We start from the raw sequence: 72,089 nt of genomic DNA, 5'->3' as shown, positions 1-72,089 counted from the left end.
TCAGGATAAAGCTCACTCCCTTTTCATCCAACCAGTCAATTCAGATGCAGGGTTCGTTCTCATGACTGCTTTTTGAATCTTAGAAAACTGTATCATTTTGAAAGAGACCTGGATAAGTATTTGGATATATTAGCAGCAGGTAAAAAAGAAATGGATGAGATTAAGCAGCTCAAACATAGACCCAGCACCTAACAAGGCAGCTGATCCTCTTTATTTGCTGAAATTGTTTACTCTCTACCTTTAAGTCTATTTAATGTGATGGTATTCAGCACCTCACAAGGATCAACAGTAGTCTCTTTGTGACAGGTAACACACTAATTCATCACAAGTGTTACTTCAGCAGTCTTTCTTCTCGGGACCAGATTGGGTACAGTTCTCGTTAGCATTGCCTCTGCAGGAGCTTTAGCTTGTGTCTTCCCACAGAGGAAGTTTTGCTCCTGGGGTCAGGCAACTTCCTGCAGAATTTCTCTGCCAATGCTGAGATTTTTTTTTGCTCCGCACTTGCTGACTGCAGGTGCTGTTGCGTTTTCATTTGAGCTTAACGGCTGGGTCTTTCACAGAAGGTCCTCATTTCTCATTGGAATTGAAATACTTCCTCTTGCACAGTCATCACAACTGAGCAGGAGATGACTCACTCATTTCTCATGTGTACACACGATGTCACGGGCAGTTCCTGTCCAGATTTTCCTGTGTGTTTCCGGGTTGTTTTGATAGGGGTGGCACGGTTTGGGGAGCTCCGGAAACTTGCTTTGTAGAATGGTAATCAACACGTTTCAAGGTTGAGGTTATTGCCATCTACAAAGTACATTTCTGCACAAGGACTCAAAGTACATTTATTATCAAAGTATGTATAAATTATACAATTGTGAGATTTGTCTGCTTACAGGCAGCCACAAAACAAGAATCCCAAAAGAAGGTAATTATAAAAGAGAGCACTTTGCAGAGAAAGAGAAAAACAAAACAAATCATGCAAACAATAAAAGCAAACAACAGCATTCAGAAATAAATTGAACCCATAGACCCAAATAAATCACGGAGCAGTCAAGGTAGGCCCACAGCCTCAGTCTCAGTTCATCAAATTCGCAAAGCAGATGGAGCAGGCTCACAGCCTCAGTACCGCGGAGAAAGGACTGAACATTGCGGAAAAGCGAGTGGAATTGGCCCGACTCTCGCCTCCGGTGCCAACACCTTGCCATTTCAATCTACCTGGTCCAGCATTTAAATTGTTCGAACACCAGATCGTGTCATGCAAGGGGACCTGGGCCCTGCCACAATAATACACTTTGGGCCTAGACATTGCTGTCCAGTCCAAGGCCATTCTTGACCTTTCCAAATCGGCTCAGCACTTAGCTTGATCGGATCTCGCGCCTGATTTGGATGGATGGACACCAAAACTCCTCTTCGATTTGCTCACTGCAACTCCATCTCTGACCCTGACATCATCTTGAACATGTCACGCTCTGAACTTGCATCACACCAGTGCGGCTCAAGTCTTGAGCCAGCTTTGCCTTTTCCACCTCTTTACTGTTTTCAGTGTTAGTTTACCACAATTTACCTCAGAAAAAGTGCTATTAATGATATTTTTCATCATATTTCTTGCCTTTTGAACTATCAGTAAGCTATCACCCAACTTCAGTCGGGCCATCTTAAATTGGAAGATGCACAGGTGGAATGCAAAGCTTACTTGCAGTAGCATCAAAGGCGTATAGCATCAGAGACTCAAAATTCACAGCAACAACTTACATTGTACATAAATTTACAAGAATTGTACGAGAAGAGTGCGGTGACCTGCCTTAATGTCTAATCCGGGAGCACTTACATCGAGTGTAATGAAGAGCTCAAAATTCAGAATCAGCTTTATTATCAATGACGAGTGTGAAATCTGTTTTGCAGCAAAAATATAAATGGTGCAGTAAAAGAACAAAATAGTGAAGCAGTGTTCTTGAGTTCAGGAATTGATGGCAGACGGGAGGAAGCTACACCTAAACCACTGAGTGTGTGTCGTCAGGCTCCTGTACCTCCTCGCTGATGGCAGAGGGGGAGAAGCTGTTCCTGAATCGTTGAGTGTGGGCCTTCAGGCTCCTGTACCTCCTCGCTGATGGCAGAGGGGAAGAAGCTGTTCCTGAATCGTTGAGTGTGTGTCTTCAGGCTCCTGTACCTCCTCGCTGATGGTTATAAGGAGACGAGAGCATGTCCTGGGTGGTGAGGCTCCTTCATGATAGATGCTGCATTACTGAGGCACCGACTTGCTGGTGGGCAGGCTGGTGCCTGTGATGGAGCTGGCTGAGTTAACAACTCTTTGCAGAACTTTCCAATCCTGTGCATTGGAGACTCTGTACCAGACATTGATGCAACCAGTCAGAATACTCTCTTACATCTGTGGAAATTTGCAAGTCTTTGAAGAATAAGCAAATCTCTCCAAACCATAAGACCATTATACGTAGGAACAGAATTAGGCCATCTAGCCCATTGGGACTGCTCCATCTTTCAATCATAGCTGACTTATTACCTGCCCCAATCCCATTCTCCTGCTTTCTCCCTGTAACATTGGAAACCTTATTAATCAAGAACCTATTAACCTTTGCTTTAAATATACCCAATGACTTAGCCATCCATGGCAGTGAATTCCACAGATACACCACCTTCTGCATAAAAAAAACATCCCTCCTCTCCTGGGGAGGTCCCACTATTCTGAGGCTGTGCCCTCTGGTCCTAGACTCACCCACTATAGGAAATATACTCTCCATGTCCACTCTATCTATTTTAATATTCAATAGGTTTCAAAGAAATTCCACCCCACTCCCCACATTCTTCTAAACTCCAGTGAGTACAGGCCCAGACATAACATACTCCTCATATGTTAACCCTCTCATTCTTGGATCATTCTCATGACCCCTGGATCCTCTCCAATGCCAGCATATCTTTTCTTAGATTAAGGGACCCAAAACTGCTGACAATACTCAAATGCAGTCTGACCAGCGTCGCATAAAGCCCCAGCACCATACCTTTGCTTCTATGTTATAGTTTAGTCCACTCACCCATCTCACTTCTCCTTCACACATCTGAATTTCAAAGCCATTTGCCAATTCTCATCCCACTTACCTCACTGACCTCTCCTTGTCCCGCACGTATTTAATCTACCCCTCGTTAAATGTACCCTTGTTATTTCCTTCAATTTCTTCTTGAGGTATGGCATTCTATATTCAGAGCATCCTCCAACTCTCTGCTGTTTCATGTTAAGAAGAAATTCATATCATAAAGCTGTTTGTTGTCGTAGGCCGGGCCGATTCACAGAGGGCAAAAATACCCTCCAGGGGCTGAATACAACCAGTCTTCCCCGGTTTAGTTTATACATGACTTCAGTCCCACGTGAACAAAGTTGATCCTTAATTGCTGCTGAAAAAGATGTCTTCTCGGGGAATAATAAACAGTTACATCTCAAGAACAAGTATATAAAAAAACGCATTTGTTAAATCTGCCATGAAATTTCAGTCAGACTGATGCGCTTTTCTCTGCACACAGTTCACATCTCTTGCTGGATCAGAATTTACGGTAATGTTTCATGTCAAATCTGGGAATCGTTATCAGCAGTCTCATTACAAACACTTGGCAGATTCACTAACACACCCCATGAGGCAATCAAAGCCAACACACCACACACTCTTCCTCACTCTGCTAATGTGACAAGTAGAGACAAGGCCAGTTACTGAGCACACATGCCTACACACAAGCGCACACACACACACACACACACACAACATACACACACACACACACACAACACAACACACATGCACACACAACATACGCATAACACAACACATAAACACACAGCACAGATGCACATACAGTACACAACATAAGCACACAAACACACACACATTCAAACACAATACACTCACATTCATACACAACGCACATACATTCATACACAATACTCACACATTCATACACAAATGCACACACATTCAAACACAATACACACACACATTCATACACAAACACACACATACATTCATACACAATACACACACATTCATACACAAATACATTCATACACAATACACACACACATTCATACACAACGCACGCACACATTCAAACACAATTCACACATACATGCTCTGACACATATTGGGCACATACAGTATTTGCATAGATACGAACATAAAAACAGGCATGCATTCACACCCATATAACAATATTCTAGTTCAAACACGTAAACATATTTGTGTTAAAGTGATTGCTAAATCCTAGGGAGTGCTGACGAGAGTGTGGGGAAATTCTGGAAATTGTGCGGAGCAGTTGCTGATAGGATGCTTTCTGTGGTGCATTAGTAAACAGCTAGTGAAGTTTGCTGAGAGTTGGATAATCAGCTTCATTAAAGAGGAGGTCATTCTGTCCATTTTATTTGTGCCAGTTCTTTGAAGCAGCTGTTTCTCTCCTGCCTTTCACAATATTAACCAAGTATATTTTTGTAAGTTTACTTTTGAATCTGCTTCCACTCAAACCAGTTGATTACAGCTCTGTGTTCAAGATAAATATTTCCCCCAGCTGCCTGCAAATCCTTTGACGATCAGTGAAAATCTGTGTTAACTGACCCCTCCTGCATGTGGAAGTGGCGCCTGCCTGTTTGTTCCAAGAAACTCCTTGGAAGAATTCTGAACATCTGCATGAAATCTGCTCCCATCCAGGGACAAGGGGAGACCAGGATGATCCGCAGCGTTCAGTCTCTTTTCCCCGTCCCTAGCTGAGGGTTCTGCGATTGGAGCAGGGAATTCATAGAGCTTGTGGCAGCCTAGACAAGTTAAAGGAAGCGAGACAAGGCATGGGAAAACAAAGAGTAAAATTGTAAAACTCATTGGCTGTAGGCCATAGATGTTCCAGAAGACGGGCCATATCTTGGTGTGAATGCGTCTGTGTGAGCCACTTGTGTTGGCTGGAGCGCAGTAAGAAATTGAAACCACCCACACAGCACGGCTGCAGCATCCTCAAATGAGAAGCACAGTAACAAGATCTAAGATATCACCAAACCCTGACGTTTCAGGCCAGTTTCCCTAAACACTCTCTCCTCCTTCCCCTGGGGACTCTCATTTTGCCTCCATTCTCACCCCGAAAGTGGCGGGTACTTGGAAAGTGTGCCCAGGGGTTGTGGTGGAGCCAACCATGATATTCTACCCAACTAATAAAGCACCTCACTAAACTGCCTTATCCTTGCAAGTGGAACAAGTGCTACACCAGCCCTACACCTCCTCCCTCACTACCATCCAGGACCCCGAACAGTCCTTCCAGCTGAGGTGACACTTCACCTGTAGGTCTGCTGGGGCCATATTCTGTGTTTGGTGCTCTCGGTGTGGCCTCCTGTATATCAGGGAGACCCGATGTAGATTGGGAGACCGCTTCACCAAGCACATATACGCCGTCCGCCAGAAAAGGCGAGTTCTCCCCGTAGCCCTACATTTCAATTCTACTTCCTATTCCCATTCCAACATGTCAGTCCACGGCCTCCTCTACTGCCTCGATGAGGCCACACTCAGGTTGGAGGAGCAACACCTTATATTCTGTCTGGATAGTCTCAAACCTGATGGCATGAACATTGATTTATTAAACTTCTGGTAATTGCCCCCCTTTCACCATTCCCCATTTCCATTTCCCTCTCTCATCTTATCTCCTTACCTGCCCATCACCTCCCTCTGGTGCTCCTCCTCTTTCCATTTATTCCCTGGTCTTCTGTCCTCTCCTATCCGATTCCCCCTTCTCCAGCTCTTAATGTCTTTCACCAATCAACTTCCCAGCTCTTTACTTTACCTCCTCCCCCTCTCCTGGTTTCACCTATCACCTCCCACCTTCTTACTCCCCTCCTTACTCTGACCTTTCATCTTTCTATCCAGTCCTGGTGAAGGAGCCCAAGCCTGAGATATTGACTGTTTACTCTTTTCCGTAGATACTACCTGGCCTGCTGAGCTCCTTCTGTATTTTGAGTCTGTTGTCAACACAATATGCACATCCAATGTTCATAGTTCAAAGTAAATTAATGTCAAAATACATATACACTATGTCGTCATATACTACCCTGACATTCGTTTACTTGCAGGCATTTACAAAAAACAAAGAAACATAATAGAATAATTGAAAAAAACTACACAGAATTAAAGACAAACAACCAAGGTACAAAAGAAGGCAAGTGCAAAACAGAAATCAAATAATAATAAATAAATAAGTAAATGAATAATGCTGACAGCCCTTGAAAGTGTATCCACCGGTTGTGGAACCAGTTCAGAGTCACGATGAGTGAGGTTGTCGACTCTGGTTCAGAGGCCTGATGGTTGAGCAGTAATAACCGACCCCGAACCTGGCGCTTCCCCAACACGGCACTGCTCATACATTTGAGAGACTCATTTTAAATTACTCTTCATCCCACATTCCTGATGTTTATTGCTTGTTTATTTATTTGTTTTTCTTTCTTTTTTTTTGCTTTCCTTTTGTATTTGCACAGCTTGTGGTCTTTTGCACACTGGCTATCTGCCTGTTGGTGTGGTCTTTCTTTGATTTTGTTATGGTTATTGTTATGCCTGAAAGAAAATGAATCTCGGGTTTGGACAGCATATGGCGACATACATGTACTTTGACAGTAAATTTACTTTGAACAGTGAAGTTACCCCCTCTGGTTGAGGGATAGTAACTGTAACTGAACCTGGTGGTGTGACACCTCCTGCTGCCCAATGGTGGTAGGGAAAGCACAGGATGGCTTGGATGGTGGGACTCTTTGATAATGGATGCTGCTTTCTTCTGGCAGTGCTCCGCGTGGATGTGCTCAATGGTGGGGAGAGCTTTGCCTGTGATGGACTGGGCTGTATCCATAACATTTTGTAACTGTTTCCGTTCCCGGGCCCTGTCTGTTGCAAAGTTATTGCAGTGGACTTTATGCCCAAGTTTAATCATTTGTTACATGTCTTTCATCTGCGTCTCTGTCTCTTAATGCCAATGGATTCCACCACCTTATGCTCACTGTAACCCTTTGCCCCTGTCCTCAGCTCTCCACCGCATCTTGTTGGATGTTTATTGTTGCGACTGGCATAGTGTTTCCAACATTCTCCTACATATTTCCCCCTCTCACCCTAAAATGAAGGCCTTCTGGTACTGCACATTTTGACTGTTACCAATGCACCTCATAATTTTTAAAGCTTGTCAAGTCGCCCCTCAGCCTCCAGCGCTCCAGAGAAAACAGCCAGACTTTGTCCAACCTTTCCTCCTAGTTCATGCCCTCTAATCCTGAGAGCATCCCGGTAAACCTCCTCTACAAAGCTTCCACATGTATAAGATGATGAGAGGCATTGATTGTGTGGATAGTCAGAGGCTTTTTCCCAGGGCTGAAATGGCTAGCACGAGAGGGCACAGTTTTAAGGTGCTTGGAAGTAGGTACAGAGAAGTCATCTGGGGTAAGTTTTTTTACTCAGAGAATGGTGAGTGTGTGGAATGGGCTGCAGGCAACGGTGGTGGAGGCGGATACGATAGGGTCTTTTAACAAACTCTTGGACAGGTACATGGAGCTCAGAAAAATAGATAATTTCTAAGGTAAGGACATGTTCGGCACAGCTTTGTGGGCCGAATGGCCTGTATTGTGCTGTCGGTTTTCTATGTTTCTATCCTTTCTATAATGGACAAACAGAATTAATTAGAATGACCAAACTAGAGTTTCCTAAAACTGCAACAACTTGAGCCCTGGATGAGTTCACCAAACACTAGGCCTTGATTGCCAGACCCCCAGTAACCAGGACTCTGAATACTAGACCATTGCATTTCTAGCGAGGTCTCCATTGCTCATGCCTCCTAGCCACCCAGAACTCCAATCCCTAAACCTGCCAACGACATGCTGACCTGGTTGTGGGTGGGGGGAAGCCAGCACTCATCCTTGCTGGCCTGTGAGCCCGATATCCCCCATCCACGTTGCTGGCCTTCAAACGTGCAGCAGAGGCCCAGGCTCCGAGCAGAAGATGTGTCAAAGGAAAGAATTGGAGGGACTCAAGTTCTTCAAGTAGGTGGTAGAACAAGGAAAAGGCAAGGCTATGCAGATGTTTGAAAGAATACTCGAGTTTCTTAAACCAGAGGTACTTACACTGTGAACAAGACTGCATGAAGCATCTCCACCATTTCAGACTCTCTTAACTGCCTCCTAACATAACAGCTGAAACAGTTTGACACACCTAATGAGGGAGTGTTCAGTCAAAGGGAATTTAACAAACTTTTGATGTCTCAACTGGCATGGAGATGCTGCAAATTGCTATTTTATTTTTCCCTGTTCAGGCGAAGATTTAACTTTATTTTTAACAGTTTGACATGTTGAGGCACTGTCACAGCTCTCGAAACAATGTGCTGAAACAGCTCAGATACACAACAATTGGTAGTCATTAATTCACAAGATGTTGCTATTGTTGCCGCGGGGGTGATTTGCAGGTAGAGTAACCAGTTGAACAACTAGAACCTTGGACCATTGAGTCCAGAGTCGTGAATTCAAATCCCACTGTGGGTGCTGGGGAATTTAAATTCAAGTTACTAATACTTTTAACCTCAGGAACCATGGCAACAGAAGTCCCTCATGAGATGCTGAAGGAGCTCTGTGGGTCAGGCAGCATCTGAGGAGTCAAAGTTTTATCTCGAGGCCCTTCATCTGGGCTCCACAGTACTGGTGCAGCACACACAGCGCTGGAGGAACTCAGCAGGTTAGAAGGCATTGATGGCAGGGAAATGCAGAGTCAGCATTTCAGGTTGAGACCTTTCATTACACAAAAAGGCCAACATTTGTACTTAAGGACATATTGAAATACATTTATGGTTGCCTAGATATAGCAAAGATGTCAGTAAACTGTGAAGGATGCAAATATTGTTCATAAGGATGTTACTGAAACTTTCTCAAGGATCCCTCCCATCTGTCCCACAATCTGTGTTTCCTATAGAACCATAGAACATTAAAGCACAGAAACAGGCCTTATGGCCCTTCTTGGCTGTGCTGAACCATTTTTCTGCCTAGTCCCACTGACCTGCATCTGGACCATATCCTTCCAAACCCCTTTCATCCATGTACTTGTCCAAGTTTTTCTTAAATGTCAAAAGTGAGCCCACATTCATCACTTCATCTGGCAGCTCATTCCACACTCCCACCACTCTCTGCGTGGAGAAGACCCCCTAATGTTCCCTTTAATCTTTTCCCTCTTCACCCTTAACCCATGACCTCCTTTTTTCTCCCCTAGGCTCAGTGGAAAAAGCCTGCTTCCATTCACTCTATCTATACCCATCAGAATCTTATACACCTCTATCAAATCACCCCTCATTCTCCTACACTTCAGGGAATAAAGTCCTAACCTATTCAACCTTTCTCTGTAACTCAGCTTCTCAAGTCCTAATAACATCCTTGTAAACCTTCTCTGCACTCTTTCAAACTTATTAATATTCTTCCTATAATTAGGTGACCAAAACTGCACACAATACTCCAAATTCGGTCTCACCAATGTCTTATACAACCTCACCATAACATTCCAACTCTTATACTCAGTACTTTGATTTATAAAGGCCAATGTACCAAAAGCTCTCTTTACGACTCTATCTACCTGTGACGCCACTTTTAGGGAATTATGTATCTGTACTCCCAGATCCCTCTGTTCTACTGCAGTCCTCAGTGCCCTACCATTTACCTTGTATGTTCTACCTTGGTTTGTCCTTCCAAAGTGCAATACCTCACACTTATCTGCATTAAGCTCCATCTGCTATTTTTTAGCCCATTTTTCTAGCCGGTCCAAATTCCTCTGCAAGCTTTGAAAATCTTCCTCACTGTCCACTACATCTCCAATCTTTGTATCATCAGCATATTTGCTGATCCAATTTGCCACATTATCATCCAGATCATTGATATAGATGACAAATAACAATGGACCCAGCACTGATCCCTGTGGCACACCACTAGTTACAGGCCTCCACTCAGAGTAGCAATCCTCCACTACCACTCTCTGGCTTCTTCCATTGAGCCAATGTCTAATCCAATTTACTACCTCTCCATGTATACCTAGCGACTGAATCTTCCTAACTAACCTCCCATGTGGGACCTTGTCAAAGGCCTCACTGAAGTCCACGTATACAACATCCACTGCCTTCCCTTCATCCACTTTCCTGGTAACTTCCTCGAAAAACTCTAATAGATTGGTTAAACATGACCTACCACGCACAAAGCCATGCTGACTGTTTCTAATAAGTTCCTGTCTATCCAAATACTTGTGGATCCTTTCTCTTAGTATTCCTTCCAATAATTTACCTACTGCCAATGTCAAACTTACCGGCCTATAATTTCCCAGCTTACTTTTCGAGCCTTTTTTAAACAACACAACTACATGAGCTATCCTCCAATCCTCTGGCACCTGACCCATGGATATCGACATTTTAAATATATCTGCCAGGGCCCCTGCAATTTCAACACTAGTCTCCTTCAAGGTCCGAGGGAATACCCTGTCAGGACCTGGGGATTTATCTACTCTGATTTGCCTCATGGCAGCAAGCACTCTTTAATCTGTATAAGTTCCATGACCTCCCTACTTGTTTGCCTTGTTTCCATAGACTCCATTCCAGTTTCCTTAGTAAATACAGATGCAAAAAAAACATTTAATATCTGTCCCATTTCTTTTGGTTCCATACATAGCTGACCACTCTGAACTTCAAGAGGACAAATTTTATCCCTTACTATCCTTTTGCTCTTAACATACCTGTAGAAGCTCTTAGGATTATCCTTCACCCTGACTGCCAAAGCAACCTCATGTCTTCTTTTAGCTTTCCTGATTTCTTTCTTAAGTATTTTCTTACTCTTTTTATACTCCTCAAGCATCTTATTTCCTCCCTGTTGCCTATTCATGTTATACATCTCTCTCTTCTTTATCAGAGTTCCAATATCCCTCGAGAACCAAGGTTCCTTATTATTATTCATTTTGCATTTGACCCTGACAGGAACATACAAACTCTGCACTCTCAAAATTTCTCCTTTGAAGGTCTCCCACTTACCTATCATATCCTTGCCAGAGAACAACTTGTCCCAATCTACGCTTTTTAGATCTTTTCTCATTTCTTCAAATTTGGCCTTTTTCCAGATTAGTACTTCAACCCGAGGACCAGATCTATCTTTATCCATGATGAAGTTGAAACTAATGACGTTATGATCACTGGAACCAAAGTGTTTCCCTATTTCCGTCACCTGCCCTAACTCATTTCCTAATAGGAGATCTAATATTGCATCCTCCCTAGTTGGTACATCTATATATTGATTTAGAAAACTTTCCTGAACACATTTCACAAACTGTAACCCATCTAGACCTTTAACAGTATGGGAGTCCCAATCAATGTGTGGAAAATTAAAATCCCCTACAATCACAACTTTCTGTCTCCTGCAGTTGTATGTTATCTCTTTGCAGATTTGCTCCTCCAATTCTTGCTGTCTATTGGGTGGTCTATAATACAACCCTATTAATATGGTCATACCTTTCCTGTTTCTCAGCTCCACCCATATGGCCTCAGTAGACAAGCCCTCTAAACTGTCCTGCCGAAGCACTGCTGTAGTATTTTCCCTGACTAGCAAAGCCACCCCTCCACCCTTCATCCCTCTGCCTCTATTACGTCTGAAACATTGGAACCCTGGAACATTGAGCTGCCAGTTCTGCCCCTCCTGTAGCCAAGTTTCAGTAATGGCTATGATGTCATAATTCCATGTGTCACTCCAGCCCCTCAGCTCTTTTGCCTTTCCCACAATACTCCTCACATTGAAATAGACACACCTCAGAAGATTATTACCACCACACACAACCTTACTATTTGTGACTTCGCATGAACTACTAACATCATTTATTTTTACCCCCATTCCACTATCTACTCTGGCACTCTGGTTCCCATCCCCCTGCAAATCTAGTTTCAACCCTCCCCAATAACACTAGCAAACCTCTCTGCAAGTATATTGGTCCCCTTGTAGTTCAGGTGTAACCTGTCTCTCTTGTACAGGTCCCACCTGTCCCAGAAGAGGTCCCAATGATCTAGAAATCTGAAACCCTGCCCCCTACACCAGTTCCTCAGCCACGTGTTCATCTGCCAGAGCATCCTGTTCTTACCCTCACTGGCACGTGGCACAGGCAGCAATCCCGAGATTACTACCCTCGAGGTCCTGTTTTTCAACTTCCTACCAAGGTCCCTGTACTCACTCTTCAGGACCTCCTGACTCTTTCTACCTATGTCACTAGTACCGATATGTACCACGACATCCGGCTGATCACCCTGCCACTTCAGAATGCTGTGCACGTGATCAGAGACATCCCTGACCCTGGCATCCGGGAGGCAACAAACCATCCAGGAGTCTCTGTCACGACCGTAGAATCTCCTGTCTGTACCCCTGACTATGGAGTCCCCTATCACTACCGCTCTCCTCTTCTTCCTCCCTCCCTTCTGCACTGCAGAACCAGACTCAGTGCCAGAGATCCGGCTACCACAGCTTGTCCCAGGTAAGCCATCACCCCCAACTGTATCAAATCGGTATACCTGATTTGGAGGGGAATGGCCACATGGGAACTCTGCACTACCTGCCCTTTCCCCTTCCCTTGCCTGACGGTAACCCACTTACTTGTGCCCTGTTCCTTAGGTGTAACTACCTCCCGGAAGCTACTATCTATAAACTGCTCATTCTCCTGTATGATCCGGAGGTCATCCAGCTCCTGCTCCAGTTCCCCAACGTAGTCTGTTAGGAGCTACAGCTGGAAGCACTTTTTGCAGGTATCATTGCCAGGGACACTGGAGGTCTCCCTGACTTCCCACATCCTGCAAGAGGAGCATTCCAACATCCTGCCTGGCATATTCTCTAGTCTGAACAAAAAAAAAAGAAGAAAAACAGAAACTTACCAGAAACTACCCTCACCTCTGCCTTGACTGAGCCAAATCTGTCCCGTTCTGACTCAGTCCACTCCAACGATGGCTGCTACGATGATGGCCGCTGTATATGTCGGTCTTTCTTTTAAACCTCGGCGCGCTACGTCACACGCCTGCGCAGTCTAGCCTCTTTTCCCTGATCAGTTAAACAAAAGAAAAATGACCTTTCCTCAGCGATGCTTCAGCCTTCCACTCTCAGCCTCTTGCTTCAATTGAAAAGACCATTGAAAGCTTTTCCTCTCCCTTTTAAACATTGGCGCTCGTGGTGGAGTCTGTGACCAGAGGACACAGCCTCGGAATAGGATGGAGAAGTATTTAGAATGGAGTTGGGGAGGAATTTCTTGAGCCAGAGAGTGGTGAATCTGTAGAATTCATTGCCACAGGTAGCGGTGGAGGCCAAAAATTGGGTATTTTTAAGGCAGAGCTTGATAGATTCTTGATTAGTCAGGGCACGAGGGGATAGGGGGAGAAGGCATGAGATTGGGGCTGAGAGGAAAAATAGATCAGCCATGATGAACTGGCGAGCAGGCTCGATGGGCCGAACAGCCAAATTCTGCTCATATGGTCTTATCTCTCTGATCTCTCTTATAGGTCTTCTAATTTCTGTAGCTAACAGCCAATGTTCTTCCTCAGTGAGTAGACAACTTGTTTGCAACCTAGACGTGGAGATGGAGGAGGTAACAGGGAAATCAAACAGTGTTGGAGGAAATTCATCAGGACGTGCCCTGAGACGTTCCAGCTGCTATAGGAAGGACAAACTCTGCTGGGCCTTCTGAGTGATCAGCAAAACGTGCTTGTCCTAGTTCAACGTTTTGTAATGGTAGTCCCCAGGAACTTAAATAACTTAACCACAGACACAGCCAGACTATTAATTTTGGGGGGTGGGTGAGGGTACGTATTGGAGGAAGTCAATCCTCCTTTCCACTGTCTTGATAGCATTAAGCTCCAAGTTGTTGCGAACACTCCTTGCTGCAGGACTGATGCACCATCAATAACTCTCGGAGACGGGAGGCGAACGACAGGCTGCAAGAAACCACAATTAGCAGCAAGAGACCATTACACAACATCCTGGAGACTGAGGGAGGAGCAGTGCCTTCAATCGCCTTTATACCGGGGTCTGTGGGAGGAGCCACAGGAGCAGTCAGCGGGGGGGGGGGGGGGGGGGGGCGTGTCCAGACAGGTATATGTAGTTCAACACAAGGACACTCCACCTCTGTTTGATAGCCGGTCACATCATTATTAAAGAAGTGACCAACTACAGTTGTATCATCTGTGAACTTTAGGATTTTAATGAATTTGTCTGTGGAGATACAATCATTTGTGTAAAGTGATAACAGGAGGGGTGAAGGAACACAGCCCTGGGGTGAGCCTGTGCTTACAGATTTTGGGTCAGACAAGTAGGAGCTCAGCCTTACATCCTGCTTCCTTCCTGTCAGGAAGTTTCTAATCCACTGTCAGATACTGTTATTACTTGTTAATTTATTTGTGGTAATAATACATTATGTGTTGTGTGTGTATGTGAGTTATATGTACTTCGTTATGCACCTTGGTCTGGAGAAATATTGTTTTGCTTGGTGGGATGAATGGTGAATGATAATAAGCCTGAACTTCAACTTGACTGGAGAGCTTGGAACAGGAATTGGAATAAGGGTCAGTTTATTACCGTTACAATCCGTGTGAGCAGTTAGTGCAACACTTCACAGCAGCTGTGAGATTAGGTTTCGATGCCCACTGCTGTCTATAAGGAGCTTTGTATGTTCTGTCTGGAGTTCCTCTGGGTGCTCTGGTTTCCTCGAAGAGGAGTGGTCCCAGAACAGATCCCTGAGACACACCACGGGTCACCGGCCTCCATGCAGAATATGACCCATCTACAATCACTCTTTGCCTTCTGTGGGCAAGGCAGTTCTGGATCGACAAAGCAATGTCCCCTTGGATCCCATGCCTCCTTACTTTCTCAATAAGCCTTGCATGGGGTACCTTGTCAAATGCCTTGCTGAAATCCTTATACACTACATCTACTGCTCTTCCTTCATCAATGTGTTTAGTCACATCCTCAAAAAATTCATCAGGCTCATGTACAGGTCCATAGTTCATTAAAAGTGGCATCACAGGTAATTAGGAACACAAAGAAAGCGTTTCACACATTGGCCATCATAAATCAATGCATTGAACACAGGAGTTGGGGTGTTAGCTTGAAACCGTATAAGACATTGGTGAGACCGAAAGTGGAGAATTGTAGTTTGAGGCAGACTGCATAACGCTTTGCGGTGCCATTACGAGTGCTGGCACTTCAAAGCATTGTGCTGGCTGCTACATAACAATGATGCTCTGACACTACATTACTGTGATGCCCTGTCACTACACTACGTTACTGTGACACTTTTTTTTAATTACAAAATCCTTTATTACAAATTTTGGTGCTATACAATATATACAAAACAGTGGCAAACACAATTACTGCACTACAAATAGACAATAGACATTACACCAGAATGTTGCCATCTCTATCCACGATGGCATTTACACCCCGCGGAGCCCAACGGTCTCGAAACTCCTCCAAGGCCACTGTGGACTGCGCGTGTTCCTTTTCAATAGTTACCCGAGCACGAACATACCCCCTAAACATTGCCAGGCAGTCTGCCCGGGGAGATCCTCCCGCCACCCGTTTCCAAGACCCTCGGATGGCGGATTTCGCCAGCCCCAGGAGCAAGTTGACTAGGACATCCTCATCCCTCCATGCCCCCTTCCTTACTGGATGACCATATATAAACAGGGTGGGACTAAAATGCAGCCAGAAGGCGAGAAGCAGCCCACGCAACACTGACACTATATGACGTCACTGTGACACCCTGACACTACACTACATTACCGTGATGACCTGACACTACATTACGTTACCATGACACTACACTACATTACCGAGATGCCCTGACAGTACACTACGTTACCGTGACACTACACTACATCACCATGCCACCCTGACACTATACTACGTTACTGTGACGACCTGACACTACACTACATTACTGTGACGCCCTGACACTACACTACATTACTGTGACGCCCTGACGCTACACTATGTAACTGTGACACTACACTACATCACCATGACACCCTGACACTACACTACATTACCGTGATGCCCTGACAGTACACTATGTTACCGTACCTCCCTGTCACTGCCTCACCGAGACTTCCTGTCACCATGTTACCGTGCTGCCAAGTCACTATGTTACCATACTACCTGCAGGTGCTATTTGATCCACTGAATTCCTGCAATAGATCGTTTGTTTCAAAAACTCAGAAGTTACACAGGAACACCAGAAAACAGGAGCAAAAGTAGGGAACACACACAAAATGCTGGAGGAACTCAGCAGGTCAGGCTGCATGCATGGGGTAGAAAAACTGTCAATGTTTTGGGTTGAGACCCTTCATCCGGACTGGAAAGGAAGGGGGCAGAAGGCAGAACAGAAGTTGGGCAGTGATGAATACAAGCAAGCACCTTTGCTCCATCCACCACAAGTGGGATTTCCCTGTGGCCAAATGTTTTAATTCTGAAATGTCAACTGTACCTCTTTTCCATAGATGCTGCCCAGCCTTCTGAGTTCCTCAAGCATCTTGGGTCGGTTCTTTGACCTGGTCTACTTTAAATGGGAAGATGTTTGTCTATTTGTTGCTCTGATCTGCACACGACAGGAGAGCCTGGTGAAATGCTATACCCTGGGGCCAATTTAGACACTTCCCACAGTTATTGTGCTATAGGGTTCTGAGATGACTTTCAATCCATGGTGTCACACTGCCCTGTCTCCTTAAGGCAAAATCTGCAATTTTCACCTCGATAACACTGAACAACAATCTTTCTCGAACGTGTTGCTTTGTCAGGATTGTATTTGTTTATGATAAACTGCTCAAAAAGGAACACAAATATAATTTCAAACTGCATGTAATGCGTAAAAAAATAGAGAAACAAGAAAATAATTTTTATTGAATATAATGCGTTTAATCGGATAACAGTGCTGACATTTTTCAATATTTAAGACACAGTTAGATAGGTTTTTATATAGTAGGGGAATTAAGGGTTATGGGGAAAAGGCTGGTAGATGGAGCTGAGTTTATGGACAGATCAGCCATGATCTTATGGAATGGTGGAGCAGGCTCGATGGGCTGAATGGCCTACTCCTGCTCCTATTTCTTATGTTCTTTTGTTCCTATGTATTTAATCTAAGCTAAAATGTTTTGTTGATGATTTTTGGTTATACTCTGTGTCAGAGGCTTCTCACTTAAGTGCCCAACAATTGATGGATTCCAGTTGTCCTGATACTGTTTCTCCATTACTGCCATGTCCCGTGAAACCTTTCACCATGCTCGTCATTGACGGAGCCTAAATTTGCAGGGAAGAAGTCTAAATGGGAATGCAGAAAATGAATCTTTTGTGACACTTTACACTTCATGGTTTCAGTTTACACTTTGGGCAACATTTTAATTGACGAATTATGAACTGATATAACAAATATAGGCAATTTCAAACAAATGGTGCGTGATAAGAGAAATTCATGGTAATTTTCATTAACAGCAGTTCAAAATCCGTAAGGTACACCCAAAAATATTCAGGCAGTGAAACCTTTGTTGTCTAGCATAATCAGAATCCAGATTATGTCACTTATGTCACTTATGTCAGCGTGTGTCCATGTACAGGAAATGAACAGCTAGAGAAACAAAAGGAAATATTAATTATGAAAGATTATAACTAATTAGAGAGAGAATGCTGTAGAAGAGCAGGAGGAAACTACTCAACCTCAATTAGATCACGACTGAGATCTGTTTCAATTCCTTTATCTGCCTTGTACTGTATCCCTAGAAACTCCATTCCAAAACAAGCTCCTTGTTCTTGGAAACTTGAAATAACCCAGAATTAATTTTCGTTTGATTGTCTCCATGACCTTATAACATGAAATAGCACTTCCTCACTTCACCTCTAGGATTAGATTTGATGGTGGGTGGGATATGGCCCCCCCAAGGGAAGAGTAAGGTGCTCCTTTGGGGCTGCAGTCGCCCTTGGGCAAGGTGTAGCACCTGCTTAGCCCCCTCTCCCTGATCAGGGTCTCGTGAAGCCACGGGAGCAGGTGGTGCATGTGACTACCAAAGGCAGACAATTTCTAAACAGTACTGATAGTGGCTGGGGGTCACCCGTCTTGTAAGGTCACTGCCCAGAAGAAGGCGATAGTAAAGCACTTTTGCATAAAAATTTGCAAACAATCATGGTCATGGAAAGACTGTGGTCGCCTGTGTCATATAACCCGGCACATAACAAATGAACAAAGAAAGATTAGGTTTGTCATATGTACATCTGAAACAGAGAAACAGGGACTGTTCTTCCCCTCCATCAGATTTCTGAATGGACAGTGAGCCCATTTACACCACCTTATGTTTTTTTTTTGCAGTATTTTTACACTAATTTTATTTATTTTTAGCATATATATTTCTTATTGCAATGTACTGCTGTTGCAAAACAACATTTTTCATGACATATAACTGAACCTGATTCTGGTTCTGAAATGAGTCACTTGCATCAAATCAAATCTGCTGGGCAACCCACAAGTGTCGCTACTACATAGCAAGTCTACAACTCACTAACCCTAATGGTACGGCTTTGACGGAAACCAGTACACCCGGAGGAAACCCATATGGTTACGGGGAAAACGTACAAACTCCTTACAGGCAGCGGTGGGAATTGAACCCTGATTGTGAAAGTTGGCTCTGTAAAACAGCCTCTTCACATCCACTCTCTTGAGACATTTCAATATTTGTTAGGTTTGAATAAGATCTTTATCCATTCTATCATTTGGCCTTAAGAGTCACATACTTGATCGTGCTTAATCATGCCCCGCCCATGCACTGGTCACTTGAGAGGAAATATAAGGAGGTATCTCTTGAGGGAGTTGTCATTTGAATAACTTGTGCCTGAGGAAGTTGGCCAGGTTTAACACTGAAACGTTACAATCAGTATCTGTAAGTATGCGATTGTTAAGGCCAAAGGAGTGTATGGATAGATTTGATAGCCAGTCGCAATGCTTCCGTACGCAGTTAATAAGATCTCTCCTCATTCTTCTAAACTCCAGTGAGTACAGCCCAGGGCCATCAAACACTCCTCATACGTTAACCTTTTCATTCTCAGAATCACTTTCATGAATCTCCTCTGGACCCTCTCCAATGCCAGCACATCTTTTCTTAGATAAGGGGCCAAAACTGGTCACAGTATTCCAAGTGCAGTCTGACAAATGCTTTGAAGCCTCAGTACTTCACCCTTGTTTTCCTATTCTAGTCCTCTCGCACTTCACACTTCTCTTACCCGAATTTAAAAGCTGTTTGCCAATTCTCAGCCCACTTACCTCACTGACCTCTCCTTGTCCCTCATATATTGCCATATAAAGCCTCAGCATTACATGCTGACTTTTATATTCTAGCCCTCTTGAAATAAATGCTAACATTGTATTTTCCTTCCTTATTGTTGACTCAAATTGCAAGTTAACCTTCAGGGAATTCTGAACTGGGATGCTCCTTGGTGTGCACATAATGGACAATCTAACCTGGACCCACAATACTTCCTCACTAGTCAAAAAGGTACAGCAGTGTCTTCCCTTTCTGAGGAGGTTGAAGTGTGCAAGGCCTCCATTTGAACAACTTTCTCCAGGAGCACCATTGCGAATATCCTGTCTGGCTGCATCATTGTGCGTTATGGAAGCTGCAAGGCATCAGACCTTACAAAGGACAGTAAAAACTGCCGAGAGGATCACTGTGGTCTCCTTCCCCTCCATTTACTTGGTGTGTTGCAGACAAAGGGCCTGGAAAGTTGTTGAAGATTCCTCCCACCTATCCCACAATGTCGTTGACCCACAACCATCAAGAAGGAAGTACAGAAGCATCAGGACTAGGGCTGCCAGACTGGGTAACAGCTTCTTCCCTCAGACTGTGAGACTAATGAATACCCTGCCCCCACTGAGGTCTCATCACTAGGACAGCGAGCTTGTTGGACTCTGTGAATGAAATATGCACCAGTTGTTTTATGTGCTTAACAAAAATCACAGCCCTTTACTTCCATTACGAGCAAACCAAAAGCAGTCACCTTACGCTGACATCATTATGTCAGACACCATCTCTTGAAGTGAACACAACTCAATGATGGTGTTTGTGAATTATGTAGGACTGTTTCTATTAAGAACAATATGCATCATCTGTCACATTACATTGCCCCACAAGTTGTTCACTGTTCACCGATGCTGCATTGTACTACATTCATTTGAATTATAGAACATAGGACATAGAACAGTACAGCATATTACAGGCCCTTCAGCCCACAGTGTTGTGCCGACCCTCAAACCCTGCCTCCCATATAACCCCCCACCTTAAATTCCTCCATATACTTGTCTAGTAGTCTCTTAAACTTCACTAGTGTATCTGCCTCCACCACTGACTCAGGCAGTGCATTCCAAGCACCAACCACTCTCTGAGTGAAAAACCTTCCTCTAATATCCCCCTTAAACTTCCCTCCCCTTACCTTAAAGCCATGTCCTCTTGTATTGAACAGTGGTGCCCTGGGGAAGAGGCGCTGGGTGTCCACTCTGTCTATTCCTCTTAATGTCTTGTACACCTCTATCATGTCTCCTCTCATCCTCCTTCTCTCCAAAGAGTAAAGCCCTAGCTCCCTTAATCTCTGATCATAAACCAGACTCTCTAAACCAGGCAGCATCCTGGTAAATCTCCTCTGTACCCTTTCCAATGCTTCCACATCCTTCCTATACTGAGGTGACCAGAACTGGACACAGTACTCCAAGTGTGGCCTAACCAGAGTTTTATAGAGCTGCATCATTTTATTGTGACTCTTAAACTCTATCCTTCGACTTATGAAAGCTAACACCCCATAAGCTTTCTTAACTACCCTATCTACCTGTGAGGCAACTTTCAGGGATCTGTGGACATGTACGCCCAGATCCCTCTGCTTCTCCACACTACCAAGTATCCTGCCATTTACTTTATACTCTGCCTTGGAGTTTGTCCTTCCAAAGTGTACCACCTCACACTTCTCCGGGTTGAACTCCATCTGCCACTTCTCAGCCCACTTCTGCATCCTATCAATGTCTCTCTGCAATCTTTGACAATCCTCTATACTATCTGCAACACCACCAACCTTTGTGTCGTCTGCAAACTTGCCAACCCACCCTTCTACCCCCACATCCAGGTTGTTAATAAAAATCACAAAAAGTAGAGGTCCCAGAACAGATCCTTGTGGGACGCCACTAGTCACTACCCTACAATCTGAATGTACTCCCTCCACCATGACCCTCTGCCTTTTGCAGGCAAGCCAATTCTGAATCCACCTGGCCAAACTTCCCTGGATCCCATGCCTTCTGACTTTCTGAATAAGCCTACAATGTGGAACCTTGTCAAATGCCTTACTAAAATCCACGTAGATCACATCCACTGCACTACCCTCATTTATATGCCTGGTCACCTCCTCAAAGAACTCTATAAGGCTTGTTAGACACGAACTGCCCTTCACAAAGCCATGCTGACTGTCCCTGATCAGACCATGATTCTCTAAATGCCCATAGATCCTCTCTCTACGAATCTTTTCCAACAGCTTTCCCTCCACAGACGTAAGGCTCACTGGTCTATAATTACCCGGACTATCCCTACTACCTTTTTTGAACAAAGGTATTATATTTTATATTATACTTTATTAACATTTATTGTATATTGTATAGTATGGGTGGCAGGGTGGAAATACATCTCTACCAAAGGAGGTGTAAGGTGCTCCTTCCCTCCACTAGTCTGCAGGTCACCTTTGGGCAAGGAGCAACACCTGCTTAGTGCCCCCATCCCCTGATCAGGGTCACGTGAAGCCACGGGATCAGGTGGTGGATGGTCATATGAGCAGCTGGTAGATATCACAAGTCCTGATTATGCAACCACTGAAGCTAGGCAGACAATCTCTGAAGAGTATTGATAATGGTTGGGGTCACCCATCTGGTAAAGACACTGCCCAGAAGAAGGCAATGGCAAACCACTTCTGTAGAAAAATTTGCCAAAAACAGTCATGGTCATGGAAAGACCATGATCGGCCACGTCATATTGGCCAGCTCATAACAGATGAGTTTATTGTCCTATGCACTTGTATATTGGCCTCAGATTAATCGAAATTTTCTCTCTCTGGAGGGCCGTGACTCTTTGGAACTCTCTTACTCAAAGGATGATGGCAGCAGAGTAGTTCTTGAGTGTTTTAACACAGGGACTAACAGGATTTCTAAATGGCTGCATCACTATCTAATATGGAGGGACCATTGCACAGCACTGGAAAAAGCTGCAGAAAGTTGTAAACTCAGCCAGCTCCATCATAAGCACGAGCCTCCCCAACATTAAGGACATCTTCAGCAGATGATGCCTCAAAAATGGGGCGTCCATCATTAGGTACTCCCATTACCCAGAACATGCCATCTTCTCATTTCTACCATCAGGAAGAAGGAACAGCAGCCTGAAGACACACCCTCAATGTTCAGAAACAGCTTCTTCCCCTCCACCATCAGATCCCAGAATGGACAGTGAATCGATGCACACCACCTCACTATTTTTTCTTCTTTTTTGTATTAGTTATTTAGTTTATATATATGTATTTACCTCATTGTAATTTATAGTTTTTTAAAAAATTATGTAAAATTATTGCGCTGTACTGCTGCTGCAAAACAACAAATTTCACGACATATGCAATGATATTGAACCTGATTCTGATTCTGATTTAAAAGATCAGGTGAGGGAGAAACTCATACAGTCATTGTGGAAGCAGAGAGATGGTCTACATTTTGGGTCCAGTAACTCGCTTCAGGAACTTTACAGCATCTGAATTCTAAAGTAGAAGGAAAAGTCTGCAAGAAGTGTTGGATACAGCTCAGTCCATCACAGGCAATGTCCTCCCCACGTTTCTAATGAGAACAGCCTCAGGAAAGCAGCATCCATTACCAAGGACCCCTACCATCTGGGCCACACTCTCTTCTCACTACCACCATTGGCCACGAGGTACAGGAGCCTTAGGTCAATAGACAATAGGTGCAGCAGTAGGCCATTCAGCCCTTCGAACCAGCACCACCATTCAAAATGTGATCATGGCTGATCATCCACAATCAGAACCCCATTCCTGCCTTCTCCCCGTATCCCTTGACTCCGCTATCTTTAAAAGCTCTTTCTAACTCTCAACACAAACAGTTCAGGAACAGTAATTGTCCTTCAGCTCATGTTCTCATTATTATTAAAGATTTTTTATTTGCACAATTTGACTTTTTTGGCACATTGATTGATTGCCTGTCCTTGTTTATGTCACAATATGCACTCACAGGCCTGGACCCAAGTGTGCAGGAGTGGCAGATTCCCCACGAAGAGACGGAAACAAGAGGTTAGACATAGAAATATCAACAGAACCTCAGAAGCAACTGAGTGACATCGTGAGCCAAATCATCCTCTCCAACACAATGACTCCACTAAGGGACTAAACGAGAGTCCCTTTAAATAATCATAGATGCAGCAAAAGCCATGCTAGTCTCAATTAACTGACCAGATTAATCAGAAAGCAAGGGGTTTAACGAGTCTCATTAAGGCAACAATTAGTAAATACAGGTGCTCAAGAAACCTGGAAGCCCAAAGCTCCACGGCAAGCACAGAGGTCTGCAGGCTCGTGACAGTTGATGTATAAATTTTCATAAATTCTAATGTACTTATTTTTCCTGTGAATTTCTGCAAGAAACTGAATCGTATTGTAGTATATGGTAACATATATGTACCTTGATAATAAACTTACTTTGACTGATTCCTGACAGGAGATGTTGCCAGGGGATAGGTGGGAATGAAGGGTTGAGACTGCAGTTAGACCAGCCAGGAAACATAATGCAAGGCTAAGCGGCTCATTACTCAATTGTACTCATGTTCCAAAATACAGAGAAAATACTTCTTCCATATTTGCCCCATTATCTCAAGTTCTCCCACCATTCGCTTCTCAAAACGTTGTCCACCTGGAAATAAAATCCAACCTTATGCAGGCTGTTCTCAGAAAATCAACCTTTCACCCACCTAACTCCGCTGAATCTCCCCTCCCTCCATTCCAGTCACCACAGTGCACTGAACGATCATTGAGTCACAGAGTTTCGGAGCAGAACAATAAGCTTTTCATTCCACCTGGCCCATGCCAACCGGGCCTTCTGCCTTGTCCAGTTTAGCCATACCCAAACCATATTCCACTCGACCCCTCCCTTCTACGTACCTTTCAAAGCTTCACCTAAATGTTGCAATTGAACCTGCGTCCAGCACTTCCACGGGCAGCTCGTTCCACACTCTTGCCACCCTCTGAGTGAAGAAATTCAAAGGAGAAAAAGATTAGATCTCTATTTGTCACATGTATATCGAAACATTGAAACATACAGTGAAATGGATCATTTGCACCAACCACCAACGTAGTCCAAACGACACTGGGGTCAGTCCGCAAGCATTGCTGCACTTCTGGCACCACCATAGCATGTAAAACAACTCTCTATCCTGAAACGTACACCTTTGGAGTGTGGGAGGAGACCCACGCAGTCATGGAGAGAATGTACAAACTCCTTATAGATAGCGGCAGGAATCAAAACCCTCATCTTACAGACGGTACTGTGAAGAATTATGATAAAGCTATGTTACTGTGCCACCGACACATCTGGCTGGACCTTCTGTGTATCTCCAACACCATCTGCTATGTTTGAGATTGCCGGGTTTTTTTTTAGCAATATAGCTTTCCCAAACTTTATATGCCTGTAATTGAATGAACATACCTTTTGTCCATACATGTCATCTATCCAAAACTGCATGATATATCCTATGCCCGAAAATTACGGAAAATACCTTTGCCAAAGTTTATACTCAAAACATTGCTTTCCCTTCTTTTTGCTTTGAGTGAAGACCGACACCTTTCCCAAAGTTTATGGCCAGAAAGTCTGCTCTCCAGATGTTACATGTGCAGCAGAATGGAAACATCACTTCCCGCATTCCAAATTCAACCAATATTTAGTTGAAGGCCAGCATTCCATTTTGATTTCTGTTTGAATTCAGTGCCTGACAACACCTTACTGGTTCACAATTGCTAATCCACTGCTGATACAACTAAAAAAAAGAAAATTTTATGACATATGTGAGTGATCATAAACCTTATTCTGATACAGGTCTCTAACATGGACTGACAGTGGGAAGAGGGCAGGGATAAGGGGAGGGAGTGGGAAACACCAGAGAATCATTCTGTATTGACCTACCACCAGCTGGTGTGGTGATAGAGGCACCTATATATTTAAGAAACTCTTAGATAGGCACACAATTGATAGCAATAATGTTACAGCTGTATAAAAGTCTGCTCTGACCACACCTTGAAAACTTTGTTCAGTTCTGGTCGCCTCATTATGGGAAGGATTTGAAAATTTTTGAGAGAGTGCAGCAGAGATTTGTCAGGATGCAGTCTGGATTAGAGAGCATGTTTTATGAGGCAGGATTGAGTGAGCTAAGGCTTTTCTCTTTGGAGCGAAAGAGGACTTGATAGAGATGTATAAGCTGATAAAAGGCATAGATGGAATAGATAGCCAGTACCTCTTTTCACAAGGCAGCAATAGCTGATGCAAGAGGATGTACTTTTAAAGGTGATTGGAGAAAAGTATGGGTGTGATGTCAGAGGTGGGTTCTTTACACAGGGAGTGGTGGTAAAGGCAGATGCATTAGATGGGCACATGGATGAAAGGAAGGCCTGGACATATAGGAAGGGAAGGGTTTGATTGATCCTGGAGCAGGTTAAATGTTGGCACAGGATCATGGGCTGAAGGGCCAGTACTGGCTGCAGTATTCCATGTCCTAACAATCTGCTGTTGAAGCAGATGAGTTTTCACAACAGTCAGTCTTTTCTTTAACACTATTACTGAGGCTTTGGAATATTTATTCAGTGAATGTAAATCACTCACCTACTGTTGTGGGATTTGAACTCAGGTTGCTCTGATTTCCTATACAGTAATATGACCACGGTGCTCCTATTGCCAGAAGGATGCACCACTCAGAAACACAAACATGATTGTGGACACAGCTGAGCACATCATGGATATCTGCCTCCCCTCTATGGACTCTGTCTGTATTTCTTGCTGCTTCAGTAAGGCAGCAAACAAAGCCGAAGACTCCAACTACTTCCCCCCTCCCCAGACATTCTCTCTTCTTCCCTCTCGCAACAGGGAGAAGATACAAAAGCCTGACAGCGTGTACCACAAGGCTGAAGGACAGTTTCGACCCTGCTGTTACAAGATTATCCAACACTTCCAGAGCAATTAGAAATGGACTCGACCTCACAAACGACCTCATTTATGTCTGCCTGCACTACACTTTTTCCGTAACACTTTATTCTGCATTCTGCTATTGTTTTCCCTTGCACTGCCTCAATGCTCTGTTGTAAAGAATTGATCCAAATGGATGAGATGCAAGATGTTTTTTCACTGTACCTCAAGTCAAGTCAAGTCACTTTATATTGTCACTTCGACCATAACTGCTGGTACAGTACACAGTAATAACGAGATGTTTTTCAGGACCCTGGTGCTACATGAAACAGTACAAAAACTACATTGAACTATGTAAAAATAACACAGAAAAAAACTACACTAGATTACAGACCTACCCAGGACTGCATAAAGTGCACAAAACAGTGCAGGCATTACAATAAATAATAAACAAGACAACAGGCACAGTAGAGGGCAGTAAGTTGGTGTCAGTCTAGACTCTGGGTATTGAGGAGTCTGATGGCTTGGGGGGAAGAAACTGTTGCACAGTCTGGTCATGAGAGCCTGAATACTTCGGTGCCTTTTCCTAGATGGCAGGAGGGTGAAGAGTTTGTATGAGGGGTGCTGGGTCCTTCATAATGCTGTTTGCTTTGCGGATGCAGCGTGTGGCGTAAATGTCAGTAATAGCCGGAAGAGAGACCCCGATGATCTTCTCAGCTGACCTCACTATCTGCTGCAGGGTCTTGCGATCCGAGATGGTACAATTTCCGAACCAGGCAGTGATGCAGCTGCTCAGGATGCTCTCAATACAACCCCTGTAGAATGTGGTGAGGATGTGGGGTGGGAGGTGAACTTCCCTTAGTCTTCGCAGGAAGTAGAGATGCTGCTGGGCTTTCTTTGCTATGGAGCTGGTGTTGAGGGACCAGGTGAGATTCTCCACCAGGTGAACACCAAGAAATTTGGTGCTCTTAACAATCTCTACCGAGGAGCCGTCGATTTTCAGCGGGGAGTGGTCGCTCCATGTCCTCCTGAAGTCAACAGCCATCTCTTTTGTTTTGTTCACATTCAGAGACAGGTTGTTGGCTCTGCACCAGTCCGTTAGCCGCTGCACCTCCTCTCTGTAAACTGACTCGTCATTCTTGCTGATGAGACCTACCACGGTCATACCTGGTTATACTCAGTACACACGACAATAATAAACCAACTTTCCAATTTACTTGTGAAAGAATAGCACTTTAAGTCTAATGAATTACATGTGAACTGTTGTAAGACCATAAGACATAGGAGCAGAGTTAGGTTATTCTGCCCATCAAGATTATTCTACCATTCCACCGTGACTGGTTTGTCCCTTTCAACCCCACTCTCTGGCCTTCTCCTTGTAAACTTTGGCACCCTTACTAATCAAGAACCTATCAACTTCTGCTGTAAATATACCCATTTGCTTGGCCTCCATTGCTGTGTGGCAATGAATGCCACAGATGCACCACTCTCTGGATAAAGAAATTCCTCCTCATCTTGGTTCTAAATGGACGTCCTTCTATTCTGAGGCTGTGCCCTCTGGTCCTAGACTCCCCCACTACAGGAAACATCCCCTCCACTTCCACTCTATTCAAGCCTTTCAATATTTGATAGCTTTCAACGAGATTCCCCTCATTTTTCTAAACTCCAGTGAGTCCGGAGCCAGCAAATGCTCTTCATGCATTAACACTTTCATTTCTGGGATCAATCTGAAGAACTTCCTTTGGCCCTTCTCCAATGCTAGCACATCCTGTCTTAGATAATGGGTAATATTCCAAGCGTGGTCTGGCCAATGCCTTATAAAGCCTCAGCTTTAAATCCTTGCTTTTGTATTCTATTCCTTTCAAAATGAATGCTAACATTGCAGTTGCCTCTTTACTACAGTACTGCCCATAAGTCTTAGGTTAGGGGGGCTGAAGACCTTTGCACAGTACTGCACTTTTCAACACGGAGTGGCAAGCAAGTTTGTAAATCTGACAGGAGCAGAGGATGTTGGGAATGGTGAATGGGAATAGGAGGCCTCAGAAAGGCAGTGGGACACATGGCAGAGAAAGACTGCCAGGGCGGGTTGCCGGTGCATCCAGTCTGAGACACCAGGGATTGCTATTTGAGTCCAAATAATTTGTTTATTAATCATTACAGAACGTCTCTCTGGTACTTCGTGGTGTTTCTCCTCCCCTTTCCCTTTCTCCCAACCATGATTCCCCTCTCCCTGCCCCTTTCCCACTCTCAGTCCGCAATTGAGACCCACATCAGAATCATGTTTATCATCACTCACATGCCATTAAATTTGTTTTCTCTTTGCTGCAGCAACACAGGGCAATGCATAAAATTACTAGCTATGTATAAGTGTGCTTCAGACCTTTGCACAGTATTATATATTTTCCTGTCATAACTGTGGGAAGAAAGCAGCCCAGTAAAATCCCACAAACGGTAACCGAATGAATGATCAGATAATCCATATTGACTGTACAGTTTGAGATATAAATACCAGACAAGAGGATGGAAAGGCATTTTTCATTCCTCCAAATCTCACCATGATGTACGCTCCATTCACCTGAGAGAGGCTGAGTGAAGCGCCTCAGCCAAAGGTCTCTAATTCCAATGCTAAGCTCTTGTTAAAGCAATCCTTCAGTTTCCCTCTTGCACCTCGTCTTCTCTGACTACAGTGAGTAAAAAATAAAGGGCTTTTTATTCCAAGCGAGCGGTGAAGATTATCTACTTTCAACCTCCAAGACCTTTAAGAACTAATTAATCCCATAGATACATCAGCCTTCACAGTTTCAAAGTAATATTTTGAATATGGGTTTCTTTATAGGCCCACGGCAGCTGCTACTGTGCCTTTCAACCTCTGCGAGGTGGAAATGAGGGTATGTCCCAGACAAAATGGGACGGCACGGTAGGCTAGGCATTAGAGCATCGCTTTACAGTACCAGTGATCACCGATCGGAAGGTCAGTTCCTGTTGCTGTCTGTAAATACTTTGTTCGTTCTCCCTGTGACTGTGAGGGTTTCCAGAGTGCTCAAGGTTCCTCCCACATTCCAAGGACATACGGGTTGGGGTTAGTGAGTTGTGGAATGCAACATTGGTGCTGGAACAGTGGCTACCCATATGGGCTGCCCCAGCACATTCTCAGATTGTGCTAGCAACACACACAAAATGCTGGAGGAACTCAGCAGGCATCTATGGGAAAAAGTACAGTTGACATTTCGGTCTGAGACCCTTTGACAATACTCCTCCGATTGTCTAGACCATTGATGCAAAGAACACGTTTCATTGTATGTTTCAATGCTTCAATGTACATGCGACAGATAAATCTACTCTTTCATGGCCCCGGTATAGGATCAAGTTGTTCACAAAGAACAAAAGATGAAGGGAGGGAGAGAGAGAAGGAAAAGGAAGTGAGAGGGAGAGAAAGAGAAAGAAAGAGAGGGAGAGAGAGGGATCGAGAGAAAGAAGAAAGATAAAGTGAGGAAGGGAGAGAAAGAGGAAGAGACAGGAAGAAAGAGGGGGAGAGAGACAGAGAAAGAGAGAGATACTGACAGAGAGGGAGAGAAAGAGATGGGTAGAGAGAAGAGAGATATGGCCAGAGAGAGATAATGTGGGATAGAGAGAGTGAATGTAGTTTTAAGCAAAGGAGAAAGAGAAAGAGGCCTGGAATGTGCTGTTAGATGTGGTGGTGGATATACGTTTGATAGTAATGTTCAGAAGCATTTAAACCACTTTCTAACCACTCTCATGATAAAGACATTTCTTGAAATTCCCACTTGGTTTTGTGGATGAATATTTATTGCATTGGCTTCAATCCCACATTAGTAAGAGGAAATATTATGTTAACATTAGCAGGCTCATTCCTAATCGGACTCAGGAACACAGTCTTCTCTTCACAGGGAAACAGAGCCCCTTAAATGCATCCTCCCAGTCCTGATGCTTATTTATTTAGAGATATAGTGCTGAGCAGCCACTTTCGGCCCAATGAGCCACACCACCCAGCAACCCCCCCTCCCCTATTTAAACGAGCCTAATCAGAGGATGATTCACAATGACCAACTAACGTAGTAACCTGTACGACTTTGACTGTGGGAGAGAATTAATCCATTTTTTTTTGCATTTTCTCACTGTGCATCTGTTCAAAGTTCAAAGTAAATTTATTACCAAAGTACATATATGTCACCTGAGATTCATTTTCTTGTGGGCAATCACTGTAAGTACAAGGAACACAATAGAATCAGTGAAAGGCCACATCCAACAGGACTGGCAAACAACTGAAGTACAAAAATAAAACAACAAACTGCAAATTCAAAAGGAAAGAGGAAAAAATAAAACCACAGTAATAAGCATGATAATGAAAGTCTGCAAAACAGAGCTCAACAGTAAGAATATAACAAAGACAATAAACACTTTCACTGTAACCATATTAACATATTCTTTCAGCATAATGTCTTGGTTTGAAATCGATCTGGAAAATTTACAAAACAAAAACAAGAAATGAAATGACAAATTTCAGAAAACAATGCTCAAATGTGCTTGGATTAACACTACCTAGGACAGAAAGGGGAAGAGGAATAACAGACATTAAAGATCTACACAACAGTCAGATAAAACTTCTGAGGATATATTTTCAAAAATGAAAACAGGATTCAGCACTTCATGTGAGCATATGCAATTCTGTTAAGAATTATACACCACTAAACTTAAGTGAGAGCACAGCCCAGAAAAATGAAGACATTATCATTATTGAAGAAAAAGTTAACCGATGGAAAAGCATGACCCTCCATGGAAGACGTTCCTATGATCTGAACAGATGAAATGTTGACAAGGAAGCATCAAGTGCCTGGCTCAGGGTTGGAAACCTCTTCACAGAAGTAGAAGAGTTCCTGGTGGCGATATAGGACCAGATAAATAACACAAAAAAATCAAAAAGATCTTAATTAAAGAGCAAAAAAATTCCAGATGATAAATGCAGAAAGTGCCAAGAGAAGCCAGAAACAATCGAACAAATTATAGGATCCTGTAGCAGTTTAACTCAATCTGATTACTTACACAGGCACAATCAAATGACAAACCATTGTCCCTTGAAATTTAGTGGCATCACTATCACTGAGTCCCCTATAAACAACATCCTGGGAGTTACCATTGACAGGAAACTGAACTGCTCTAGCCATATAAACACCATGGCTATCAGAGCAGGTCAAAGGCTAGGAACTCTGTGGTGTGTAACTCACCTCCTGACTCCTCAAAGCCTGCCCACCATCTAGAAGACTCAGGTCAGGAGTGTAATGGAATCTTTGCCACTCGCCTGGATGACTGCCCCTCCATCAGCACTCAAGAAGCTTGACACCATCCAGTACAAGGCAGCCCACTTGATTAATGCCTCTTCCACAAGCATCCAATCCCCCCACCATCGATAAACAGTTGCAGCAGTGTGTACGATCTACAAGATGCACTGCAACAACACACTAAAGTTTCTAAGACAGCACCTTCCAGACCTACAACCACCACCATCCAGAAGGATGAGAACAGCAGATACTTGGGAACACCACCACTTGGAAATCCCCCTCCAAGTCACTCACCATCCTGACTTGGAAACATATCGCTGTTCCTTCATTGTTGCTGGGTCAAAATCATGGAACTGCCTCCCTAACAGCCTTGTGGGTGTACCTATACCTCAGGGACTGTAGCTCATCACCACCTTCTCAAGGGCAACTAGGGATGGTCATAAATGCTGGCTTAGCTGGCGACACCCACATCCCGTAAATGAACAAATTAAAAAATTGTGTTCCAACCGATCCATTATTATAGATAGGGCAATCCATAATGATTGTATGGAAGTGATATTACAGGATAAACAAGCAAGAACAACTTATTTAATAGATATAGCCAATCCAAGCACACTCAACATACACATCAGTAAGTGAAAAACACTAGAAATATGCTGAATTAAAAGAGGAATTTTAAAGACTATGGAACATGAACAAGGTATACGTTGTCCCAATACTACTATCTATAACTGGTGCCATCCCAAAGTCACGACACAATAGCATTGAACAATTAGGGCTACATAGCACTACTTATCTAAATCTCCAGAAAGCCACAATGCTAAACATCACTAGAATAGTCCAAAAGTTCCTAGCAATTGAGAAATAAGTGTGCTTGGCTAATTCTGTACCTCTGGTTCTACCAGCTTGAGCTGAGAAAAATTAAAAGTAATAATAAGTAAATAAACATAAATGGATATGGAGAACATGAGTTGAAGAGTCTTTGAAAGTGAGTCCGTAGGTTGTGGGAGCTTTTCAGTGTTGGGTTAAGTGAAGTTGAGAGAATTTTTCCCATTGAGCATTGGACTGGAAGTCCCTACAAATGGCCGAGAGGATCATCGGTGTCTCCCTTTCATCCATTGAGGAGATTTATCAGGAGCGCTGCACGTGCAGGGCCCTTAGTATTATCAAGGATCCCACCCATCCATCCAGCATCCATTTTGACTTTGTACCATCAAGCAGGAGACTCCGATGCATAAAGATAAGAATGGTCAGAATAGGAAACAGTTTCTTCACTCAGGCCATTAGGTTTCTGATCTCTTTGCCGCATTACATTCAAAGAGTCACTGATTAATCTGTTCTGTACCCTACAATATTTAATTTATGCACTTTAGTTTGTTTATTTATGTGTTTAATCATCTGTAGATTTTATCCTTACTCTCAAAAGTCGTTGGGTATTATGGGTACTAAGGTGCTTTACACCCTGGTTTGGAGAAACAATGTCTCATTTGATGGTGTATATATATACACACACATATAGTTACATGACAATAAACCTGACGTGAGCCAATCTGTGGCCTTTCTGTCACATGAAGTCCAGAACTAATCAGGGTGGTGACACGGGAGTGTCAAGGATGCTTTGTAACTTCAAATATTTTATGTCTGTTGCATTAGCCTTGTCAAACCCTTACTGTTACATCTTCAAATAAGTCAATAAGTCTGGTCAAGCATGACCTTCCCTTTTGAAATCTGCGGCAACTGGTCTTTATTATGTTTTCAATTTCTCAATGATTTTTGTACAAAATCTTTGAAGAAGGGTTCCAATATCTTTTCTGCTACCGATGTTATGCCAGGTTCCCTCTGGCTCTGCGCATCCATTCTATTTGCCTTCTTTATGGAGGAACCATATTAACTATCTGTCAGTCCTCTTTCAGCACTTTTTTTCAAATTAGTTTTTAATTCAATTCAGAATTAGAATCAGAATCAGGTTTAATATCACTGGTAAATGTTGTGTAATTTGTTGTTATTCAGCAGAAGAACATTGCAAAACATTATATGAAAATCTGTAAATTATCATGAGAAATGCATATATATATTTAAAAAGTTAAATTAGTAGTGAAAAAATGTATTGAGGTTGTGTTCATGAGTTCAATGCTCATTTGGAAATCTGATGGTAAAGGGAAGATGTCCCTGAAATGTTGCATGTGTGTCTTCAGGCTCCTGTACCTCCTCCTCCCTGATGGTAGCAATGAGAAGGGGGCATGTCCTGAGAGATGTTAATGACAGATGTTCCCTTTTTGAGACATTGCTGTCTCCAAGCTATGTGACCCTATGATGGTAAATTCAAGTGGAGAACTCTGAAGATGCTTGACAAATCACGTAGTGTCTGTAGAGAGCAAACAGTGGGGGGGAGGGGGAGTAAGAAGTAACCTTTGACCTGAGGCATCGATTCCAATTCTTTGCCCAAATGGCTGAATATTGTCCAGAATTTTCTACCCCTTAACTCCAGCTGCCTGGAATCCACTTTAACAATAATTTTAGATGATGTGGAGGAGAATTTTTTTTTATATGAAACCCAGATGTAAATAAAAGGGACACTATAGAAAAAAATAAGTAGTTCTGATTTATCAAGTTCCCTAGTTAAAAAAACCCTTTCACTGGCAAATCACTAAACCTAACGGAAGAAAAGATCTATCGCAATTGCATGAACTCAATCTAATTTGAAAATACCATGGCGACATGAAATTAGGAAAATACTACACAGTAAAGGGAAGATATAATGTCATCTGAGCTGACAAACAACACAGTCAGCTTGTATTCAAACAAAATGCGTCAAGCTTTTCAATTCCATTTGCACAGCTTTGCACAAATCCAAGTCTGCATTGTGTTTTTCTCTTGTTGAGTTACGTTATGAGATCTAGGTGTCCTTGTTCATCAGTCACTGAAAGTAAGCATGCAGGTACAGCAGGCAGCGAAGAAAGCTAATGGCATGTTGGCCTTTATAAAAGGGGAATTGAGTATAGGAGCAAAGAGGTCCTTCTGCAGTTGTGCAGGGCCCTGGTGAGACAATACCTGGAGTATTGTGTGCAGTTTTGGTCTCCAAATTTGATGAAAGACATTCTTGCTATTGAGGGAGTGCAGTGTAGGTTCACGAGGTTAATTCCCAGGATGGCAGGACTGTCATATGTTGAAAGGTTCAGGCGACTGGGCTTGTATACACTGGAATTTAGAAGGATGAAAGGGGATCTGATTGAAACATATAAGATTATTAAGGGATTGGACACGCTAGAGGCAGGAAACATGTTCCCGATGTTGGGGGGAGTCCAGAACCAGAGGCCACAGTTTAAGAATAAGTGGTGGGTCATTTAGAATGGAGTTGAGGAAAAACTTTTTCACCCAGAGAGTTGTGGATCTGTGGAATGTTTTGCCTCAGAAGGCAGAGGAGGCCAATTCTCTGGATGCTTTCAAGAAAGAGTTAGATAGAGCTCTTAAAGATAGAGGAGTCAAGGGATATGGGGAGAAGGCAGGAACGGGGTACTGATTGTGGATGATCAGCCGTGATCGTAGTGAATGCTGGTGCTGGCTCGAAGGGCCAAATGGCCTACTCCTGCTCCTATTGTCTATTACTACTGAAAATTTATTTACTCATCTAGAGATACAGCGCAAAACAGTTCCTTCTGGTCTACCGAGTCGCGCCACCCAATAACCCACGGATTTAATCACATCTAATCACAGGGCTACTTACTATGACCAATTGACCTAGGTTGTTGGAATGTGGGAGGAAACTAGAGCGCTCAGAGGAATCCCGTGCCATTCATAGGGAGAAAGTACAAACTCCATCCAGACAGTGCCAGAACTGGACTCCGAGCTTCAGAACATCCTGAGCTGTAATAGAATCGCACTAATTGCTACACTTCCGTGAAGGTTGAGTGGCGGGGTGGAGATACGTCTCCACCAAAATTGATGTAAGGCACTCCTTCCCTCTGCTAGCCTGCAGGTCACCCTTGGGCAAGGTGTAGCACCTGCTTTGCCCCCCAATCAGGGTCATATGAAGCCATGGGAGCAGGTGGTGGATGGTCGTACGAGCAGCTGGCGCATATCACAAGACCTGGTTATGTGACCATGATGCCAGGCAGACATCCAGAAGAAAGCAATGGGAAACCACTTCTGTAGAAAGAATTGCCAGAACAATCATATCCATGAGACAATGATCACCTACATCATATGACATGCACATAATGATGATAATGCTCTGTATCACCTGATTCAAGGACAACTTCGATCCCAATGTTTTAAAACTGTTGAATGGTTCTCTAGCCTGATAAGATGGATTCTTGACCTCACAATCCACCTTGTTATAATGTTGCACCTTGTTGTCTGTCTGTACTGCACTTTCTCTGTAACACTTTATTCTTTTATTGTTCTACCTTGAATTCCCTTAATGCACTGTTGTAATGAAATGATCTGTATGAACGGGATGCAAGACAACATTTTCATGATGCCTTGATATATGTAACAATCATAAATCAATTTATATAACTGGATGTCCAGTAGCAGAGTGGTTAGTGTAAGACTTTACAGTGCCTGTGACTGCGGTCCAATACTGTATGGAGTTTGTACTTTCATCCTGTGACCTCATGGGTTTCCTCAGGGTGCTCTAGTTTCTGACTAATGTGGCAGACGCATTCAGATCAGTACTAGGGGTTGCATTTTGGAAAGTCAAATCTAGGTGAATCTAGGTGAATGGCAGGGCCTTGAGGAGCGTGTATATAACACCCTGGGATAGTTTTCACTGCTAATGTAATGGTTTTTCTGTGGCATCAATGTTTGGGTTATGACTAGAGATAACAGGGGATTTGGAATGTGCGGTGTCCAGTGAGGGGAGGTTTTCCTTTCTTGCGTGCTCAAGTGTGAGAGATTTACAGGCACCTGTTTGGCGGAAGATGGAGAGAGAAGACGCCAGACCGGAGAGGTCATTGACTGCAGGGCTGAGTGAACGTGGAATGGGGATTGGTGTCGACGACGCCTGGGGTAAAATGGACAACAAATGGATGGGAAAACTGTGAGCTCCTACGTGCTTGTTAGACTGTTTCATTAAACTGGGCCCTTTTTTTTGTTTTCTTTACTAACCCTCTAGTCAAATAAAGAGTTATAAAGCTAATTCGTTTAATTGCATATAGTGTACTGTTTGTTATTTCTTGGTACTGATTTGTAACAGGGGAACCCATCACACAGCATCCACCCAAATGATACTTCACCCGTTTGGCAGGGACGGCAGCTGTCTTCCCCTAGTCTAACGTAGCCCGTGAACCTGGGGGGTTATAATTGTGGAGGCTAGTTCAGGATTGATTTCGTTGGATGCTGTGTGATTGCCCTGATAATTGGACCGGTGGGTTGTATGTTATCAGTCTGTGCTAGTATGGATCCTGCTGGGGTGGAGCGGTGATGTTTATCCACAGGGGTTACTGGTAACTAATGCCTGCGTGTTGAGTGGGGTAGATATTCGAACTCCAGATGAATTGTTAATTTGCTTGTTAAGTACTGTTAAAGTTGTCAGCAAGTTATGATTGTGGGGTGGAGGTTTGATAAAATGGCGTTTTACTGCAGACTAGCGCTGACATAATGGCAGCAGAATGCTTTGAATCACAAGTTGAGTTTCCCGTAGCGGGGGGGGGGGGGGGGCGGAGACTTCACAGACAGGGTGCTATTGTTTCTGAGGAGTGAGGGGAAGGAGGGGTCAGACTTGGAATGCCTAATTAGTCCATGCCCCCCAGGGAGGAGCGAGAATTCTGAGTTAGTATCCGCCCTTACCTCTCTGGTGAATAAATGGAAAAATGCCCAGGTCCAACGTCCCAGCTATGGTAGGCTCTGCCTATTTTCTGGACTAACACCCACCCCAAAAGGGCAAGAGGACTGTGAGACTTGGGCGGAGCAGACCTCTCAGTTGTTAGATGAGTGGCAGTGCTCTGATGACATATAGCGACAGAGAGTGGTTGAAAGTTTGAGTGGACGGGCTGCTGAGAGCTGTGAAAACCCTGTACCCCCTAGCTAATACTGCCGATTATATGGGGGCATTGGAAAATGCATTTGGCTTGGCAGGGAGCCCAATGGTGGGGTTTCAGAACATGAGTCACGAGAATGGGGAGAAGCTTTCTGCCAACATTTTTCAGCTGGAGAGGCAGCTAAATGGCTTGTGGCGCAGAGGGGCCATTCAAGTGGTTGAGGTGGATCAGTTAGGAATGGACCAGATAGCCAGGGGTGCCCAGACCCATGACATGATTGCTCGGGGTCTCCGACTGTCCCGTAAGACACAACCTCCTCCCTCATTTGTTGAGCTGGTCAGAGAAGTACGAGAGGAGGAGATTGTGGCAGAGTTGAGAGATGAGATGTCCCGGTTGTTATCAGTGGGTGTGAACCCCTCCTCCCCCCATATGATGGAGCTGATAGGGAGGCAGATCCTCTAAGGGGACGGACTATGCGGAGGGCTGCTATCAGCCATTGTCATGCGAGAAGGGAAGCGGCTGATATTGTCTGTTATAACTGTGGTGAAGAGGGACACTTCAGGCGGGAGTGTGAACGACAGGAAACCTTTCGGAGAGTGAGCCCCCGGGTACCTAAGCAGAGAGAGTCGTTGGGAAAATGAGGGGATGGCCTGGCATATAGGTGGGGGGGGGGGAATACATTTCCAGCCTTATATCAAGGAATATCCTAAAGCAAAGGACCCTATCACTGACGAAGGGTCTCGGCCCGATATGTCGATTGTGTTTCTCCCTATAGATGCTGCCTGACCTGCTGTGTTCCACCAGCATTTTGTGTATGTGTTGCTTCAATTTCTAGCATCTGCAGATTTCCTCCTGTTTGGACTATTCCTGAAAGCTTAGTGGGGCCGAGCTGCAGTGTATCGTTACAGATAGAGGGTAGTCATGCTAGAGCAATACTCAACACAGGATCGCAGGTCACTTTGCTGTACCATTCATTTTACAACCAGTATTTGACACATTTACCATTGATGCCATTCAGTGCACAAAAGATCTGGGTCTTAGTGCGGGTGATTATCCATACGATGGTTACTTATCAGTGAAACTAGAGTTTTTGGAGGCCGATGTGAGAGTGGCTGAGGCCCTTGATACATTAGCACTAGTTTGTCCAGACCCTGTTGAGAAGGGTGGCATTTCAATGCTTGTGGGGACCAATAATACTATCAGGAGGAGGCTCATGGCAGCCAGCAACGAGAAAGCTGGAGAGAGCTTCCTGGGAACATGGCCCATTCACCAGAGTTTCGTGGAAGTGCGTGGCTGCATTGGGCTGGATAATGAGTTTAGACGAGGGACTGTGTGGTTCACCCAGTCCAAGTCAATCGTGTTAGGGCCCAAGGAAGTAGCAAGAGTAATAGGAAAACCTAAATGTCCGGGAATGTCCAAGGGTGAGGCCCTCTTAGTGGACACTCCGGAAGACCACGAGGAGGAATCGGGATTACCTGCTGGGGTACTGGTGAGGCCCGAACTGCAGAAGCCCTCGGTTGTACATGTGAACAGGGTGGCGGTGATTGTCAGGAACACTACGAAGAGGGAGGTCACCTTCAAGCACTGGATGCCCCTGGCGCATCTTTTCCCAGTGACAGTAATGTCTTATGTCCCTGTGAGACAAGCCGGGGAGAAACTACTGGTAAAAGGGGGAAAGTTGACCGCTGAGTCATTCGACTTCCGGGACTCCCCGGTGCCTGTAGGTTGGAAGAGAAGAGTAGTAGAGAAGATGTTGAAACTGGAAGGTGTCTTTTCCACTGACGAGTTTGATGTGGATTGTTCGAAGAAAACTCATCACACTATCTGGCTGACTGAGGACACCCCATTCAGGTCATGGCGACTAGTGGAAGACGTACGGGAGCATTTGGGTCAGTTGAAGGAAGCTGGGATCATCACCGAATCCCAAAGCCCCTATGCGTCCCTAGCAATAGTGGCCCAATAAAAGAATGGGAAGGTACGGATGTGTGTGGACTATAGGACTCTGAACAGACGTACCACTCCCGAGCAGCATACGGTCCCAAGAACTGAAGATGTGCTGGCCCGTCTGAGTGGTGTGAAGTGGTTCAGTGTGCTGGACTTGAGGAGAGGATATTACCAGATCCCCGTGAGTGAGACTGACAAGGAGAAGATGGCATTTATGCCATATGCCCACTGGGATTCTTCCAGTTCAAAAGGATGCCCCCGGGCATATCAGAAGCCCCTGCAACTTCTCAGCGTGTCATAGAGAAAACGGTGGATATAAACTTGCTAGGTGTATCTGGATGACCTCATAGTGTTTGGGTCCTCCTTGGAAGAGCATGAAGAGAGGCTACTGAAGGTGGTGGGCTGACTGAAAGCTGAAGGGTTAAAACCTTCCCTGGACAAGTGCCAGTTCTGCAAGATGTCTGTCAGCTATGTTGAGCCCACAGTCTCATGGGAATGAGTAGTTACAGATAGAGGCGGTGACCACCAGACCAAGGCCCCAGACTGTGTGCACTTTGCGCTTGTTGCTTGGGTTCTGTGGTTACTATTGGAGGTTCATGAAGGGCTACGCGAAAGTGAGTCTCCCTTTAAATCAGCTCCTGTGCAGTTATCTTCCCTTGGGGAAGACAGGGAGGAGGACAAAAGGAAAGGAGAGTAAAGAATATCTTAGCCCTTCGAAGCCTTTTGGACCGAGGTGGGATGTGAAATGTGAAGAGGCCTTTCAGTGGCTGAAGGAGACACTGACCCAGGCACCTGTACTGGCTTTTGTAGACCCCGATTGCCATATGTACTGTATATAGATGTCAGCACAGAGGGCTCAGGGGGTGTCCTGTATCAGGACCAGGGCACCAGGTTGAGACCTGTTGTGTTTGTCAACCGGAGTCTCTCTGAGAAAAATATCTCATGCACAGGTTGGAGTTTCTGGCATTGAAATGGATAAGTTGAGTGCCCACCTCTATGGTACCAAGTTTGAGGTGAGGATGGATAACAATCCCCTAACTTATTTCCTGACGTCCACATAACTGGATGCCACAGGTGGTTAGTGGCAATGGCAGCCTATGATTTCAGCCTGAAGTATCGGCTGGGAAGTAGGAACATTGATACTGACGTGCACATGAAGAGCTGGACATGGATGAAGAGTGGGAGAAAGTTCCTGCCCTAGGGGTGAAAGCCACGTGTCAGTTTGTCATCATGGTGAAGGCAGATGGAAGGCAAGGGCAGGGTCGGGTGGTAGGTCAATTGGGAGCTTCTGATGATGCCATTCCACAAGTTTACTGTAACCTGACTGCTCTGAAGATAAACCAGTTACCAGAATTGAGTTTTGGGGAAGTGGCAGCTGCTCAGCGAGATGACCCTAGCATCAGTACCATTTGGTCAGCGGTCAAAAAGGGAGACGTGGCTCAGGCGGAGACAATGAAACACATTGTGGTGCCTCCGTTACTGACAGAATGGCCCAGACTGGAGTTGAGGAACCAGATCCTATATCGGTCACATCATCTCCGCACGAGCTCGGTGTTCCCAGCTGGTTCTCCCTGAGTAGTATCAGAGGATGCTATTGAAGTCACTTCATGATGATTCTGGACATCTGGGGGTTGAAGAGACCTATGGATTGCTCAGAGATCGGTTCTACTGGCCCTGAATGAAGCCAGAGGTCGAAGAGTACTGCAAGACGTGCATTCAATACACACGGAGGAAGACAATGCCTACGAGGGCAGCTCCCTTGTCCCAGTTGCAGATTGCAAGGCCCCCTGGACCTAGTGTGTATGGAATTCCTGTCAATAGAGCCAGATGCCAGCAATATGGCGAATGTTTTAGTCATCACAGATCACTACACCAGATATGCGTAGGCTTCCCTACCAAGGTCCAGAGGGCATCCATGGTGGCCAAAGTGTAATGGGAGAAGTATTTCATTTAGTATGGCCTCCCCAGGCAGATACACAGTGATCAGGGATAGGATTTCGAGAGCAGGCGCATCCATAAGTTACTGAGCATGCTCGGAGTCAAGAAGTCGAGGACTTCTCCTTATCACCTGCAGGGTGATCCCCAGCCTGAGAGGTTTAATCAGACCTTGCTAGACATGCTCGGAACAATAGACAATAGACAGTAGGTGCAGGAGTAGCCTTCTATCCAGCACTGCCATTCACTGTGATCGTGGCTGATCATACACAATCAGTACCCCGTTCCTGCCCTCTCCCCATACCCCTTGACCCAGCTATCTATAAGAGCTCTATCTAACTCTCTCTTGAATGCATCTAGAGACTTGGCCTCCACTGCCTTCTGGGGCAGAGCATTCCACGTATCCACCACTCTCTGGGTGAAAAAATTTTTCAGCATCTCTGTTCTAAATGGCCTACCCCTTATTCTTAAACTGTGGCCTCTAGTTCTGGACTTACCCATCATACTTCCTGCCTCCAGCGTGTCCAATCCCTTAATAATCTTAAATGTTTCAATCAGATCCCCTCTCATCCTTCTAAATTCCAGTGTATACAAGCCCAGTCGCTCCAATCTTTCAACATATGATAATACCGCCATTCCGGGAATTAACCTTGTGAACCTACGCTGCACTCCCTCAATAGCAAGAATGTCCTTCCTCAAATTTGGAGACCAAAACTACACACAATACTCCAGGTGTGGTCTCACCAGGGCCCTGTACAGCTGCAGAAGGACCTCTTTACTCCTATACTCAATTCCTCTTGTTATAAAGGCCAGCATGCCATTAGCTTTCTTCATTGCCTGCTGTACCTGCTTGCTTGCTTTCATTGACTGATGTACAAGAACACCTAGATCTAGTTGTATTTCCCGTTTTCCTAACTTGACTCCATTTAGATAGTAATCTGCCTTCCTGTTCTTGCCACCAAAGTGGATAACCTCACATTTATCCACATTAAACTGCATCTGCCATACATTTGCCCACTCACCCAACCTGTCCAAGTCACCCTGCATTCTCATAACATCCTCCTGACATTTCACACTGCCACCCAGCTTTGTGTCATCAGCAAATTTGCTAATGTTACTTTTAATCCCTTCATCTAAATCATTAATGTATATTGTAAACAGCTGCGGTCCCAGCACCGAACCTTGTGGTACCCCACTGGTCACAGTCTGCCATTCCGAAAGGGACCTGTTAATCGCTACTCTTTGCTTCCTGTCAGCCAGCCAATTTTCAATCTATATCAGTACTCTACCCCCAATACCATGTGCCCTAATTTTGCCCACTAATCTCCTATGTGGGACTTTAACGAAAGCTTTCTGGAAGTCCAGGTACACTACATCCACTGGCTCTCCCTTGTCCGTTTTCATAGTTACATCCTCAAAAAACTCCAGAAGATTAGTCAAGCATGATTTTCCCTTCATACATCCATGCTGACCCAGACTGATCCTTCTACTGCTATCCAAATGTGTCATAATTTCCTCTTTTATTATTGACTCCAGTGTCTTTCCCACCACTGACGTCAGGCTAACCGGTCTATAATTCCCTGTTTTCTCTCTCCCTCCTTTCTTGAAAAGTGGGACAACATTAGCCACCCTCCAATCAGCAGGAACTGTTCCTGATTCTATAGAACATTGGAAAATGATTACCAATGCATCCACGATTTCTAGAGCCACCTCTTTAAGTATCCTGGGATGTAGACCATCAGGTCCCAGGGACTTATCAGCCTTCAGACTCAACAGTCAATCCAACACCGTTTCTTGCCTAATATAAATTTCCTTCAGTTCACCCTTTACCCTAGTTCCTTTGACCACTATTACATCTGGGAGATTGTTTTTGTCTTCCCTAGTGAAGACAGATCCAAAGTACCTGTTCAACACATCTGCCATTTCCTTGTTCCCCATAATAAATTCACCCGTTTCTGTCTTCAATGGCCCAATTTTGGTCTTAACTATTTTTTTGCTATTCACATACCTAAAGAAGCTTTTACTATCCTCCTTTATATTCTTGGCTAGTTTACCTTTGTACCTCATTTTTTCTTGGCGTATTGCTTTTTTTGTTATTTTCTGTTGCTCTTTAAAAGCTTCCCAGTCCTCCGGTTTCCCGCTCATCTTTACTATGTTATACTTCTCTTTTATTTTTATACTGCCCTTTACTTCCCTCGTCAGTCACAGCCGCCCCTTACTCCTCTTAGGATCTTTCTTCCTCTTTGGAATGAACCAATCTTGCACCTTTTGCATTATTCCCAGAAATACCTGCCATTGTTGTTCCACTGTCTTCCCTGCTAGGGTATTGTTCCATTGAACTTTGGCCAGCTCCTCCCTCATAGCTCCATAGTTCCCTTTGTTCAACTGTAATACTGACACATCTGATTTTTCCCTTCTCCTTCTCAAATTGTAGGTTAAAACATATCATATTATGGTCACTATCACCTAATGGTTCCTTTACCTCGAGGTCCCTGATCAAATCCGGTTCATTGCACAACACTAAATCTAGAATTGCCTTCTCCCTGGTAGGTTTCAGTACAAGCTGTTCTAAGAATCCATCTTGGAGGCACTCCACAAACTCCCTTTCGTGGGGTCCAGTACCATTCTGATTATCCCAGTCTACCTGCATGTTGAAATCCCCCCATGACATCTGTATCATTACCTTTGCGACATGCCAATTTTAACTCTTCATTCAACTTACACCCTACATCCAGACTGCTGTTTGGGGGCCTGTAGATAACTCCCATTAGGGTCTTTCTACCCTTGGAATTTCTCAGTTCTATCCATACTGACTCTACATCCCCTGATTCTATGCCCCCCCTTGCAAGGGACTGAATATCATTCCTCACCAACAGAGCCACCCCACCCCCTCTGCCAGTCAGCCTGTCCTTTCGATAAGATGTATATCCTTGAATATTCATTTCCCAGGCCCTGTCCGCTTGAAGCCATGTCTCTGTTACTCCCACAACATCGTACTCACCAATTTCCAACTGAGCCTCAAGCTCATCTACTCTATCTTATACTTCGTGTATTCATATATAATACTTTTAATTTGGTACTCCCCTCTCCTTTCATATCAATTCCTATTTCACTTGGCCATACTGTATGATCTCTTCTTGAGCTTTCTACTCCATTGATTCTGTTGTCCTTTTTAACTTTTCTTATTTTCACTTTCCCTTTAACTCCATCCTTATATTTCCTCGGAGAACCTTGGAACCTTGTGGAGCCTTGGAGATCCACAAGAAGCGCAGATGGAGTCAACATATTGGACATCTGGTTCACTGTTACAACTGTTCCTGAAATGAATCAACTGGGTAGTCGCCATATTATCTGATGTTTTGGCGCAAGGCGAGGTTGCCCATTGACCTTTGTTTTGGTACTGACGAGGATGACCTATCAGCGAAGACTCATCTGAAGTATGAGTCTGATATAAGAAGGGAGCTGAAAAGGGCTTATGAATCAGCTAAGGTCACAGCTGCCAAGCAGAATCAAGGAAATAAGAGGAGGTATGATCAAAAGGTTAGGTTCTCCCAACTCCTGCCAGGGGACCAGGTCCTCATAAGGAATTTGGGGCTACCTGGGAAGCATAGTTGGCCAACCGCTTATAACTATTTCTGTAGAAAAGAGCAGCCATGGTCATGGATAAGACCATGATCAATAACATCATTTGACATGGCGCATAGTGATTATGATAATGAATCACAGGTCATGATAATGACCAATTAACCTACTGCCTGGTGCATCCTTAGAGTCTAGGAGGAAACCAGTGCACTCGGTGGAAACCTGCCCACACATGAGAAGGATGCATCAACATTCTTCTGGAGGTTGCCGGAATTGAACTCTGAACTCAGCTGTAAAAGTATTGCGCTAACAACTATATTACTGTGGTGCCCCATGTATATGGAATAAGCTGAGGAAGTGGTTGAGGAAGACCCAGTACAACTATTAAAATATATTTGGACAGGTACATGGGTAGGAAAGGTTCAGAGCAAAATTGTCCAAACACAGGCAAATGTAAAATAGCTTAGTATGGCTTGTTGGTCAGTATGGAACAGTTAGGCTGAATGGCCTGCATGACTCCATGACTTGGCAACAAGTCCTTATGGACAACAACATGATGTCTCGGGGAACATTAGGACAAACATCATGGCGGGCATTGTATTTGGGGTGTGACATCAAATCCCACCCACGCCCACTCTAAACAATCTCTTTCATAACATACTCCAGTGAAATTAAACCTGGTTCTGATACTCTCTCAGATGGACTTGAATAGTTGCATTCAAACCTGGACTGGCAGCTCTGGCAGTCCTGGCAAACATCAGAGGGTCTGGTGCATTCCAGACATGGTGCGCTGGTCTGTCAAAGGAAAATTAAATTAAACAGCTCATGTAATCACCGTCAAAGTAACAAATGCTCTCTGCGCTCCTGGCTTTCGTTTATTTTTATGTCCACTGACCTGAGTGTGATATTTCTGACACTGGCGCATTGGTAACTCTGATGCTTGGCTCTCAATAACTTTTCCATGGGATGGTTGACATGGAATATGTGCACCATGGCACAAGGCCACAATGAGAGAGATTGTGAGGTCAAGAATCCATTTTTTCGTTCTAGGTAACCATTCATTAGTCTGATAACAGTGAGATAGAAGCTCTCCATGAGCCTGGTGGTACCCACTTTCAGACTTTCATTAAGGACGCCCATCACCCAGACCACATCCTCTTCTCATTGCTACCATCATGGAGGAGGTGAGAAGGTTTCCCTACACAAGCCATTGTCACCTGTCCTGTCTCAGTCCCTAATCGCAGATCAAGTATCACACACTCTCATGGGACTTCTACATACTGATTAAGGAAACTTTCCCAAACACACTTATCAAACTTTATGCCATCAAGCCCTTGTACTGTGTGGGAGACCCAGTCAACAAATGGAAAGATAAAATCACTTACTATCACAACCTTATGGATCTTGCAACAGTCTGTGATTTCTTAACAAATTTGTTCCTCTAAGTCCCATAAACTGTTGAGTGGTCTGTGATATGGCCCCAATAACATGGCCATACCTTTCTTATTCCTCAGTTTCACCCACACAGTCTCAGTCTGTTGTGTCCTGTTCGAGCACTACTGTGACATTTTCCCTGACTAGTAATGCCATCACTTCTCTATTTATCCCTCCCACTCTGCTATGACTAAATCAACTGAACCCCAAAACACTGAGCTGCCAGACCTGCCCCTCCTGCAATCAACCCTCACTAATGGCTAGAACGTTACAATTCCACATGCCTTTCCTACTATACTCCTTGCATTGAAGTTTACGCAGCTCAGAACATTAGTCCCACCAAGCTCAATCTTCCAATTGCTGACTTTGGATGTAGGCTTAACGACATCTTTTCTCACAACCGCTCCACTAACTGCTCTGGAACTTTGGTTTCCCCCCTGCTGCCCATCCCCACTGAGCAGCACTGGCAAACCTTTCCACTAGGATACTAGCTCCCCTCCAGTTCAGGTGCAAACTGTCCCTTCTGTATAGGTTCTGCCTTTCTTGAAAGAGAACCCAATAATTCAAAAATCTGAAGCCCTCCCCCTTGCACCATCTACCTAGCCATGAGTTAAACTGTATGATCCTCCTATTTCTGGCCTCACTAGCACATGACATAGGTAGCAATTTTGAAATTACAACCCTGGAGGTCCTGTCCTTTAACTAAGCACCTAACTCACTGAACTCATTTTGCAGGACCTTGTCATTCATCCTATTCATGTCACAGGTACCGATGCGGACCACAACCTCTGTCTGCTTACCCTCCCACTTATGAATGCTGTGGAATCGATCCGAGATATCCCGGACCCTGGCACCCAGGAGGCAACATACCATCTGGGAATCTTGTTCTTGGCCACAGAACCTTCTTTCTGTTCCCATAGCTAACACATCCCCTCTCACTATAGCTTGCTTTTTCTTCACACTAAGACCTCTAATCCTCCAAATTTGAGGAGGGACATTCTTGCTATTGAGGGAGTGCAGCATTGGTTCACAAGATTGATTCCTGGGATGGTGGGACTGTCATATGTTGGAAGATTGGAGCGACTGGGCTTGTATACACTGGAATTTAGAAGGATGAGAGGGGATCTGATTGAAACATATAAGATTATTAAGGGATTGGACACACTAGAGGCAGGAAGCATGTTCCCTATGTTGGGGAAGTCCAGAACCAGAGGCCACAGTTTAAGAATAAGGGGTAGGCCATTTAGAATGTTCAGAAAGAACTTTTTCACCCAGAGAGCTGTGGATCTGTGGAATGCTCTGCCTCAGAAGACAGTGGAGGCCAATTCTCTGGATGCTTTCAAGAAAGAGTTAAATAGAGCTCTTAAAGATAGCGGAGTCAAGGGATATGGGGAGAAGGCAGGAACGGGGTACTGAATGATCAGCCATAATCACATTGAATGGCGGTGCTGGCTCGAAGGGCCAAATGGCCTACTCCTGCATCTATTGTCTATTGTCTATTGACTTGATCACTATGGCTTTCCTCCATCCCACCCTCCCCAATAGTATCCAAAGTGATATACTGCTTTTGAGGGATGGCGATCTGCACTAGCTGCTTGTCCCCTTTTCTCAGCCGATGGTCATCCAGTTAACTGTGTCCTGCACCTTGGGTGTAATGACCTCCCTCTATGTCCTATCTATCAACCCCGCCAACCTCTTGAATGATATAGAGTTCATCCACTTCCAGCTCCAATTCTTGACATAGTCTCTAAAAAGCTGCAATTCTATGTAACTCTTACAGATGTAGTCATCAGTGTCATTGGGAGGTCTCCATACCTTCCAACATCTTGCAAGAGGAACGTTGCACTATCCTGCCTGGCATCTCCTCTGTTCTAACTGTGCAAAAAGAAAGAAAGAAAAATTACATGAAAAGATCTATCTACAGCACCTACCTCTCCTCACTGAAGCCTCTAAGAGCCAAGCCTGAACTCCCTACTCGAACTTTGACCCAGTCACACAATGGCTGCTCCACTTAAACCGAGCTTCCTTTTATAGACTCTTGTCAAGTGCCTAATTATGCACAATCCAATGATTCTCAGGAACGTAGAATGGCACAGAGAAGATCCAGACCATACTGCTCTGCTTTGTTGGCTCCAGAATGCGAGGTGACGGTAGCAGGCTATCCCCAGCATATCCCCAGGCGTGTTGGTTGTTCATGCAAATGACCCATTTCATTGTTATGCTTCAATGCCCATGTGATAACAAATCTGAGAGTTCTAGTGCTTGGATCTTGAAGATGGGTTTAGAACAAAGGGTCTATTTCTGTGCGCTGTGACCTGATGACTTTGAATTCATAACTGTGACTAAACTGTATGCCACTACACCACTGTGCTACAATTAGAGCAGACAGCCTGTCCCAGTGCACAGCATTACCTCAGCTTGTCTTTCCCCTTTAAGTGACGAGATGGGGCTCACTGAGTTTAGCTTTGAAGACGCATCCTACCAGTGAAGCATGTTAATATTTTTACAGATTTGGCAAACCAGCGCCAGGTGCTTTAACACAACAGAACATTCAGTTGATGCCTCTATCATTACAGGAGAGCAGATCTGTGCCACGCTGACAGATTGTGAGATTAATGTGAGAATGATGTTTCATTACGTTAGTGAAATTGTTTGTAGAGACTCAGTACAACTATCAACACTTCAAAGATTTGGGTGAGTTTGAAATGAGTCTCCAGACATTCCCTAATTAACTGAACTGTGACAGAAAATTCAGTCTAAACTGAACAGGTTTCTTTTTAACCACCTGTGGTCTATTGGTATCACCTTCTGGCCTAGGCAGTCATAGAGTCACGGAACACCACAGCACAGAAACAGGCCATTAGGCCCATCTGATCCATGCTGAACTCTGAATCCGCCTTGTCCCAGCAGCAGGATCATAGGCCTCCGTGCACCTCCCATCCATGTGCGTATCCAAACACCTCATATATATTGAAATCAAACTTGCATCCACCAGCTTGTTCCAAACTCTCACCAGCCCCTGACTGAAGAAGTTCCCCATCGTGTTCCCCTTAAACATTTCACCTTTCATCCTTAACCTATGACCTATAGTTTGTGTTTCTTTCTCCTCACATTGTTCTAGTGTGGGAAACAAAGGCTGATAGGAATCTTGTAGGGAGTTTCTACAAGTTGTCTGAGAATCTCTTCCAATGTCATTGGTCCATAAGACAATAGGCTAAAGGAGCAGAATTAGGTCATTCAGCCCATCAAGTCTGCTCTACCATTCAATTATGGCTGATTTTGTTTCTTAACCCCACTGTCCAGCCTTCTTCCTGTAATCTTTTATCTCATCCCTTACCATCAGTCTCATCATCTAGTGATTTGACCTACACTGTGGCGATAAATTCCACAGATTCAGCACACTCTAGCTGAAGACCTTCTGTCTATCTATGCCTGTCCACTATCCAGCTATTTCCAAACAATCCTTCCAGGTGAGGCAACACTTCACCTGCAAATCTGCTGGGATCATGTATTGTGTCCGGTGCTCCCGATCCTGCCTACCTTGGGGAGCTCCATCATAAGTTGGGGGAATGCTTTGTTGAGCACCTCCGCACCATCCGCCATGTGTGGGACTTCCTGGTGGCCAAACATTCTGGCCATTTGCAGAACCCAGTCAGTTCAGATCTGCAAAGACATCTCCTCCACATTCTCCATCAGCACAGGAGCATCACAGGGGTGTGAGCTTAGCCCCCTGCTCTACTCGCCTTATACCTATGATAGTGTGACTCAGTACAACCCCGACACCATATATAAGCTTGTTGTGGGTCTTATCATGGGTGGTGATGAATCAGCATATAGGAGGGAATTGAAAGTTTGCCTGAGTGGTGTAATAACAACAACCTCTCACTCAATGTCAGCAAGACCAAGAGACTGATAGTAGACTTCTGTCATAAGCTGGGCATTGAGAGCAGACCCAAGTGCAAGACACAGACACTGAAGTACTAGGGACAGGACTAGCTGTGTCAAGAAATTAAGGGAAGTGGGGAAGAAATTATACTGGACAAGACACAGGTCCCGGACGAGACTAAGATACAGGGCCTGGGCTAGGACTAGACTAGGAAAGTGGGACCTGGATGAGGAACTAGGAACTTGGAACCTGGACAAGGACTCCGAGCCAGAGACTGGACAGAGACACGGAACCTGGGTCTTGACTCGGGCTCGGACTCCAGATCTAGGTGAGGACAAGACGTGGCAAGGCAACAGGACTGGACATGGGGGCAGGATACTGGACTCCAGGGCTGGATGAGGATATCAAGCTCAGACTTGGTCGAGGGAGAGCAGGAACGCAGAGCCTTGGTCGAGGGAGAGCAGGAACGCAGAACACAGAGCCAGGACCCCTCCTTGGGAATAGGACGTAGGGCCAGGGCTCATACATGGAAAGCTGAACACACAGAACAGTTCCCGACGTTAGGTAGCAGCAAACGGCTGTACCTACCTAGCAAAGGTATGGACACAAAGAGACAGTTCTAAACAATGAAAGACAGTTCCTTATCCGGACACAGGTTGCAGGGCAAGGCCCCAGGCAAAAGGAAGCAGGCGAGGCTCCAGGCAAAGGGCTACAGAAAGAAGGGGAAGGGAAGGGAACAATCCAGCCTCAGGGTAACAGCAAAGACAGCCTGGCTTACCCAACAGAGGCAAGGACAGGAAGGGACAGATCCAACTGCAGGGTAACAGCAAAGCCAGCCTGACTTACCCCACAGAGGCAAAGACAGGATACTGACAAGACAAACCAGCACCTACACTCAATCCCAGGGCCACTTAGATTCCAGCTCCAAGACGAGCATCAGGTGCCTGTGATTAAGCCCAACTGAAACAAGGGACAGTCAGAAGACCCGGAGTCCGGAGTCCATGGACCAGACCGTGAATCAGAATGTGGACTTCACGGACTGGACCATGACAACTTCAGGAGAAGGAAACCAGAGGTCCATGAGCCAGTACTCATTGGAAGATTAGAGGCGGGGAGGGTCAGTAACTTTAACTTCCTGGGTGTCACTATCTTAAAGGACCTGTCCTGCACCCATCATATAAATACAATTGCAAATAAAGCAAGTCAGAACCTTTACTTCCTCAGGGATCAAAACTTTGGCAAACTCCTATAGATAGGTGATGGAAAGTGTGCTGCCTGGCTTCATTATGTCCTGGTACAGGAACACTAATGCTGTTGAGTGGAAAATCCTACAAAAGGTTGTGGATTCAGTCCAGTGGATAAAGCCCTCATAACCATTGAGCACATCTACATGAAACATTGCCGTAGAAAACCAGCATCCATCATCAAAGATCCTCACCACCCAGGCCATGTCCTTTTCTCACTGCTGCTATCAGGTAGTTGATACAGGTGCCTCAGGAATTCACCACCAGGTTCAAGAACAGTTACTACCTCTCAACCATCAGGCTCTTGAACACGAACTGTCTATTTCTGGTGTTCCCACAACCGATAGTCTCACTTTAAGAACACATTATCTTGTTATTTATGCTCTTTCATTTCATGTTAATTCATACTCGTTATTTATTGCTGTTTATTTATATTTGCATTTGCAGAGTTTGCTGTTAATTGGTTCTGTTTACAGTTACTGTTCTATAGATTTGCAGAAAAAAGAATCTCAAAGTTGTATGTACTCTGATAGTATATTTTACTTTGAACTTTGAGTCCGATTCTCTATTACCTTTCTGACGTATTGAAGCATGTCTGGATAGTCTCCAAGATAATAGCATGACTATCAATCTCTCCTTCTGGTAAAAAAAAACATCCCCCCCCCACATTCCCTACCCTGACATTTTACTTCTTCTCAACCCCCTATTTCTTCCTTCTGCGTGCCATCCAGCTCCACCACTATATCATCATAAGAAGGATGTTAAGGATGAACAATCACACCATTGGTTGTACCTGCACCAAGCATGCCACCTTCTTACCAGAAGAGCCAGTAATTAATGTACGTGGGTGCATGGGCCATTTAGAAATCTGAAGGTGGAGGAGAAGAAGCTTTGCCTGGTCAGGGAGAGCGAGGAGGTGATAGAGAGGAGTTACAGGCAGGTGGTCACACCAGGGCCACGGGAGGCAAACAAGTGGGCCACAGTCAGGAGAGGGAAGGGGAAGAGTCAGGTACTAGAGAGTACCCCTGTGGCTGTACCCTTTGACAATAAGTACTCCTGTTTGAGTACTGTTGGAGGGGAAAGCCTGCCTGGGGGAAGCAACAGTGGCCGTGCCCCTGGCGCAGGATCCAGCCTTGTGGCTCAGAAGGGTAGAGAAAGGAAGAGAAAGACAGTAGTGATAGGGGACTCTATAGTTAGGGGGTCAGACAGGTGATTCTGTGGACACAGGGAAGAAACTCAGATGGTAGTTTGCCTCCCAAGTGCCAGGGTCCAGGATGTTTCAGATCGCGTCCAAGATATCCTGAAGTGAGAGGGAGAACGGTCAGAGGTTGTGATACATATTGGTACCAATGACATAGGTAGGAAAAGAGAAGAGGTCCTGAAAACAGAATACAGGGAGTTAGGAAGGAAATTGAGAAGCAGGACCACAAAGGATTACTGGCTGTGCCACATGACAGTGTGTATAGGAATAGAATGAGGTGGAGGATAAATGCATGGCTGAGGGATTGGAGCAGGGGGCAGGGATTCAGATTTCTGGATCATTGGGACTTCTTTTGGGGCAGGTGTGACCTGTACAAAAAGGATGGGTTGCACTTGAATCCCAGGGGACCAATATCCTGGCAGGCAGATTTGCTAAGACTACTGGGGAGAGCTAAAGCTAGAACTGTTGGGGGGTTGGAACTGAACTGAAGAGACTGGGGAAGAAGCAGCTGGCTCACAAATAGAGAAAGCTTGTAGACAGTGCAAGAGGGAGGATAGGCAGGTGATAGAGGAGGGATACACTCAGACTGATGGTTTGAGATCTGTCTATTTTAATGCAAGGAGTATTGTGAACAAAGCGGATGAGCTTAAAGCGTGGATCAGTACTTGGAGATATGATGTGGTGGCCATTGCAGAGACTTGGATGGCTCAGGGACAGGAATGGTTATTTCAAATGCCGGGTTTTAGATGTTTCGGAAAGGACAGGGAGGGAGGCAAAAGAGGTGGGGGTGTGGCACTGTTGATCAGAGATAGTGTCATGGGTGCAGAAAAGGTGGATGTCATGGAGGGATTGTCTACAGAGTCTCTGTGGGTGGAGGTTCGGAACAGGAAGGGGTCAATACTGGGTGTTTTTTATAGGCCATCCAATAGTAACAGGGACATCGAGGAGCAGATAGGGAAACAGATCCTGGAAAGGTGTAATAATAACAGTGGTGTCATGGTGGGAGATTATAATTTACTAAATATCAATTGGCATCTCCTTAGAGCAAGGGGTTTAGATGGGGTGAAGTTTGTTAGGTGTGTTCAGGAAGGTTTCTTGACACAATATGTAGATAAGCCTACAAGAGGCAAGACTGTACTTGATTTGGTATTGGGAAATGAACCTGGTCAGGTGGGAGAGCATTTTGGAGATAGTGATCATTATTCTATCTCCTTTACAATAGCATTGGAGAGAGATAGGAACAGACAAGTTAGAAAAGCGTTTAACTGGAAAAAGGGGAATTATGAGGCTATCAGGCAGGAACTTGGAAACTTAAATTGGGAACAGATGTTCTCAGGGAAAGGTACAGAAGGAATGTGGCAAATGTTCAGGGGATATTTGTGTGGAGTTCTGCATAGGTACGTTCCACTGAGACAGGGAAGTTATGGTAGGGTACAGGAACCGTGGTGTACAAAGGCTGTAATAAATCTAGTCAAGAAGAAAAGAAAAGCTTACAGAAGGTTCAGAGAGCTAGGTAATGTTAGAGATCTGGAAGATTATAAGGCTAACGGGAAGGAGCTTAAGAAGGAAATCAGGAGAGCCAGAAGGGGCCATGAGAAGGCCTTGGCAAGCAGGATTAAGGAAAACCCCAAGGCATTCTATAAGTAAGTGAAGAGCAGGAGGATAAGATGAGAAAGAATAGGACCAATAAAGTGTGACAGTGGGTATGGAACTGGAGGAAATAGCAGAGGTACTTAATGAATACTTTGCTTCAGTATTCACTACGGGAAAGGATCTTGGTGATTGTAGTGATGACTTGCAGTGGACTGAAAAGCTTGAGCATGTAGATATTAAGAAAGAGGATGTGGTGAAGCTTTTGGAAAGCATCAAGTTGGATAAGTCACTGGGACAGGATGAGACGTACCCCAGGCTACCGTGGGAGGCGAGGGAGGAGATTGCTGAGCCTCTGGCGATGATCTTTACATCATCAATGGGGACGGGAGAGGTTCCGGAGGATTGGAGGGTTGTGGATGTTGTTCCCTAATGCAAGAAGAGGAGTAAATATAGCCAAGGAAATTTTAGACCAGTGAGTCTTACTTCAGTGGTTGGTAAGTTGATGGAGAAGTCCTGAGAGGCAGGATTTATGAACATTTGGAGAGATATAATATGATTAGGAATAGTCAGCATGGCTTTGTCAAAGGCAGGTCGTGCCTTATGAGCCTGATTGAATTTTTTGAGGATGTGACTAAACACATTGATGAAGGAAGAGTAGTAGATGTAGTGTATATGGATTTCAGCAAGGCATTTGATAAGGTACCCCATGCAAGGCTTATTGAGAAAGTAAGGAGGCATGGGATCCAAGGGGACATTGCTTTGTGGATCCAGAACTTGCTTGCCCACAGAAGGCAAAGAGCGGTTGTAGACGGGTAATATTCTGCATGGAGGTCAGTGACCAGTGGTGTGCCTCATGGATCTGTTCTGGGACCCTTACTGTTTGTGATTTTTATAAATGACCTGGGTGAGGAAGTAGAAGGATGGGTTAGTAAGTTTGCTGATGACACAAAGGTTGGAGGTGTTGTGGGTAGTGTGGAGGACTGTCAGAAGTTACAGTGGGACATTGATAGGATGCAAAACTGGGCTGAGAAGTGGCAGATGGAGTTCAAGCCAGATAAGTGTGAAGTGGTTCATTTTGGTAGGTCAAATATGATGGCAGAATATAGCATTAATGGTAAGACTCTTGGCAGTGTGGAGGATCAGAGGGATCTTGGGGTCCGAGTCCATAGGACTCTCAAAGCTGCTATGCAGGTTGACTGTGTGGTTAAGAAGGTATATGGTGCATTGGCCTTCATCAATCGTGGAATTGAATTTAGGAGCCGAGAAGTAATGTTGCAGCTATATAGGACCCTGGTCAGACCCCACTTGGAGTACTATGCTCAGTTCTGGTCGCCTCAATACAGGAAGGATGTAGAAACCATAGAAAGGGTGTAGAGGAGATTTACAAGGATGTTGCCTAGATTGGGGAGCATGCCTTATGAGAATAGGTTGAGTGAACACGGCCTTTCCTCCTTGGAGCGACGGAGGTTGAGAGGTGACTTGATAGAGGTGTACAAGATGATGAGAGGCATTGATCATGTGGATAGTCAGAGGCTTTTCCCCAGGGCTGAAATGGCTACCACAAGAGGGCACAGGTTTAAGGTGCTTGGGGGTAGGTACAGAGGAGATGTCAGGAGTAAGTTTTTGATGCAGAGAGTGGTGAGTGCATGGAATGGGCTGCCAGCAACGATGGTGGAGGCGGATATGATAGAGTGTTTTAAAAGACTTTTGGATAGGTACATGGAGCTTGGAAAAATAGTGGGCTATGGGTAACCCTAGTAATTTCTGATGTAGGGACATGTTCGGCACAATTTTGTGGGCTGAAGGGCCTGTATTGTGCTGTAGGTTTTCTACGTTTCTATGTTTCCATAAGTTGTTACTGAGTCATTGAATGTGGCTTTGGTTGTCATTGATAATGAGGTATCACCTCTCATCACGGATGTGTACTGACTATAGTCTCGTAATGTGGAATTCAAGGAACTGGTTGCAGAAGGAGGTACAACTGCAGAGTGGTTGGCACAAAACTTTACAGTATCAGCAATATTGAGTTTGTGCATTCATCCTGTGACCACGTAGGCTTCCTCCAAAGGCACACGGATTAACAGATTGTCCCATGTTTAAGCTTGGGTTTAAATTGGGGGTTGCTGTGCAGCACGGATCAAAGGGCTGGAGGGACCTATTCCATCTCAGTCAATCAATCACTCAATCAATAAATAAATAAAGAACAGTTATCCCTGTTAGAACTTGGCAATTAATACTGAGGGGTTGTTGGTATTGAGTGCCAAAATATTATTAATAAAGAGCAGACTGATTTTTTTTTTGCTTTTGTCTAGGTGTTCCAAAGTTGATTGGAGACTCCTGCAGGCCCGTTGTGATGGTTCCCAAATTGCACCGGGTCCAGGTTTTTGTTGAGGTAGTTAATTCTGGCCACAACCAACCTCTTTTATTGCTTTTTTTGGGCGCCTGAATGATTGCAGCCCTTTTGAAGCGGGGTGAACTATATACAGCGCAGCACTGAGAGGTTTAACATGTCAGTAAACTCTGCAGCCAGTTGTTCACCTCAGGATTTCAGCGCTGGCTACGTACACTGTCAGGGCCTGACACCTGTGAAGACCCACTCTCTGGAGCAGTAACCAACACCGCAAACAACATTGATTTCATTTTTCATAGTTTCTCTACAAAATGAAAGAATAAAAGTAAGAGAAGAGAAAAGAACACTACAAAAGCCAGCCAACAAAAATACAGAGAAATGCAAAAATAATCTAACAAACATGCAAGAAAAGAGTTATAAGGGGCCAACTAGAGCTGAACAGCCTTGTTTCTGGCTCCTTCCCACTTCCTTTCCAGTCCTGATGAAGGATCTCAGGCTGAAGTACCACCTAAGACACATGGAAACCATGGAGAGCTTTCTGACAGGCTGCACCACTGCCTGGTATGATCGGATGGCTACTGCACAGGGTTGAAAGAAGTTGTAGAATTAGTCAGCTCCATCCTGGGTACTTGAATTCCACTTCCACGGCAGCATCTACCCTCATGTGTCCCACATGTGGGCGAGCTTTCAGGGCCCGGACTGGGCTCACCAGTCACCTCCGGACCCACAGTCACAAACCCTCCACCTGACAGAAGTCGTGGTCGTCTTCAACTCTGAAGGACGAACAACAACAACTTGAATTTATACTTGGACTTGAATATTATATTACTTCACAATACACATTATTTAGTTTCAATCTTTAACATGGTCATCTCTGTCCACAACACACTCGATCTCCTGTGGCACCCACTGGCTCCAGAACATTGCCCATCATACCCGTTGGTACTCTGTACTTCTCCAGTACATTGACATGGACATAACTCCAGACAAGGGGCAGGCAGGACCCTTGATTACCCACCTTCGCCTGTAAATAGACATTCTGGCCAGGCTCAGGAGCAAGCCAATCCGGAGATACACCAAGTGATGTGCTGGGAGACTGTAGATCAGGAGTGTGGGACTGAAGTACAACCAGAACCAAAGGGGCAGCCCCTTCAGATACACAGACAGAGGCTGCAACCTCTTACCTTCCTGTACATACAGCACATGGTATGCCAACTCCTCCCAGACTGACTGGGGAGCTTGTAAAGTGACTTTTAAAAACCTCTTAAGCAGTACGGCTCTCTGAAACACTTTGCATCCCAGGACCCCAATATAGGGGTGGGAGGTCTCCCACATAAAGAGATCCGCCCAGCGGATTATCGGCACCCAATTGCCCAGCATTGAGAACATCTACCGTAAACACTGCCTGGGCAGGGCGAAAAGCATTATCAAGGATGCATCTCACCCTAACCATGGACTTTTTACTCTCCTCCCATCCGGTAGGCGCTACAGGAGCCTCCACTCCCACACCAGCAGGCACAGGAAGAGCTTCTTCCCTGAGGCTGCGACCCTGCTGAACCTCACGTCACAGCGCTAAGCAGTATTGCACCCATATTGTACTGTCTCAGTACGTTTATATTTGTGTACTGTAGTGCTTTTTAGTTGCAGTTGTTTTGTAAATACTATTCTTTGCATTTCTGGTTAGGTGCTAACTGCATTTCATTGGCTTTGTATCTGTACTCAGCACAATGACAATAAAGTTGAATCTAATCTAATAAAGTCCTAACCATTTTAATTTTTCCCTATGATGATTGCTTGTCGACTCAATGTTATCATTTCTGTTTCAGAAAACTGTACTTGACCACATTTATCCTCATGATTCGCGAGTTTCACCCTGGACCTATCAAACACTTTTTCTGTATCTGCACAATTATGACCAAAAGACAATAAGATCTAAGAGTGATATTGGGCCATTTGGCTCATCAAGGATGCTGTATTATCCTGCTCAATCCCGTTCTCCTGTCTTCTCCCCATAACCTTTGATGCCCTGACTAATCAAGAATCTATCAACCTCTGCTTTAAATACATATACCTAATGACTTGGCCTCCACAACGAATTGTGGAAATGAATTCCGCAGATTCACCACCCTCTGGCTATAGAAATTCCTCCTCATCACTGTTCTAAATATGACCCTCTACTCTGAGGCTGTGCCCTCTGGTTCTAGGCTCTCCCATGATAGAAAACATCCTCTTCACGTCTGCTCAGTCTATGCATTTCAATATGTGGTGCGTTTCAAAGAGATTCCCCCCCCCCCCCCCCCAATCTTCTTAACTCCAGAGAGTATAGGCCCAGAGTTACCAAATGCGCCTCAGACTTTAACCCTTTCACTCCCAGGATCATTCTAGTGTACCTCCTCTGGACCCTCTCCGAAGTTACCATATTCTTTCTTAGATAAGAGGCCCAAATCAACTCACAATACTCCAACTACAGTCTGACCAATGCCTTATAAAGCCTCAATGCCTTATAACCCTTCCATTCTCAGAGTCATTCAGTCACCTCAAAACATTGTGATCAAAAGCTCTTTGCATGCCACTGTCATGATTGCACCCTCCTTTCCCCACTGGTAAAGCATCTTGATTTGGAAGGAGCTGATTTACATACTTCAAGATCCGTTAAGCTTTCCTCATAACTTAAACTCCTGATTGCCTGAATCATCTTCAGTGCTCATCTCAGTACCTTGCCAGAATGTAATAACACCCTTCGTCTAGTTAATTGGAAGAGACTATAATGTCATTTCAAAGGTAATTGTGGTCTATTTAAAATGGGGAGTGTATAGAGAGTGTAATGACAGTGAAATAGACTGACGTCAGACAGATTCACTCAAAGAGCTGATATCTGGTGTTAGGTTGAATGGGCTCTTAAGTGCAATAATTTATATTATGTAATTAAATGACCACACCAGCATTTCCTGCTCTTGATGGGGTCTGACTAACACTTTATATTGTGGCAAAACAGTCTCTTTTGATTTATATTCAAACATAACAGACTGATGTGCACTCCTTAATGTTACCGAAGGGAATGTCAGGGAACCAGGGGAGCTGCATTGCCAGAATCAGAATCAGATTTATTATCATTGCCTTATATGTCATGAAATTTGTGGTTTTATTCTGAGCAAGATGGCACCAGTGACCAACGGCGGCATTTTGCAGACAGGACACAAAATTACTAGATACTCTATCAGGTATAATTCTTCTTCTGAACTGCAATCGCTGCAGTGTGCAGCCTGTAATTTCACTTTTAAGGATGTATTTTTGAACTGACTGAACAAACTGGCCTTTTCTGATATCCTGGGTGATTCTGCAAACTAGGCCTGATGAACCCATGGCTGGCTCCATTACTCTGTGATAGTTAATGCATAGAGCAGGATTAATATCGCAGAGGATGAGAGCAGAAAATGAACAGGTGTTCAGTGGTGACTGCCTGCCATTGACTGATCTCTCTCTCTCTCTTCTCGCCACCATCGTTAGGCATGCCGGAGTCTTGAGTCCTACGCCACCAGGTACAGGACTAGTTGTTGTCCAGCAACCATCGGGCTCCTGGACAGTCTTCACTCTCCTCAGTACTGTACAGTTGTGGACTCATGTTTGGGGATTCTGCTGTTCATCTTCCCTGTGTTTTTTGACTACTGTTTTTTTAGTATTTGTACGATTTGCTCAAGGCCAAGGGTGAACGATGAAACGGTGTTCAGCTCACTACTCCGCAAGGTGTACTCACCGCAGTGCTGACCTGATTCCACATCTGTGGCCTGCAAACCACCGGCGCTCGTCTGAGCACTGAACTGATTCATTTAACTGTTCCATTCAGGCTTCTTGAGATAGTTTTTTCACGTTAAAGATAGATGGGCTTTCCTGCAGCCCAAAAGAATGAGGGGAGATCTACAGAAGTAGCCACCACCTGAATTCTGAATGGATATAGCTTTTTCTATTACTATGTGTTGCATTGTACTGCTGCTGCAAAGACAACAAATTTCATGACATTTGCCAATGATATTAAACCAGATTCTGATTATCAAAATGTAGCTCTGCTGATGATCTCTTCAACTGAGAATGCAAAAGCTGTACCAAATTCACACTCAGTTTAAACCAATTTGACTAGTTTCCTGATGCACACCAGTTTCTAAAATAAATCACATGTTATTTTGAAAAATAGCTCCCTCCGGCCTTTCAGACAATGACATCATTGTTGGTGTTCTCACTAACTTAGTAACGACAGTCAGGCAGATGGGACTCATCAGCCACGGTTAGCAGCTCAGTTTTGAGAAAGAAAACTCTTACCTCAAACCTCCGTTACCTTGCGACCATCCCCACTCATGTGGGAGTTTTCAGGAGTAAACCCCAAGGAAAAGTCCTGAGTTGGAGTTCCTAAGGCAGTCCTGCGCAGAGTTCAACGCTGACTGGCAACTCCTGTGGTGCCGCAGGCTCTGCCGTTCCTTTGGGTTCATCAGATGCGTGGAGAGAGGGAGCCTGCTACGTGGGCAATAGTTTGCTCTCCATATCGTGCTGCCCTGGGTTACATGCTAACTTGTATATCGACTGATGGCACCATACCAACAACATGGGCAGCCAGGACGCAACATCCATGGTCAACCCCATCCACCAGAGAGCCTCTCAAGTAATGAGGTCAGGTGAAATAAGAAGGACAATGACTATGAGCCAAAACAAAAAAAAATGTTTTCCGTGGAGAAATGCAAAGAGCTGCTATTATGAGTCACAGAGTCCCAGAGCTGTGGACAAGTACAGCACAGAAACAGGCCCTTCGGCCCATCTAATCCATGCCAAACCATTTAAACTGCCTAGTCCCATCGACCTGCACCGGGACTGTCCTCCATACCCCTCCCATCCATGTACCAATCCAAACTTCTCTTAAACTTTGAAAACACCACTTGTTCTGGCAGCTTGTTCTTATGCTCCCATGACCCTGTGAGTGAAGCAGTTTCCCCTCATGTTCCTCTTAACCCATGACCTCTGGTTGTAGTCCCACTCAACCTCAGTGGAAAAGGCCTGCTTGCATTTGTCCTGTCTAAACCCTAACAATTTTGTGGTTATAGAACTCTTTGAGCCAATCTTGGTAGATTTCTAATACTTGAACACTGTGCCAGTCTCCCTCTATCCACCTCCTTGGCCTGGCTGAATTTATTCTCTCATTTGACTTGGCTCCAGTCACTTCCTCCAGTTGGGAGTTGTTGCTATGGGGATCCATCTGGTGCAGTCCATGCATGCCTGTTGTGGGCTTTGAAGAACTTTAGTTCCTGTAGCTCTCCTCCAGTAACTTACTGCATTCACCAAATGCCTTCTTACCTTCTTCCTCTCCACCTTCCAGACACGCTCTCCAGGGAAGGTTATCATAGCCGGGTGGGGGTGAATAGTGGGGATAAGCTCCCACTGCTTATTAAGTGCTCTAACGGCGTGAGCCTGAAATAGCTGCTGACAACCAAGTCCATGTGTGGCTTAGCTACTAAACATGACAGAACCATTTTGACTGAAAGGAGAAGGGGTAAAGCCTTAAGTCAGTTGCCTTGGGCAGATAGGGTTTGGGAGCTCATATAAGCAAAGGAAAACTCTGTATTCAAACCTCTGCTGCCTTGCTGCTATACTACTCACGGGGAAGGTTTCAGGAGTAAACCCCAAGGGAAAATCCAGAGCTGGAGTCCCTAAGGCAGTACTAAGTTGAGTTCAATGCTGACTGGCAACTCCTGTGATGCTGTTGGTGCCAAACTATATCAGTCTCTGCAGTTCCTTTGTGTGGAGAGAGGGAGACTGCTACATGAGCAACATCTTGCTCTCCCTGTCGTACTGCCCTAGTCCGAGTACTAGATTGTGTATTGATGTAGACAGTTAGGACACAACACCTATGGTCGTCCTTGACCGATGGACAGGCCTCTATTACTGACTAATACACCACATGCTGGAGGAACTCAGCAGGTCAGGCAGCATCCGTGAAGGGACACAAGGGACTCTGTGGATGCAGGAAATCTTGAGCAACACACACCACATGCTGGAGGAACTCAGCAGGTCAGGCAGCATCCGTGAAGGGACACAAGGGACTCTGTGGATGCAGGAAATCTTGAGCAACACACACAACATGCTGGAGGAACTCAGCAAGATGAAGAGTCTTGGCCCTTCATTGATTTTTATTGATTCTATTGTAGTTCTTTGTTCTACTGTGAATGCCTGCAAGAAAATAAATAAATAAATAAATACATATAAAATATATATACATACAGCTAGGAAGCCTAAGACATTTGCTGAGTATTAGAGAAATTTTATGTATTGCACTGTACTGCTGCCCCCCCCCCCCCAAAAAAACAAATTTCATGACATATGTGAGTGATGATAAACCTGATTCTGATCTGGGTCTCTATTGTGGAATGAGAGTGGGAAGGGGGCAGGGAGAGGGGAATCATGCTTGGGAAAAGGGGAAGGGCGAGGGGAGGGAGCAGGAAGCACCAGAGAGACATTCCATACTGCTCAATAAGCCAATTGTTTGGAATCAAATGACCTAGCCAGGTGCATCAGAGCTGGGTGAGTCTGCACCTGCACCACCAACCTCACCCACCCCGCTGTCCGTAGCACTCCTTTTCTGCCACCTGTCCCACACCCCTCCCACGACTCTCACCCTTGCTAATACGTCATTCCCAACATCATTTGCTTCTGCCAGAATGACAAACTCGCTGTTTGCTCAAGGTTAACAAATACAGTACTGTGCAAAAATCTTAGGCACTCGAGCTACATATATATATACCTAAGACTTTTGCTCTGTGTGGTTATGATCTCTTCAGAAATGAGGGCTTCCAGTTTCCCAAGACTTCAGTTCAGAATCAGAATCAGAATCCTGTTTATTCTCACTGATCAACTATCAATTTTGAAGTTGTATAAGACATTGGTGAGGCCTAGTTGGAGTATTGTGTGCACTTTTAGTCACCTACCTACAGGAAAGATCTCAATAAGATTTAAAAAGTGCAGAGAAAATTAGCAAGAATGAGATATAGGGAAAGGTTAGTTATAGGAATGCCCAATGACTTAGTCGTATTATGTCCTGTTGAGACCTTGAAAAGATTCACGATTCACTTCTCAATTTGGATATAAAGTTTCATAAGGTGTGGGGACCCCTTCTTGAATACTTTCATAACTCCACTTTAGATTAAGTTTATTCTTTTCTTCTATACCATTAATCCCTTACTTTCAGCTTTTTTTTCTGTAAGTTTTACGGGCTTTTTTAAATGGGAATTAAATTATAGTTTTGGTAGTAAGCATTATATATTTTTATATATATACTTACAGCTCTGTGGGGTTGAACACTTTGATTAATTTTTCTTTTACCTATTGTAATGGTTGGCCTGGAGTTTTGTAGTGGAAGGGTGGGGAGGACACTAACTTTATATGATTTTATTTTGGGTGCTTTTTCCTTATTGTTATGAATTATATATTAGACACATTTGTTTTGCACTGCATTTCCATTTTGTTGACAAGTTTTTTTTGTAATTGTATTGCAGAAACATTTAAAAAATTAATTAAAAAAATAGAGGAAGGTGCAATCATTTAGGACTTTATTCCCTTGAGCAAAGGAGAATGAGTGGAAATTTAATAGGGGTATACAAATATATTTGTTTATTGAGATACAGAGCAGAATAGCCCCCTCTGGCCCAGTAATCCTCATTTTAATCCCAGCCTAATCACAGAATAATTTGCAATGCCCAATTAACCTACCAACTGATATGTCTTTGGACTGTGGGAGGAAACCAGAGCACCCGGAGGAAACCAGCATCCCTGATGACTACAACTGTGAGAAGTGCATCCAGCTGCAGCTCCAAACAAACCGCGTTAAAGAGTTGGAGCTGGATTAGGGTGAACTCCAGATCATTCGGGAGGCTGAGAAGGTGACGGATAGGACATACAGTACAGAGAAGCTGTTACACCCAAGGTGCAGGACTCAGAAAACTGGGTTATGGTCAGGAAGGGGAAAGGGGAAAGAAGGCAGTGCAGAGTACCCCCGTGGCCATCTCCCCTCCACACCAGGTACATTATTTTGGATGCTGTCAGTAGGATGATTTAACAGAGGTTCAGTCTCTAGCACTGAGTCTGGCTCTGTGACTCAGAAGAACAAGGGGGAGAAGAGGAACACCATGGTGATAGGGGATTCGTTAATTAGGGGAACAGACAGGAGGTTCTGTGGGCAAGAACAAGATTCCCAGATGGCATGTTGCCTCCCATTGCCAGATCAAGTCCTAGGCATTCTTTAGTGGGAGTGTGAACAGCCAGAAGCTGTGATCCATGTAGGTACCAATGACATGGGTAGGATGAGTGATGAGGTTCTGCACAGGAAGTTCAGGGAGTTAGGTGCTAAGTTAAAGGTCAGGACCTCTGGGATTGTGGGGAAAAGATCTCAGGATTGCTACCCATGGCAAGTGTTGGTAAAGCCAGAACTAGGAAGATTATACAGTTTAATAAGTGGCTAAGGAGTTGGTGTAGGAGGGTTTTTGGATGATTGGGCTCTCTTCCAGTGAATGTGGGACCTGTAGCAAAGGGACGGTTTGTACATGAACTGGAGGGGAAGTAATATCCTAGCAGGAAGGTTTGTTAGTACTGCACGGTGGGGTTTAAACTAGAGTTGCAGGGGGATTGGAACCAGAGTGCCGGAACAGTTAGTGGAGAGGTTGTGGAGGCTGATGTCGGTAAGACCTCAGACAAAGTTAAAAATCAAAAGATGCGACAAGAACATGGTGCGACAAAATCGAAAATGGTGAATACAGGACTGAAGGTGTTGTATCTGAATGTGCACAGTACATGGAATAAGGTAGATGAACTTGCAGCACAGTTACATATTGGCAGGTTTGATATTGTGGGCATCATTGAATCATGGCTGAAAGATTACAGCTAGGAGCTGAATGTCCAAGGATATACATCGAAAGGATAAGCAGGAAGACAGAGGGGGTAGCTTTGCTCTGTTGGTAAAAAATGAAATCAAATCATTAGAAAGACATAGGGTCGCAAGGTGTTGAATCACTGTGGATAGAGCTAAGGAACTGCAAGGTAAAAAGACCCTGATGGGAGTTATATACAGACCCCCAAACAGTAGTAAGGATGTGGCCTACATATTACAATGGAGATAGAAAATGCACGCCGAAAGGGCATTTTTACAATTGTCATTGGCAACTGTAAGATGCAGATAGATTAGGAAAGTCAGGTTGGTGCTGGATTCCAAAAAGGGGAATTTCCAGAATGCCTATGAGATGGCTATTTGGAGCAACTTGTGATTGGGCCCACTAGAGGATCAACTATTCTGAATTGGGTGTTGTGCAATGAACTGGAATTGATTAGAGAGCTTAAGGTAAAAGAACCCTCAGGGACAAGTGATCATAATAATGACTGAATTCACCCTGAAAGTTGAGGAGTAGCTAAAGTCAGATATCTCAGTATTACAGTGGAGTAAAGGGAATTACAGAGACATTAGAGAGGAGCTGGCCAGAATTGATTGGAACAGAACACTGACAGGGATGATGGCAGAGAGCGATGGCTGTAATTTCTAGAAGCAATTCAGAAGACACAGGATATATAAATCCAAAGAGGAAGAAGTATTCTCCCCACGGAGAATATTTCTTTTCTTGATAAGTATTGCCACAGACAGGTGCGGTGGCCAAGCCTTTGTGTATATTTAAGGCAGAGGTTGATAGATTGTTGATTGGTCAGGGCATGATGGGATACAGGGAGAAAGCAGGAGAAAGGGGTTGACAGGAAATGGATCAGCCATGATAAAATGGCAGGGGAGATGCGATGGGCCAGTTGGCTTAATTCCGCTCCTATATCTTGAGGTCTTATGATCTAAAGGAAAGATGACACATCTGTGGTTAACAAGAAAAGTCAAAGGCAACATAAAAGCCGAGGAGCAGGCATATAATAGAGCAAAACTTCATAGGAAGTTAGAGGATTGGGAAGCTTTTAAAAACCAATAGAAGGCAACTAAGGTCTCGGCCCAAAATGTCGACTGTACTTCTTCCTATAGATGCTGCCTGGCCTGCTGCGTTCCACCAGCATTTTGTGTGTGTTGCTTGAATTTCCAGCATCTGCAGATTTCCTCTTGTTTCCATAAAATAGTTATGAAGCAGGTAAAGATGGGATATGAATGTAAGCTAGCCAGTAATATTATAGAGGATATCAAAAGCTTCTTCAGATGCATGAAGTCTAAAAGAGACCTGAGAGTGGATATCGGACCGCTGGAAAATGATGCTGGAGGGTTCATAATGGGGAACAATGAAATGGCAGACAAACTGAATTTTCACTGTGGAAGACACTAGCATTATCGTGGAAGTTCCAGATATCAGGGGTCATGAAGTTACCATAACTAGAGAGAAGCTTCTTGGGAAACTGGAAAGTCTGAAGGTTGATAAGTCACCTGGACCAGATGGTGTGCACTCCAGAGTTTTGAAAGAGGTGGCTGCAAAGATCATGGAGGCATTAGTAATGATCTTTCAAGAATTACTTGGTTCTAGAATGTTTCTCGAAGACTGGAAAATTACAAACATCACCCCACTCTTCAAGATGGTCAAGAGACAGAAGAAAGGAAACTATAGGCCAGTTAGTCTGATCTCAGTGCTTGGGAAGATGTTGGAGTTAATTATTAAGGTTGAGGTCTCAGGGTATTTGGAGGCACATGATAAAATAGTCCACAGCCAGCATGGTTTCCTCAAGGCAAAGTCTTGCCTGACAAATCTGTTGGAATGAAGAAATAAAAAGCAGGATAGACAAAACAGAATTAGTTGATGTTGTCTAGTTTAATTTTCAGAAGGCCTTTGACAAGGTGCCACACATGAAGCTGCATAACAAGCCCATAGTATTACAAGAAAGATCCTAGCATGGATAAAGCAGTGTCTGCTTGACAGGAGTCAAAACGTGGGAATGCTGGGAGCCTTTTCTGGTTGGCTGCCAGTGACTAGTGCTGTTCCACAGGGGTCTGTGTTGGGACCAATTCTTTTTACATTATATGTTAATGATGTGGATGATGGAATTGATGACTTTGTTGTAAAGTTTGCAGATGATATGAAGATAGGTGGAGGGGCAGGTAGTTCTGATAAAGTAGAAAGGCAATAGATGGATTTAGACAGATTAGGATACTGGACAAATAAATGGCAGATGGAATATCGTTTTGGGTTATGTATGATCATGCATTTTTGTAGAAAAAATTAAGAGGATGACTATTTTCTAAAGGAAGAGAAAATACAAAAAAACTGAGACACAAAGAGACTTGGGAATCCTTGTGCAGGTTGTGTCTATGGTGAAAAAGGCAAATGCAATGTTAGCATTCATTTCAAGAGGACTAGAATATTAAAGCAAAGATGTAATGTTAAGACTTTATAAAGTACTTGGAGTATTGTGAGCAGGTTTATCTTAGAAAGGATGTGCTGAAACTAGAAAAGGCTCAAAAGGGGTTCACAAAAATGATTCCAGGATTGAGTGTCTTGTCATACGAAGAGCGTTTGATGGCTCTGGGCCTGTCTTCACTAGTATACAGAAGAATGAGGGGTGACCTCACTATCGAATGGTGAAAGGCCTTGATAGAATGGATGTGGAGAGGATGTTTCCTATGGTGGGAGATTCTAAAGCCCAAAGCACACAGTTTCATAATAGAGGAGCAACCTTTTTGAAATGGAAATAAGGTGGAATTTCTTTAGCCAGAGAGTGGTGAATCTGTGGAATTCTTTACCACAGTTAGCTGTGGAGGACAACACTTAATGTATATTTAAGGCAGAGATTGATAGACTCTTGATTGGTCAGGGGATGACATGATACAGAGAGTCGGCAGGAGATTACGGCTGAAAGGAAAATTGGACAAGCCATGCAATGGGCCGAAAGCCTAATTTACTCCTATATCTTATGGTCTTATGCAAACACATGCAGTCACGGGGAGAGCATTCACACTTCTTACAGGCAGTGGCTGGGATTGAACCTGCGTCACCAGTCCTGTAAAGTGTTGTGCTAACCACGACACTACCAAGCCATCCCCATTATGAAAGATATTGATAAGGTAAATGAAAGCAGACTTTTCCCATTGGGGTTGGGTGACACTAGAGCTAGAGGTTAAGGGTGAAAGGTGAAATGTTTAAGGGAACCATGAGGGGGAGCTCCTTCACTCAGAGGGAGGTGGGAGTGTGGAACAAGCTGGCAGTGCAAGTGGAAGATGGGGGTTTGATACCAACTTTTAAGACAAATTTCGACAGGTAGGATGTGGAGACAATGGTCTGCATGCAGGTCAGTGGGACTAGGCAGATTCAACATGGACTAGATGTGCAGAAGGGCCCGTTTCTGTGCTGTAGTATTTTATGACTATTTCTCTGTGATGTACATCATGAAATTTCATGTTTTGTGGCAGCAATACATAAAAATATGCTAAGTTACAATCAGAAATATATTAACAAGATAACTAAGTAGTACAAAAAGAGAACAAAAATTGTGCAGTTCGTGAGTTCATTATCTGTTCAGAAATCTGATGGGGAAGGGGGAGTTCTGTTCTTAAAACATTGTGTGCGTGTCTTCAGGGTCCTCTGTGCCTTCTCCACGATGGTAGTAATGACAAGACGGCATGTGGACGTCCCTAATGAAGGATGCTATCTTTCTGAGACATTGTCTTTCATAGATCTCCTTGATGATGGGGAAGCCAGTGCCCGTGATGAAGAACTTCACAGAACGGTGTATCAGAGCAAGCTCAACCTTGCCCCTGAATTCCCATTTAGCTACGATAGAGCAAAGGCTAGCACTCTCAAAGGCTGCTTATATATGTTAATAAGACTCTTGAGGATGTATGCTATCTCATTAGTCTCAGGGCACTGAGGGAATGCAATCCTTTTAACAACAGCTCTGCGAAATTGGAACCAATTTTAATTTAATCCATTGAAGGAAATAGGCTCCCTGGTTACTTTGCTTGACCTAATGTACTTGAACTTGCCTTCACAATTACATGCACATCTTTCATTTGAATCTACCAGTGCACTTGTAGAGTGAGAATGGAGCATGGAAGAAGAACAAGGATTTCAAGAACTACATACATTTAAAAACCTTACCCTGTTGTTTTTTAAATTTGATATCTTTAAATATGAGGCCGCCTTCTTTCTGTGCCCTGCAGTCATTGGGCTCCTAGACGGACTTCACTCCTTTCAGCGCTGAACTGGCTCCGTGCTTGTGGCTGTGAACTCAGTTTCACCAATTCTCGTTTCATGTTCTTGCTTCATGTTCATTTGTTTACTTTTTTATTGTTTGCACCATTTGTTCTTTTTTTGCACGTTGGGTGTTCGTTGGTCTTTTTTGTCTGTGTTTTTTTTGTGGACTCCATTGCATCTCTTTTTCTGGTGGCTGCCTACAAGAAGATGAAGCTCAAGGTTGTATATGGTATACTTTTGACATACTTTGATAATAAATTTACATTGAACTTTCGATTTTTGTACTGTCCTTTGCTTGGAGGATTCATTTGGTATAATGCATTTGGTAAGTCACAAAAGACTCAAGCAAATTTCTACAGATGTACCAAAGAGAGAATTCTGACTTCTTGTATTACCTAGATGGTATGGAGGGGCTACTGCACAAGATTAGAAAAAGATGCAGAGGATTGTAAACTTAGCCAGATCCATCACCAGCACTCCCTTCCTAACATCAAGGACATCTTCAAAACATGATGCCTCGAAAAGTCAGCATCCATCATTAAGGACACCCATATGTCAGTCAGGAGCTGAATTTGGGTGCACTTTCTGCAAATGTAGTCATCAGGGAGACTGTTTGGTACCCTGCAATCTCATATCTTACAAGAGGAGCATTCCACGGCCTTAATTCTCATCCCGCCTTTGGCTCTAATTTTTTAAGTGTAAGTTCTACATTCAACTAAATAACTCCAAAAGACACAGCACCTTTAGCCTATGCCTGTTCTCGCCAAAGCCCACTCCAGCACATGGGTCTGGGGCCAGAAGAGGTTCACAAGAATGATTCTGAGAATAAAAAGGGCTAACATGTGAGGAGCATTTGATGGCTCTGGGCCTGTACTCACCGGCGTTTAGAAGAATGAGGGGGATCTCACTGGAACAATCAAATATTGAGAGGGTTGTGATAATAAGAATATTGAGAATGTCTCTGGATTTCTGGCATCTGCAGAATCTCTTCTGAATATTGAAAGGCCTAGATAGAGTCGATGTGGAGAGGATATTTCCTATAGCGGGACATAATTAAAGACTGCACCAACCTGGGCCATTCTCCCTTCTCCTAGTCACATTGGGCAGAAGATACAAAACCCTGGTAACACATCCCACCAGATTCAGAGTCAGTGTCTACCTCATTATTAAAAGTCTTTTGAAGGGACCTCCTATGTGATAAAAATGAACTATTGATCTTTCAATCTAACTCATTATGGCCTTGCACTTTCTTTGTCTGCCTGCAGTACACTTTCAGTGATATGTGTGACACTACCTTCTGTACTCTACTTTTCCCCTTGCTACCTCGGTGTAGTGTCATGTAGTGTGATCCCTCGAGTCAAGTAATCTGTGCAGATTGGAAATAACATCTCCACCTTGCTGACAATCAACATTGGTGCACCTCAGGGATGTGTGCTTAGCTCACTGCTCTACTCTCACTACATCCATGACTGTGTGGCTAGACACAGCATAATTGCCATCTATAGATTTACTGACAATGCAGCCATTGTTGGGAGAGTCTCAGATGGTGATGAGAGGGTGTACAGGACCTAGAGATACCAAATAGTTGAGTGGTTTCACAGCACCTACCTTGCACTCAATGTTAGCAAGACCAAAAAACTGACCATAGACTTCAGAAAGGGTAAGATGAGGGATCACACTCCAGTCCTCAAAGAGGAATCAGAAGCGGAGAGAGTGAGCAATTTCAAGTTGCTGGGTGTCAATATCTCTGAGGACCCAACCTGGATCCAACATATTGATGCAGCTAGAAAGAAGGCAAAACAACAGCTGTACTTCATTAGGAGTTTGAGGAGATTTGGTATGTCACTTAAAACACTTGCAAAATTTCTATGGATGCACCGCAGAGAGCACTGTAACTGGCTGCACTACCCTCTGGTATGGGGGCAGGGTCTACTGCACAGAACCGAAGTAAGCTGCAGAGTGTGGTAAAAGTAGTCAGCTCTCTCATGGGCACTAGCCTCCATAATATCCAGGACCTCTTCAAGGAGCAGTGCCTAAAAAAGTCGGCGTCCATCATCCAGGACAAACCTTCTTCTCATTGTTATCATCAGGGAGGAGGTACAGGAGCCTGAAGACACTCAATGATTCAAGAACAGCTTCTTCCCCTCTGTACAACCAGACTTCTGAATGGACAATGAACCCATGAACACTACCTCTCTAC

The 72,089-nt window shown here is 44.3% G+C and overlaps 1 long non-coding RNA gene across 2 annotated transcripts; it reads right to left on the bottom strand.

Annotated features, from left to right (window-relative positions):
- Positions 1–17,436: 17,436 nt before the first annotated feature.
- Positions 17,437–48,416, bottom strand: LOC132401527 (uncharacterized). 2 transcript variants are annotated; one of them, XR_009514595.1, is made up of 4 exons: positions 48,360–48,416; positions 45,719–45,789; positions 24,245–24,327; positions 17,437–17,648 (listed from the first exon to the last, which is right to left on the bottom strand). It is a non-coding gene; the product is annotated as an uncharacterized LOC132401527 (long non-coding RNA). The 2 variants fall into 2 exon arrangements; XR_009514596.1 differs by lacking the exons at positions 17,437–17,648; positions 24,245–24,327 and adding an exon at positions 30,448–30,475.
- Between the last annotated feature and the right edge of the window lie 23,673 nt (positions 48,417–72,089).

The sequence above is a fragment of the Hypanus sabinus genome, chromosome 11, assembly GCF_030144855.1.
Source record: "Hypanus sabinus isolate sHypSab1 chromosome 11, sHypSab1.hap1, whole genome shotgun sequence".
Lineage (NCBI taxonomy): Eukaryota > Metazoa > Chordata > Chondrichthyes > Myliobatiformes > Dasyatidae > Hypanus > Hypanus sabinus.
The sequence above is the reverse complement of the archived record's forward strand: the minus strand, read 5'-3'. Positions and strand labels throughout refer to the sequence as shown.